Source organism: Lepisosteus oculatus, chromosome 18, assembly GCF_040954835.1.
Source record: "Lepisosteus oculatus isolate fLepOcu1 chromosome 18, fLepOcu1.hap2, whole genome shotgun sequence".
In the NCBI taxonomy this organism is placed as follows: domain Eukaryota; kingdom Metazoa; phylum Chordata; class Actinopteri; order Semionotiformes; family Lepisosteidae; genus Lepisosteus; species Lepisosteus oculatus.
The window spans coordinates 7,338,865-7,410,953 of NC_090713.1; the positions used below are offsets into that span (position 1 = coordinate 7,338,865).

Consider the following 72,089-nt stretch of genomic DNA (forward strand, 5'->3'; position numbering starts at 1 on the left):
ACTGAAGTTCATAATCAATCTCCAACAAAAAGTGAGGACTAAAGCAGTTTTAACAGGAGGAATGAACTTAATTACACCATCCTGTTGTTCACATCTGAGGGAGATGTACTGTATCCAGGATTGTGACACAAACTTTATGGCACTAGGAGCTTTACAGTAATTGCCAGCAGTTACAGAAATTACTGTGAAATTTGCTTCCAACAACTACTTACTTAGGGGACTGAATATTGATGCTTCGGTAAAGTATGTACAGTATGTATCTTCAAAGTATGTATCTTCATTAAAGGTTTTGCGAACATTCAACCACCTACATGCATAACACTGTTCCTCTAAAATGAAAAGAAAAATAAGTTGAAATCACTTGAAAACAAGCATTACACACATAACATTCAACAAAAGCTGATATGATTGACGGAAGGTGTAGTGATATTTGTAGTTAATATTATTAATTCTTATGTGAAAGTAAGAAAATTGAGGTGTATAATACAGTATATACGGAAAACAGTCCATTCTAATCCGGTCTAGTTATTTTCAGATGTTACAAAGTAATCATTTATTTCAGGCTTTAGCAACTGGAAATAACTTAATAACAAGACCAAGCTACATTCACCAGACTGAAAACTCACAAAAATGTTTTATGATTCTTTGTTAGATTTGTGCTGTAAATTTGCAGTGATGGACTATATACTGTATTAAGCACTGAATTGTCTGTACTTGTATTGCTGGTTCATATATTCTATTGACATATCGTATCTAAACAAAGGCATTCTGAATATGTGAAACTGGCTGATTTACAGAAAGACCTCATATCTTAAACATTAAGATATTAGAAACATATGCCAAGATGTCAGATAAAACAGGGTAAATTTGTTTTGTATCTGAGAATAATAACTGCAGATACTGTAGGACTGGAGGATTTCCTATCAACAGACTGTTGTGATTCACTGTGTGTGGAGTGTAGGCTCAGGGTGATCTGAGATATTACAGAGGGTCACTGTGGGCACAGACAGCAGAAACAGTGAGAGACTGCATGAGACTTTAATAACCTAATTGTACTCTTCCAGATTCTTGAACAGATTTATGTTCGTCAAAAACAATATTGGACAGCGAGTGTTGGGGCTTTCTTTCTGTTACAGAGCGTATAAACAATTAGTTTCAGATTATCAGAATTTAACTGAGCGTATGATAAAATATATTGCATATATTATATTTATTCTGCAAAGGTAGATGTTCATACAGTATTATACTTAAAAAGGAAAATTGTGTATCTTATACACTAGGTTTAAGTTATTAAAATATTTTCATTCAAGACATTTTAGGAATCCTTCTTCAGGTGCTTAGAAAGACATGAAACCACTAACACAGAGGAGATAAGTACCAACGATGAGGGAACTGTATTGACAAGGGTGAGAACTGCAGGCTGTTCTGTTGGCTTTATCAATGTGTGATTGTACAGTGCAGATAGCGGTGTTCTGTCTCCCTCTTGTGGCCACAGTGGAGAAATACAGACTTCATTTAATGTGGCTCTATTTGACCATAAACACACAAGAATGAGAACCACCAAGAGTTTCAGGCTCCTGCTTCGTCTGATTGGATCTGTTAGAATGAGAGTGTCCTGTGCACAGTCAGTCCAACACGTTCATAATAAAGTAACTCTACTGCCTGAACAGCAGCTTTTTCTTTCTCTTCTTAGTGATGGAAGTTACTGATGATAAACATTTAATACTGTTGAAATTAAAGATCTATAATTCTATTTGATATCAAGAATGTATAAAAATTAGATCTACATAGCTGTTAAATGTTCAAATAATTCTTTATTTTTCATCTTTGGTTTCATTTAAAAACATACTGTAGATACATTTAGAAGTAATTTGGGTAAAAATACTGAATATAACATTAAGATAAAAGTTTAATACATTATGTTCAAACTTATTTGTGCTCAGTCCACTGTAGCAACTCTGCAGGGCTGAGGGAGGTTTTTGTACAGACGTCTATCACTGTGTGAGAGGGTAGCTCTGATATTGCTGACAGTAATAATCTCCTGCATCTTCAGCCTGGACTCTACTGATTGTCAGTGTAAAGGCTGTTCCAGACCCACTGCCAGTGAATCGATCAGGAACCCCAGTATAACGGTTTGTTGCACCATAAACCAGGAGCTGTGGAGCCTGACCAGGTTTCTGCAGGTACCAGCTGAGATAGCTGCTAATAGACTGACTGGCTGTACAGCTGATAGAGACAGAGCTTCCTGGGAGAACAGACTGAGCTGGAGACTGAGTCAGAACAATCTGCCCACTGGACTCTGGAGGTGAAATGGAAACAAAGAATGAATATCAATACTTGCTTGTCATAAACATTTGCTTATTAATTTGCCTTTGAAGCACTTTTACATTGAACTTCTTAAAATTTCACTTTAATGTTTCCACACAATAATGAAAGTTAAGACTGCTTTATTAAACACATTATGTGAGAAGCATTTTCTTTAATCCTCACCTTGAGCAAAGAGCCCCAGAGTCCCCAGCAGTAGAATCAGTGGCATCATTGTCCTGTGTGTGTCAGTGACTGTGAAAGGCCTGAACAGTGACTGATCCACACTGTGAGTCTTAAAGTGTTTAGAGCAGTGAGGCGGTACAGGTATGCAAAGTTCCTTCCTGTATACAAATCCTGTCACAGACAGTTAGATGAGATCTGAGCTGTGAAAACAGATGGAGCCTGTTAGGGTTTTGTGTCTGTTAATGTTTTGCTCTGTTCTATCCCTGTCAAAAATGTGTAACTAATGTCTAAGATGTTAAAAATCACATCTAATGACAGCTTGATCCTTATTTTGTATATTTAATAATAAAAATACATTGTCACAAATGTATACTTTAAGTTTAATTTCACATTTTATAACAAATTCTAGTATTTTAAAGATGTTTCAGTGGAGAACTAGTTGAGTAACAGTGAAAAGGCTGAATTCTTGTCAATGGCACCTCAGTGTGATGGAGACCTTGGAATATTGTCCACCTGGATCACAGGGAGAAAATTCAAACTCCACCACAGATAGCACCCCAGGTCTGGTGTTGAACCCAATGCCCCAACACTGTTATGCAGCAATGTTAACCACTGCACTAGTGTGCAGTCCACTCTGAACATTTTCCTGCACATGGAAGGGACTGCACTGGCATCAAAGTGTTCTGATGTTAATCAAATTAAATTTACTTACTGAAATTATTGTGTGTAAAATAGAGATAGTAATATGCATCACTCTTACAATGACTCTTACTGAACATGGCTTTATGTATTTTTTATTTCCTGCTCTGTCTTAGTCCCATTCCATCTCATTTGTGACACTAAACTTTATGTTCTTCACAGCGCAACCTGATGTCAGACTGCAGCCTTCAGGAAAGACAATGGAATGTTTAGCACTTGTTTAGCTGCACCTGATTTGAATTGTCTTCTGTAATGGAAAGTTACTGAAGAAAAGTGTTTTATCCTAAAAATGTCATTTACAGGCAGAGCTGTGTTGTAAAAGCAGCTGTATTCTGTGAACAATGTGTGATTGTACCCGGCAAGTCAAGGGCACGGAATGTTCTAAGAATATGTTAATCTCTGCCCCAGCAAAAAAGGCAGATACAAAACTGCATGTAGTTATCTTCTCTGTTCTTCAAGGCTAAGACCTATAAGGACTGGAAAATTATTGTCTCGCCTGTCTTTGTATTACTAACCAACCATAATCAAGTAAACAAGATGAGGTGTTGCATCAGCTAAGTGTATAAAATAAGGGACCTTTTCCTATTTTACTTTGAAAATCAGCTCGCACTTGCTGCACAGACTAGTGGTTGCTGTTTTTCCCTATTGCGCAATATGAATAATTGCCTTACAGAGTGAATGAGAACACCTTTCCTGGCTCTTCTTTTTTTGACAGAGTAAAATGTGTGTGTATTATCTGTCTCATGAGGTTAGATTTATATACAGTGCTGTCTGGACTTGGTGAGGACCAGATGAAGGTCAGATTTGTCTTAATATAGTATATAAAACCCAGACTGCTAACCCTGTAAACAGAAACACTATATGACACCCTTACGGGTCAACAAAAGAGATATGCAACATCCTAAATAAAAACTTACATTTCAGCAGTAAATCTCCCTTCCTATAACCTGGGTAACTGAAATGGAATGGAAATCTGCCTCCCTGTTCTCAAAATACATGAGCAAACTGGGAGAGAACATCTTTAGCCTGAGGATTCCACAAGAAAGTAAATCATAATTCCCTCAAATAAAAAGGGAAAAGTGATGGTATTTCTTGTCTGAGTCTTCCTTCCATTCCTTTCTTGTCTCCTTTTCCTCCCACTTTCTTTTTATCTTGTGTTTCTGCTAAATGTGTATTCTTTATTGTGATAAACCAGAGTAATTAACCAGAAAGTTTCCTTTGATCCTCTGTCTTTACAGGCCTGTAAGCTCAGCTGTAGCAAACAGCTCAGTTTCTATCCATTGTTTCAGACTCTGAAAATTGCAAACGTTTTCCTGAGTTTGCATGATGACTAACAAATTATACTGTTGTGAAACAATAACAATTAACCTGACACCTGAAGAAGGCTCCACGGCCGAAATGTTGTGTTTTCTTTCTTCTTTTTTTCAGCATGGAATAAACCTATTACTTGTTCCAATAACAATTAACAATACATTTACAGTAATAATAATAATTATAATTATATTATAATAATTAGTAATTGTTATTATAATTATTATTTCAGATACTTGCTATCTTCCTCAGTCTGTGACAGGAGGGTGCATACTGGTCTGCCAAATTTGTTGACTTCCCTCCTGACATGATTTTGAGAGCTAATATTAATGTGGAAAATCCCTGCATATTTCTTTCAAAGAAGCACTCCTTGTTCTTACTGTCTCCTTTCTGCTTAAAGTAGACTGACCTTTCTGGGTAGCCAAGTCCGTCTTTTTTGCCCAGTGTCTATGACCAGGCTGTGGTCAGTTAGTCTGTACCTTGTCAGTTTCTGAAGTCTCCTTGCTGTTTCAATCTGTTCACCGCATTTACTTTAGAAATTATTTAATCATCAATACATTTTTGTAAAGTATATACTGATACAGAAACATTTAAGTTTTGTTTGAATTTCCTTTGTTTTATCCTTTTTCCATCTTGCAGTATAATGGCTTCATCCACATATTATCAATTTAGTTTACAAATATATTGATCATAACAGCCCTGATTAATAACCCTTTATAATGTGAAATCTAAAGAAAGTCACGGTTGATTAATATTTTTAAGCTTGTAATAGAAGCCTGGTGCTTTGTCTTTCTCTTCACCCTCAGCACCTGCAAGAGGTCCCAGCTTGCAGCAGTGCAGTCACTGTGCAGTGCTGCTGAGGGAGGTTTTTGTATGGCTGTGTAACACTGTGTGAACAGATCTTTACTGTTGATGTAGTGGAAACTCTGACAGTAATAATCTGCTGCATCTTCAGCCTGGACTCCTGTGATGGTCAGAGTGAAGTCAGTCCCAGATCCATTGCCACTGAAACGCTCTGGGATTCCATTATCATGGTTAGTCGCAAAATAGATCAGGCGTTTAGGAGCTTCTCCAGCTTTATGTTGATACCAGGCTAGTTGATGGTTATTAAATGCTGCGGGACTGGTCTTACATGTGATCGTAACTATGTCTCCTGTCTCAGCTGATATCACTGCTGGAACCTGAGTCACTGTAGCCTGTCCAGTGGACTCTGAAAATGACAAACAACACACAAGGGGGATAAAATTATAATTATTATTTAATTCTATAATTTATTATTATAATGGTTTACACCAAATTGTATTTTTGGTCTATATTTAGTAATGAGATAAGTATAATATTTCAATTCCATTCCTACCCCGAGCCCAGATGACTGTCCAGATGAAGATGGTGATGAAGGTCATTGTGGCTGTGGGTTCTGTTGCAATGAAGGGCAGCTCTCAGTCACGAAGTGTTAAACTCACAGGACTATAAACACTCCCAGAACACTGAAGCATGTTCTGCCAGTGCAAATTGTCTCTTCTATGCAAATTGTCTTCCTGGGTTCAGCAGTACTTGTAGAGTGTAGAGTGTCTAGTTAAAACAGCACTTGGCTCTGTGGATTCTGACGTAGCAGGATTACTGACGGCACTGACAGTACTTTGGGGCTATAAAATACAGGCAAGGTCTTAAGCCAACTTAAATAATAAAAATAATAAAAAATGGCAGATTTGACAAAATATGCTGTTATATGTTTGTGTTCCAAAGAGACATACCTCAAAGTATTCAAGGAAAGGCTTAGGTTTTATTTTTGGGGCTGGAGAGAGAGACACTGAACACCTAATTTAATGTGTATGGGGAGTGTGCTCTCCAGTGGAACGACAGTCTTCTGTTCTTCTTGATAACTGCCAGTTGAAGGTTCAGGGGGAGATGCATGGCTCTGTCCTCTTCCTCAGTTATTCAGTTATCTCTCTATTTAAACCTCACTCAAATGCTCAGGGTGGTGAGTGGGTGATGATTAAAGCTCACATCTCCGACCTCAGGTTCCAGTGCCACCTTGACCCCTTCTGGGGAGGATCATACAAGGAGAGTCAGAGGAGAACCCCATACACACTAGCTCAGAAGCTCCCCTGCTTTCCCACTGGTCTATCTTATCACTAATCCTCCTCTTCTCTCAGTCCCCTGAGGAATCAGCTCCCAGTTGTGAGGCTGTGACTCTTAGAGCAACTTTCTCCCACACAGAGGACGCTTCCTGTCCTGCTTCAGCTCTGTGCAGCACTCTGATCACCCAATTTAGCTAGGAGTTGAAATGAGCATTAATTCATTGGTTTGGGCCGGGGGGGGTACATGTTGAATCAGTAGCAGATCTGGTCTCATAAGCTTTAGGGATTAACATGACCTATTGACCTCTTCAACCTGACCAGTAAGAGGAAGACTATCCTGGGTAAGGTTGACACGCATACACACATGATGCCCTTCAGCATGGTGAACAGCAAATATCTGGGCCTGTACTGTTGGGATTTATCATTCTAAGGTAATAGAATTCAATTCAGAATTTCATTTTCTGATCTTCATTTAGAATAACACTACAGATGAATGTGTCTATCTGCTGATTTTTATTCTGAGATGTTAGTGACTTAATTGAGCTACAGTATCTCCACCTTTTTAAGAGCCTATATCAATGGAAAAGGTTTTCTTCAATTAAGGGTGTGTAAGTGAGCAATATATTCACACAAGATGGAGGCTGTTTTCCAAACTACATTCCCCAGAAGGCTGTGGGGAATGATCTGCCATCCTCAGTCACCTGAATGGTTGGTGCAAGACAACTGGACAATTTAGAAACCTGGATGTGAAGGCTTCCAGTAATGGTCATTATATGCAGTCTGGGATTAAAGATCAGATCCATTGTTTTTCAGGTTGCTTAAAAATGTAAGCTCCCTCTTTCTCTTTCTTTCTCTAACCTTGGTCCAATAAAATCAATAGTACCATAGGTCACCTGTACACTGGGAACACCTGTATGTGTTTAATGAATCGCACAAGTGAAAGAACTTCTGTCTTTGTGAAGTGAAACTATTGTTTCCAAAATAATCTATAACTTAGAGTAACAACTACTAATCACAAATTAATGAGTCAAAGAAATTGATGCATATGTTTACAAAGAAAGTGGAATATGGTAATATTAATGGTTATATAAATATATTCTATTTAGATCCTTAAATTAATATCATTATTAATTTCCTTAGTTACACAATTCCATATTATATTTCCTATTAAGTGGATTCTAAAAAGTAAGATTCTAAAAATTGCAGTTTTTTACTGCAATAACAACAGCAAGTACTCACAGAAAACATTAAAACATTATAGCTTTTTATAAAATATATCAATTCAATATAGTCAGAACGAGCACTTTAAAACTTTTCCAAAATAACCACAATAAGTTAAAGAATATGATGCATAAAATGTTTATGAAGAAAGTGGAATACTGTTGTGTATTTTTTTTAATTTTAGCTACCATAACCAGCCATATGCAGTATGTACAGTATAATATATTTATATCCCTAAAATTAATAAAGCACGGTGAGGAATGGAAGGGATGGAGAACAGGGGGCAGTGCCGACAGTGAATCTAGGTGCAAGGGGGGAACTCTAGCAAACAAGTCGAGAAAACAGTCCGATGTAGAATATCTGGGGCGCAGTCCAAAATCCTTGAAAACAGGAACATGGAACATGGAACAAGGAGATTAAAATGATGAGGCCATGCGCTCTGAGGCCATGCGCTCTGAGCCCCGGACGCCATTAGGAAGCCTATGCCTTCAAGCCGCGGACATAGGGCAACTTGATGCTAGGCGGGCCTCCTAGCATCGGTCTTCCAACGCAGAGACCTGAGCTTCCAGAGCACCTGGTTTAAATAATACAGTGAATCCAGAGACAGGTGTCCTTGATAATGAAACAAAACACAAAAAGGGTCGGAGTGCCCTCTAGATGAGGGATGACAATCGTGACTGTCAATCATCTTTGGCCAGAGAATCACATGCTGTGGTAAAGTGCAGTCCCTGTACCTCGTTACAGCATTTTAAAGCATGAAAGTGGGATAGAAAGTGTGCTAGGGTGGTAGGGAATCCCCAGGACTATTAATGCCTACTTTCCCATCCCTCCACCGGTACCCTTATCTCAATGACAGACTCATTTCCCTCTAATCCTCTCTATTCATTGAGGTTTCGACCTCACACCTCTTTTTACCTCTCTCAACTTCGTACCAGTTGAGTGCCCACTCTACCTCTCTCCTGCTCCCACATCCTCTCCACTCCCAGCTTTTGTTTTCCTACGCTATATCAGCTGGTGACTTTCCTCACTTTCTCATATCTGAAGAAGGCTCCACAGCCAAAAGATGTCCCTTTTCTTCTCTTTTCACCATGAAATAAACCTTTACTTGTTCCTTTGCAGCCTATGGATGCTGGCACAGCTACCTACTGTAACAGAAGCCAGTCCAGGCTCCTGTGAAGCATAGTTCAGGACCCTATGCAGACGTTATAATCTAGAAGTGGAGAATGAGGCCAGGCGCTCCAAGCCCCAGACTCAGATGGTCAGGGTGCCATGGTGAAGCCGATGCTGTTGGGTCGCTCCTGCACCTGCTGGTAGGCGGGCTTCCGGGCGTCCATCTCCCAGTGCTGAGCCAGGAATAGCAAGAGCGTTTGGCTGAAATAATGACTGACAAAACAAGGGGCAGGTGCATGAAATAAAGTAAAATATGAAAGGGTCAGAACGCCCTTAAGAGGAGGGATGACAATTGTCACACCTACTTGAACAATTTTTTTCCCAATTGTCCCTCTTGGAAAGAAGAAGCAAGAACACCCCACAGTCCACTCTCCCCAGTCTCTTTACTGGAAATCCTCCCGCAGGCCCTGCTCCACTCTGTGTTGTCAGTACCGACGCTGCAGCCCCATTCTGCCCCCAGGAAATCGAAGTTCCAGCACAGGGCCTCAGTTCTGGCACTAAGGCTTTTCCTGTGGTCTTGCAAAAAACAGCTTCTTGTGCTCTGCCCATCATGCATAGAGGTACGTGAGAGAAAGAGAGTCCTGTATCCATTCAAGTCAGTCTGTATGATATTTTCTTCCAGCCTCTCCCATTCTGTGGGGGCTTGGATTTTCTCAGTCAGGGCCAGTTCATTTCTCAGTTGTGTCCAGTTCATTACAGGAGGACGTTCAGTGTAATAATCAGTGCTGTTTGAAAACTGATGGATTCTCAGGTGTCCTGTCACTCCTTAGTTTCCTTTTCTGCTTTCCCTGTCCCTCAGGTCTGGGCCCAACTGGATCAGCACCACCTCACCTTTCCCCTTGTCAATTTTAATTATTTTTCAAACTATTTATTATAAAAATATATTAATTTGTTGACTATACGATCATATTATTAGTTATATTATTGTCGCATTACAGCCTATACGTTTTGTAAATATAAAATAAACTAATAGTCTGAAATGAGAAGGTATATATTATATTACAGAGTCCATGGTGCAAGAGTCTGTTACACCGTTGAGCCCCATTCTCCTGCTGTAGGAGACCCAGTCTTCTGGAGGAGCAGAGCTCTTTGCTGTCTGGAAAATGGGGCTGTACAGCTCTGAGCCCTCAAGTGACTGTGATCACATCTAGGCAGGGAGAAAATTGCACTCAAGACAGTTAACAGCTACTTTCCTTTTTGGTTAAAATCACTGGTTACTCACAAAAGAAAATCACACATATTAAACTCCATCTCATTACAGTAAATTTAATGTTGAAATTCACAATTGTTTATTGCAAATAAGTATGATTTAAAACAATAAGAACAAATTACATTTCTAAAAGCTCACAAAATGTACCTTTCATTTAGTAAAACTTTATTATTTTATGATACTAAGATGAAGATGAGATGAACAGGAGATGAAGGTGAGGTTGGAGAGAGATCTGGAACTGAAGAGTAGGTCGGGGTCAAGGTTAGATCTCTTCAAGAGGAGAGAAACAGCAGCTGTTCTGAGCTGAGAGACACAGCTCCTGTCTCAGGGGAGTTATTAATTAGGTCAAATCAATTCAAATCAAAGTTTATTTTTCAAAATTTAATCAAAGTTTATTTATCAAATGCACAACAATACAGCGTGCAGCAGAAATGTCTTTCCTGAGAGCTCACAAAAATCACAAGAATCACAAAACTCACAAAATTAAGGTTACAAAAATAAGGTTACATAATATTGGATAATAATGTAATAGAAATTGAATAGAACTCAATATGAATAGAGCTGTTATGTGTCCACGGTGTATGCTATATATTATGTCCAATAGTGTAGTATGGTGAATACAACGAAAACTGTATGTCCATGTAGCCATTATGAGTGATTTGCTAAAGGAGCTTAAGGTTGGCTGTTTAGCAGTCTTATTGCCTGGTGGTAGAAGCTGTTCTGTAATCTGTTGGATTTTGACTGAATGCTTGGTACCATTTACCAGACAGTAGGAGAGAAAACAGTTTGTGACTGGGATGACTGGGGTCCTTGATAATGGCCATGGCCTTCTTAAGACATCTAGCTGAGTAGATATCCTGGACGTTTGGTAGCTCACAGCCGGTAATGAGCTACACTGACTTCACCACTCTCTGCAGTGCTTTGCGATTGCAGACGGAGCAGTTTCCATACCAGGCAGTGATGCAACAAGTCAGAATGCTCTCAGTAATGCACCTGTAGAAGTTGGTCTGGATATGTGGCGGCATGCCAAACGTCTTTAGCCTACAGAAAAAGAATAGGCACTGCCGTGCTGTTTTGACCATGGTGTTGGTGTGGTGGGTCCAGGTTAAGTCCTCTGAGATGTTAACTCCCAGGAACTTAAAACAGCTGACCCTCTCCACTGCAATCCCATTGATATAGATAGGTGTGTGATCTCCTCCCTGGTGTTTCCTATAGTCCACAATCATCTCCTTAGTCTTACTGATGTTCAGAAAGAGGTTGTTCTCCTGGCACCATGCTACCAGGGTTTCAGCCTCCTGTGATAAACTGAAACAGGACAGGTGAGCAGGGTTTGAACAGAGGCATAAGAACAGGATGCAGGGAGCATGAAAGTGTTTTCATCTTAGAAATAATGGCCAACAGTGCAACAGAAGAGACCCTGCAGCTTGAAAAAGGAATGGTATCTGAAGCAAGAGTTTCAGTGCTGTTGAAGCGTCATGATGATGGACATCATGAGTTGATGTAGATTGTTGTCTGATAATGGAACTTTTATCCTTAAAAAGTGAAGGAAACTATTGCACCTGTAACTTCCAGTGATTCTGTCAGTATCAATGCATTTAGTCCTTATCCTGTGTGATGGTTTCCTCTCCCTGAATCAAAAGTCATCATACTGTACGCAGACAGTGAGGCAGGAAACAATTAACAAGAACTGAAGAACACACTGGTTGCCCAGATATAATGTCATTATCACACATTAAGGATGGGCATGTGGAGGAGTGAGGGGCTGCTGAATGAGTTTGGATCAGACCTTGGGCAGAGTGGGGCAGGAAAAGAAACAATGAAATGCATACTGAGAGTTCTCAAATGACACTAGCTTCCTCCTGATAACCAACTGGAACAACAGCTCCTGACAAGACAGGGGCTCTTTGAGGAGGACTGACTAACCAAAAGGGGTGAAAAGACCTGAAGATGAACAATGAGGTGCTCTATCTTCCTCTCACAAGCCCCTCGACACAACATGGAAAAAACAAAGGAACAGTGGTTTTAAAATACCGGTGAAATTTGATAGGTGATTCTTAATATTAATGAGCTCCAAAGAAATGGACTGCAGGGAAATGCACAACCTCCAGCTTCCTGGGTGACGAGCGCCAGATTGCTTGCAGTACACAACTGTGCTCATCTCAACATTGCACTTCTTAACTCTCAGATATTTGGTTAAAATTTTTTTTTCAAATTTAAAGGATTTAAGATGTGACTTATTAGTGTCATTTATAAAACAACATTTTACATATTTATTTGTTAAAATAATTTACATTAAATGTTGGGAAAGGGTTGTGAAATTGTTCTGAAATGTTCTTACAAACGACACCCATTCTAGGTTGTTCAAATTTAGTTTGTGTAGTCTGGTGAATTGGGTGAATTCTGCTTCACAGGAAGGATCAAGAGATCAAAATACATCCATACCCATTCATACTTGAACTGTAAATACTGAAAATGTAGTAACAGTGTAAAGAATAAAGAGATTTTTAAATGATTTACGGTAAAACTATAAATAGTACAGCATCTTTTTTAACAGTGGAGTTTTGAATGCAGCAGGAATTAAGAAATAAACGCAACCCTGACAGATTGCACCTGTTTTCCCAGATCAGGGATTTTCTAACTGTCTGTGACAGGATTTGTACACAGGAAGGAGCTTTGCATACCTGTGCTGCCTCACTGCTCCAAACACTTTAAGACTCACAGTGTGGATCAGTCACCGTTCAGCCCTTTCAGAGTCACTGACACACACAGGACAATGATGCCACTGTTTCTACTGCTGGGGACATTGGGGCTCTTTTCTCAAGGTAAGGATTAAAGCTGATTCTTGCATTCTGGGATTAGGATTATTCAGATTATTCTTATCAAATAAAATGTATTGATAATGTAGTTAAAATTATAACAAATGTTTTTTTCTGGTATAATAATACATAAATGTTGATAACAATAAATTATTATTTAACTCTAATTTATAACTATTTAATTTCCAGAGTCCAGTGGGCAGCTCCGTCGTGATCAGCTGTACAACCAGCAACAATGTTACCAGTGGTTACAGTGCCCTGCACTGGTACCTGCAGAAACCTGGTCAGGCTCCACAGCTCCTGGTTTACGCTGCAACAAACAACGTCTGGGGTTCCTGATTGATGTAGTGGCAGTGGGTCTGGAACAGCCTTTACACTGACAATCACTGGAGTCCAGGCTGAAGATGCAGGAGACTATTACTGTCAGCAGGACTATAACTTCCCTTTCACACAGTGATACATATCTGTACAAAAAAAAATCCTTCAGCTCTACAGAAGGACTGAGGCTGAGAACAGCTGCAGAGCTGCTACAGTTGAACTGAACTGAAGAATGATTATTTAAATTATTAAATATATCTCATGTAAGTCTCCTAAAGACATTTTTCTTAAATAGCAATGTGGATGGATGCTATTAACTCAACATTGCTATGAAAGATTGAATCGTTAAATTGTTGGATTTTAACTAGAATTAGCATGTAGTTGTCAAATCAAGAAGAATGTCAGTCACTTAGTGTTTGGTACAGTATGTGTATAGAATTAAAAAGTAAAATTTGATTTAATTAATCTGAATAAATTACCATTGAATCATCAATTTTCAGAGCAGTAAAATGTTTAACAATTTAGGTTGTTAAAAGAATGAGACGAACTGCTTCAGAAAATCTGTCTCACTTCTGAGGGTAACATTGACCCTTTTATCTCAGAGGGACATGAAGAGAAGTAGTACAAACAGTATAGAAGCAGTCCCCTTAGTTACAGAGACACATTCTCTATCAAGGGCAAAGCTCTCCCAAGACAATACTGATGCTCTTTCAAAGTGTCGCTCCACCACCTTCAAATGTAACGGATCAAAGTGATGGGGTCAAGCCAATTTTTCTCTCATTACAACTTCAAAAATGTAGAAAAGAAGCAGAAGGATTTCAAATAATGCATTGTATTGCATTTACAGGATGTAGCACTTTCCATTCCAAGGACTATAACGAATCACAGGAAAGAAACAAAATCTCATCTTCAAATGCAGAAAATGTCTATAACAATGAGAGGAGACACACTGTGCCCTCTTTACTCAGAGAGGAAGAGGTTTGTTGAGCCAGTTCCAGAGGTGTATAATAATACTGAATATTTGACAAAAGAATAAACAGAGCACTTTAAATAAAAAGGGGGAAAATAACATGACAATATCAAGGAAAGAAGAAACTGCTCACCTCCCACGGTTGCCAGGGGAGACCGGAGACCTGAGCCTCCTACCAGCCCCGTGTGAATAAGGTCTGGCTGCATTTCTGTCAGACCAGCTGCCTTCCAGATAGGCAGACAATCTACCGACCAGTCTTCCAATTGAGCCGGCTGTTTAAGACTGATTTCTCCCTGGATCGGTGCTCTGACATTGAGCTCGTAGAGCTGTAAGGCACCTGCTTCACTCCCTTCTGAAAGATGACTTTCTTTTTTCCTTCACTTCTAACACACACCAATCCAGTGGAGACTCACCTCTTTGTGGGCACTCTCTCGCCAGCCCGCCGTGGAGTCTTCTCTCTACTGGCCCAGCCATCTGTAACTCCCGGGCGGATTCTCTTCAGTTTCCTGAGTGGACACAAGATCTCTCCTGCAGCTCAGCTTTAGAGAAAGAACAGGGAAATTACTGATGGAGATGATGATCTTTCTTCTTCTCTTCCTCTTATCTTACAAAAGCAAATAATAAAAACTATATCTCTCCAGAAATTAGGTGGTTTTCTGAGCATCATGCAAACTGTATTTTTTTAAATCTCCGGCACATATCTGACAATAGATCTGATGGCACAGGAGCAAACAGATATATATTAAGAAAAAATAAGACAATTATATTATATTATACACACCAATTACTACAACTAAAGGTTTACAAACAGTGAGTTCCCAAGTCCTATAAACCTGCACCCCAAAAAAAGTCTCAAAGACTAGATCTTCCTTCCTAAAACATAAATTCACACAAGAGAATGGGAACTAAATTATATATAATATTATATATAATTAAAAGTAATATTGCATATTATAGAATCTGATTCTAAGACACAATGAGAAACAGGGTGTCCCCCACGGTTCAGCTTTAGAGGAACAGCAGGGATACGGATGATGATGAGAAGGAAGTCTCTTCTTCTCTCCCTCTTGTCTCTTTCTCTTTAAACTGACTGTTCCTTTGCTCTTCCCTGTATTTACGCTCCTGGATCAACCAGCTCCTTAAGAATCATCAATTCTTTAATAATTAACAATAATATTTATTTTATATAATGCCTTTTAGCTTCCTTCTCAGAGTGCTTTACAGGAAAAGAGAAGAAAACAAAGTAAAAGAGATAGGAGACAACAAGATTAGCATGGAAAAACATAAGGGATTAGACATGCAGGAGAGGATGCAAGGAGCAGACACAGACTCCAAATCCATAAAAGCCTCTCTGAAGAAGAAGATTTTGAGTCTGGATTTGAAAGCAGTGACTCTCTGATATGCCTTGGGGCACAACAGGAGAAGGGCGTTATCACCCACAGAGTGTAGACAAGCTTGGGTGACAGACAGGAGCCCAGAGTCAGAGGAAAGAAGGCTGCAAGGTGGGGAGCAGGAGGATAGTAACTCAGACAGGTTCTGAGATGCCAGGTTACGTAGAGCCTTATAGGTGAGCATGAGGACTTTGAAGTTGACAGGAAGCCAGTGCAAAGACTCCAGGACAGGAGTAACGTCATCACTTGTACGCAGCCTCAGGATTCTGGCTGCTGAATTCTGGACATATTAGATACTCCAAAGAGTAGGACATTGCAGTAATCAATTCTGGAAAAGACACATGTGTTAATCATAGTTGATGGAAGGTGTGGAGAAGCATAACTTCATTCTTGTCATGGTTGAAATGAAAAGACCTTTGAGACATCCAGGATTTTATCTCATAAATGTAATTAGAGAGTACAGGGACATCTCTATCAATGTCAGTGAACTTCTTCGACCTGAGTCAATTATGTGGAGCACCTTTTTATCATTTATCATCTCTCATGTTAATATGCCCCTCCTAACCCAAGGAAAACTACACTGATACAGCAAAAAAATCCACTTTGATATCAATCTTCCAAGTAAAGCAGTCATCTCTGACACATCAAGAATTGATGCACTGGACAGTACTATATACCCTTTTTCTTCCTTTGGGTTTAAAAGTGCCTTTATTCTGATTGTCTTTTATCAATTAGTTTTTCCTTTGATTTAATGACTCTGTCAGGTGAAGAACATAGTTTAAGTGATATATACTGTAGATACAATTATAAGCACCAGGAAAAAAAAGACCATTAATATTCTAGCAACAAACTGCCTAAATAGGCTCAAAGCCTACCACTCATCTGCCTTTCTCATGTTCTTGTGTTCTTTTCCGAATGTATGTATCTTCCGCAATTAAAATTCAGATGTACAGTAGGCATACAGTAGCTAAGGAGTCCATTTACCAGCTATGGCACAATCTCAAAATTCAGAGCTGGGCTTTCCTTAAAACAGCACTAAGCCCATTTAAAAAGAACCCTTTCAGCTCTTTAACATGCTCAAATTAAATAACTCCCTATTGAGTTACCATATAGATAAATTAAAAAGAAACATACAAACCTGTTGGAATAGACTCTGGGTCCCCAGCAACCCTGTATTGGATAAAATGGTTTGATGAATAAACAGTTATCAGGTTCTTGTGAAATATCAAGACTAACCACAACATTAAACATACACCAACACTTGATGATCTTAATAACCAGAGATAAACAACCAGAAGCCCTACTTTCATGCAAAAATCCCAGTGATTAAAAAATTAAATATTTATTTTATCACAGTCTTGCCACAGTTTAATGTCTGACCAGTTGAATCAGAGATTCAACACTGGACCTCTGCCACACGGATAAAAGCTAATTTCTTTGTCTCTGTCGCCCCCTACAGGTGTTTCCTGTAGCAACATGTCAAATAGCCAGTCTTCTCTTTGTCAAGAAACCTCAGCGCCTTTACTGTCACTCTTAGGGCTGCAGTGAGATGTTCCTTTCACAGTCCTCACCTGTTTGTGCATAATAATATCCTCTACTGTTACAAATTCAATAACTTAAAAATTTTCCACCAGATTCTCTGAGCTTTTTCTTCACCCTAAATAATTGTCAGGAATATGTACTGTATTTCCACTTCTTTGCAGTTAAAATCACACTTTGCCACCTCAGAGCAGGATGATGCGCTGAGGCAGAACAGACAGATAAAATACAGATTCATTGAATTTCTGATTCAAGACACAGCTTGCTGACATTATTATTCAAAAGAACATCCCACATGCAAACTGATAAGACCTTGTCTTCCTGCTTTGCATAAAAGGGATCAGACAGCCGTTAAATCTGAAGGCTTGTTACAATTCTGACGACATTTGTTCAAACCACTAGAAAGCATCAGCTATGGTGTCGGTTGTTTCAGTTGCCTGGATCATTTTATTCTACTCTGTTGGTGAGTAAGAAAAATACCTTATCAGGTTTTATATTTTCACGTAAAATGTATAACTATAGTATCTAGTGCTGTCTAATACAGATTGTTTGTGTTGTTTCTGCAGGGACTGAGGGTCAGATCACAATGACTCTGACTCCAGCCACAGTCTCAGTGTCTCCTGAGCAGGATGTCAGTCTCCAGTGCAGCGCAAGTCAGGGCATTAGCTGGAGTTTAACCTGGTACCAGCTCAAGCCTGGGCACAGTCCCAGACTGCTGATTAAAGCTGGGGATGAGAGATTCGATGGGGTTTCCACTCGTTTCGGTGGCAGCAGATCGGGAACTGTCTTCACCTTCAAAATCACTGGAGTCCAGGCTGAAGATGCAGGAGATTATTACTGTCAGCAGTATGACAGCACTCAACCCAGCAGCAAAACCCTACCCTCTTGACATGTTTAGCTGCCGTTGACTGCTGGTAAACAACTTTACAAATTAATGCTCAAAACTGGACCACCATTTTAATTTGTTTCTTCCTACCTTACAGCCAGTATATTTACCCAAAAGTCTCTGTACAGTAGAGAGAGCAACAGAAGATGGGGAGAAGGCATATACTCATCTAATGTCAGCTGCTGCATGTGTATCCCAATGGCAGTTCAGAGCTCTGTAACCCCACGGTGCAAATACTGAACCCTGATCACGACTCTAGACCAGACTTTGGGTTCTTTGCTCCTTGTGTCTGGAGGACAATGTGGGAAGAAATCACAACAGACCTGCAAGATCAAACAGGAATATATAACACTGTGAAAAAAAATATGTTTCCTTTTCTACACTCCACGGAGTACGCTATTGTATTCTACATTCTAGATTTTTTTTTCAAGAAAAAAGTCATTCTGGCCCCCGGTTTACACTGAGGAAAAGTGGGATTATTGCTGACTTCTGAACACAGCATTCTTGCATATGAGTGAAGTGCTTTCATTGGTGCCTTAAGGTGTGTTTCGTTAATGAGGTCAAGTGTGATCTTCTTCAGAGAAAAGACTCATGCATTGAGGAAAACTGCCTACACATCTCTCTGCTGTTTGCAGGTAAACATTGTGCCTCTTTCATTTTCATACATCTTAATATGTCACCGAGACAGCAACTAAGGAGATTACTTAAGGAAGAGAGCACATACAATAAATAAACAATAAACAAGAGGAGCAAGAGAGGACCAAGCCTGTATACAGTATGAACACTGCTGATAGTTTTAGAGTTATTTACTGCTTGTCTTCTCTACACTAAGAATATCTAGTATATCTAATGTGAAGCTGGCTTGTGTCAACTCTTGGTCTCTCCTTGGGATATTTTTTTATGGATGATACAATCTGTTTTGGAATTACCATTCCCCACCAGATTTTAAAAAAAATGTTTGTAACTTGGAGTTACAAACAAGCAGCCAGTGATGTTATCAGTGACTGTCTCCCTTCACGACTACATCAGAATCGAATCACCTGGAGACTCTGAGTGCTTGGGGTTAGTTTATAAACCCACCCATTCCAGGTGCTCTTCAGTGAAAACATTCGGGCCTGACAGAGCGTTGGGGCGTTTTTGACACTGAGCCCCTAGAGCTTCGTCTCTGTGTTTATTCCCGAGCCCCGCTTTGTTTTCTTGCTGTTACTCCATGCCCCCGGACTTGTCGTTCCACCTCGCATTCCAGATTATTGCTGACTTCTGAACACAGTATTCTTGTATATGACTGAAGTGCTTTCATTGCTGCTTTAAGGTGTGTTTTGTTAATGAGGTCAAGTGAGATCTTCTGAGAAAAGACTCATGCATTGAGGAAAACCACCTACCCATCTCTCTGCTGTTTGCAGGTAAACATATTGGCTCTCTCATTTTCATACATCCCAATATGTATCACTGAGGCAGCAACTAAGGGGATTAGTTAAGGAAGAGAGCACATGCAATAAACATCTCTTTAATGTTGAAGAGGAGCGAGATGACTGAGCTTGTGTATGAACACTGCATCTAGTTTTTAAATGAGTGATTTACTGTCTGTCTTCTCTACACTAAGAGTGTCTAGTGTATCTAGCGTGAAGCTGGCTTGTGTCAAGCTCTTGGTCTCTCCTGAGGATAAAAAAATATTGTTTTATGGATGATACTGTCTGTTTTGGAATTACCACTCCCCACCAGATTTTTTTTAAAATTTAATTACTTAGGAGATACAAATGAGCAGCCAGTGATGTCATTAGTGACTGTCTCCCTTCACGACTACATCAGAATCGAATCACCTGGAGACTCTGAGCGCCTGGTGTTAGTTTATAAACCCACCCATTCCAGGTGCTCTTAAGTGTAAATATTCAGGCCTGACAGAGCACAGGGTGTTTTTGACACTGAGCCCCTGGAGCTTCGTCTCTGTGTTTATTCCCGAGTTCCGCTTTGCTTTCTTGCTGTTACGCCACGTCCCCGGAGGACTCGTCGTTCCACCTCGCATTCCAGTACTGTTCCTAATTAGTCAATTAACCTCTGACTATTTAAAACTGCTTTACTCACATCTCCCTGCTCAGTATTGGGTTTATCCTGGCTAGAGCTGCTCTTTCTAAATCTCTGTGACTCTCTTTTTTGGATATTGGCTTCCTGGTCCTGGTTCGTCTCCCGACTACGTCTCCTGGTTTCGGTTTTTGGCTTTCTACTGTGTTCTGGTTCTGATTCTCGTCTTCCTCACAGTTTTCGGCTCCGCTTCTATTTTGGTGCTTCTTCCCGGCTCGACTACCTACGGCTTACTGACCTCAGCTTGCTCACTCGACAACCTCATTGGATATCGTTCAGTATTCTGCATAGCGTCCACACTACCTTTCTTTAACACTTGCCATGTCAGCCTGCTGTGTTTTGACCTCCTGCTTTGTCTCCAGACTGTGTTCCCAGATCTCCCCTCAGCTTTGTTGTCTTTGTGTCTTTCAGCTTCTACCCTGGCTTTGTCCTTGGACTGAACCTCGCACTGTCTCCCAGTCAGCCCCTTGCGCTTGGCTACACTGCCTCCCCAGTTGCAACCATCACTTGTGACTCCGGATTGAGTTCACCAGCACCTCTCTCTGGTTCCCTGGGCTCTCCAGTCATCAAGCTGCCTTTTCCCCATTCCCAGAGTGCACGTTCCCTGCTTCTCCAGTGCCAGTGCCCCACAGGCTTCCCTGTGTGTGCTTGCAGGCTCCCAGACTCAGTTGCTTGTCGTCCTGGATTTCCCTCTGAGTCCTACCTCAGCAACATGGCATCTCTAACAGAGAACAGAAGAAGAGTTTTTTCCCCTTTCTCTTTTCTCTTAGAGGGAAAATGTGTTTTTCTTTTCTCTTCTTTTGAATGCTTGGATCCCCATTTTTTCTTCTGTTTGGTCTGTTTTTGGCTTTCAGATAGGAAACAAAAAGAGGAAATGAAAGAGAGAACTCTCAGAAGATGTATCGAAAGACTCTGCAGTGTCTCGAACCCTCTCTTCTAGGTTGCCAGGTATGCGGATGACCAGGGCCCCATGCACTCTCTCTGCTCCCTTTGCTTTGTCTGCACTCAACTCACAGGATCTCAGTTCCCATGATCACCTGCTCCCCTGTGTGCTCCATGACTGATAGTCCACAGCCTGATATCTGGTGTGTTCTGGGCTGTTTATACATAGCTCAGTAATAAAAGAGTTAAAGAACAGGAAAAACAATGTCTTACGCCAGCTATCAGAGTTCTGCACATCATTTGAACATGTTTGTCATACCTGACTTCCCCAGCTTCCACAGCAACACTAACTATGGGAGAAAGCTTTCCTAGAAGATTTGCCTTTCTTGGAGCAGGAGAGGAGTGCTGGTGTCATTCATGCCTTTTTCACCTCCGCCCCTCCAGAGGAGGGTGCCAGCCCTAACCCTAGGTCATTGGCTTTCAAATCACATCACTCTTCAGCCCCTTACTCACTCATAACTGAGCTTCAGGTCCCTCTCTCTGTGTGCACATACTATGATGGCCCATAACAATGACCGGGATTAATCAGTCCATTCCAGGTGTTCTTCAGTATAAATAACCTGACCTGAGAGAGCCTGGAGCTCTGTTATTGCGTTCGACACCGAACCCCTCGAGATCCATCTCCATGCTTATTCTCAAGGTCCACTTTGCTTTCATGCCTTGTCAGCATGCTGTGCTTTGACCTCCTGCTTTGTCTCCAGACTGTGTTCCCAGATCTCCCCTCAGCTCTGTTCTCTGTGTGTCTCTGTGTGTCACACCTGGCTTTTAACTTGACTGAACCTCACTCTGTCTCCTGATCAGCCCTTGTTCTTGACTACAATGCCTCCCCAGTTACGACCCTCGCTTGTTTCCCACAACCCTGGACTGTGGTTACCAACATCCTGCAGGTCTACCAATCAACCATGACCCAGGAAATTCCATTTGAGCTGTGACCTGTGGCTGACCTGAGAGCAGCCCCTGACATCCTTTGATGAAACTGTCAAGTTATTTCCTAGACTGTGTAGGCATCCTCTCACGAGGCACCAGTAAATGTAGGGGTTTTGTGCATTTACTTGGACAATTATTAATTGTAGCAGTAAGTCACAAAATTATTCTTTGATGGCTATTACAAGACCAACCCAGCAGGATACTCAGCAATGCACACACGGGTACTTATACACGAGAATACATTTATTGATACATAAAATATGCATATAAACATAACAGATCTTATAGTGAGGGTTAGCAGAATACAAAAGGTATATATTCAATCACAGTTAAAAACCAAAAGGGACATACATTCAGTATACCATTCATTTAGACTGTTTCGGAAATGAACTTGGATTACAACTTTAGATACACAAAAGCAAGTACATCACTCTTAGGAATTAAATTGATATCAACTCAGGTTGAGGTAACAATTGAATTCTCGAGCTGTAATGCAGAATGTTGAATACTCATCTGATCTGTGTGGATTCAGATCTCCTGCAGGCACAAAGAAGCAGTGGCAGGCTTGTTGCTGTGTCCAATCAAGCAGTGCTGGTTCGGCATGCAACGTGGGAGAAGGAGGGAGAGATTTCTGTGGCGGTGCGTTGCTGATGCTCTCTGAAGACTGGCTAGTTAGTGTTGGCTGAAACTAGCAGAGTTTCTGCACAAGAGAAAAGTGACTGCGGGTCCAAGCAGTTCACACTCTTCAGACAGGAAGAAGACCGGTTCGTTCCTGATATAGCGCTAGTTCTGAATACTGATATTCAGTTGTCCACAGTTCCGACTGTAGTTCACTTGTTGATCAGGTGAGCTTTCACGGTGGGTTCATGAGGCTTGCTGCTGGGCTAACCTCGGGTGGATCCTTTGGTTACACGCTGACAACCTCCGTTCTCGACTCTTAGAACAAAGGAAAGTCCTGGCACTCGGACACATTGGCCGTTACATGATTGTCTGAGCTGAGTCTGAGGATGTCCAGGAGGAGCTGAGTCAAGAATGTCCAGGAGGCGCCCGGAGGAAGCCCTGTGCTGCCTGTTTTACCTGGAGGAACTATGGTCGTTCATTGGTTGAAAGTTCTGTGGGCATCCGAGACTCACGTGGGGTTAACCTGCCCTACCAGTTCCTGATTGGCTGAGGATGAGTAACAATGCACTCTGACCTTAGGGTTGTAAACCTTGGGATGAGACTCTCCCTTGGAGTCTCCAAGACAGTCAGGTGCCAGAGATGACCATTTATTAGGGTTGCTGGAGAATCTCAGCTTTGGGAGTTGTTCCGTATCAGGACACTCTATCAGATAGAAAAACACCTTAAATGTGAACCAAATGGAATGGCCTTTCTGTATCCAGCACTACTGAAATGAGAGACAGAGAGACTGGCAAGGGAGCAGCAAATTCCTGTATTTTAATAAGCCTTGCCACTACAACTGTATGCTGGACATCACCAGTTGGGATCAGCTTCAACACCATGACTGGATAGCTGGTTATAGACCCACGGTCCTATAGGGTTAAAGGGTTTTTTACAACCTGATGGATTATAATGACTGTGTGGCAGCTCCTTTTTAATTTACTTTCACCCGAGAAAAATCTGAAACTGAAAGCATTTGTTTGTGATGCTTGGTCAGGAAGAATCTCCATTTCTCTGTCTCTCATTCGTCACAGATGTTAGGGCTTTTGTGCAGAAGCCAGGTGTTTGGTGTCTCTAACCCTCCTGGCTGCCTCACACACCTGCTGAAAGGGAGCCCCTGTGTAAATGGGGCGGATTGCCCTCTAACACAAGATCAGGCTGCGGGTGTTAAAAGCGAAAGTCTGGGAGGATGAAAGGCGCTGGAATGTAATGCTCTGTTCAGCTCATGCAGTTCCCCCAGTGTAGCACGAGGCAGCCTGAGAGGCAGAGCTGGGGGAGATGAGCAGGGTTTCAGTTCCGGGCTGTGAGGGGAGCCAGGTGAAGGCAGCGATCATCTGGCTGTGTGGTTTCTCTCTCTGCTGCTGCCCTGAAACTGACTGTCAGTCTGCTGCTCTGTGATTGCAATCGCACTGTTCTTCTGTGGTTGTTATTCTGCCTTTGTTCTGTGGTTCTGCCAAAAGCAAAACAGAATGAATTAAACTTACAGTTTCAAATCTAATTTAACTAATCAGCAGCAGTGTTGAGTAATGTATCTGTGAAATACCATGTTGGCACTGAATGTGATTGATTCTTTTTCACTTTTTGTTGAAATGTGAAATGAACTAACATACAGTATGGAGGTGACAATGCAAAATGATCGTATAAAGTGTGTCTATTATGAAGAGGCATGTTCAGCATATCATATTAAATGAATATTGTATAATTTATATCATATCTTTCTGGAAATTTTAAGGAAATTTTCGATGAGAGTTGGCTTTCATTTTTCTTTATTTTAAAAGTATAATATATATCTGACTATATTTCAAATTTGTCCTTACAGCTCTCTGGTCCTGGGAAGCCTTCTGTGTGGAGTCTGGATGTTCTCACTCTGATCAAGGAGGATTTGTCTTTGTCCTCCAGTTCTTCCCGCCTCCTGAGCCCTGATTGCCAGAATAATCGATCTCTGCAAGTTATTGCCCCTGTCTGCTGGTATCAAAGTGCACTGGGATGGACTGGCATCCTAGCTGCTGTCCCTCCTTGCGCGTAGACCTCCAGATTAGACTCTGGACCAGGAATAAGAGACTTTCTGATGATGGATGGATTCAAAAGGATGTGTGATGCAAGAACACAACCACATGCATATTGGTTGCATATTATCAGGTATGTCTGTTGTGGCGCTGGAGACATCAGAGATGTACAGCAAGTCTTAGTAATAATTATTTCAATACTGCACATCAATACAGTTTCTAGTCTAATAGCAGAGAAAGAAAATTAAGTATGAATAAGAAAGAAGAACTGAAAGGAAGACATTGGCAGTGGAGGGCTGGGAAAGAGCAGTTTTGTGCAGGTTTTGTACAGCTGCGTATGAAACTTCACACCACTTTATTTTCACTGACACAACTCTTCACTAAAATAATTTAAATTATTAGATGATAGGTACAGAAGATATACTGTAGTGCTTTATTGAGCAATCTGTGTATGTAAACTCATATATGTATATAGTGACATATATAGTGTACATATATTAGTGGCCCTGATGTGCTACTGCAGGCAGTGACAAGACATGAATTGTGCAGCTTGTGCCCTAGATGGGCTGCTGGAAAAGGAGTATGCTGCTGTATGCACATATGTTGCCTTTGTGTGGTTGTTTCTTCCCTGTAGTTGATCTTCCTAGTTAGATTCCTCACAGGGTCGCCGTCTGTAACCCTGTCAGCAGCAGAACCATGAGTCCCCCCACAGACTGGACTCCAGTGGTTTGGTGGTGAGCAACTGTGTGACAGAGAGTAGGAGGTGGGGTTTATTATGAATTACAGAGCAGGGTCAGTCAGCAGGGCTTTGAAGTGTTGTGATTGCTTCTCTTTGGCTTCCTCTGCAAAAATTAAACCCAAGAGTGAGATTTTTTTATGGGAACTAGAAGAAGCTGAAAATGTGAGAGATTAAGATCCTGAGGAGATATTTTGGAGACGGGTTGGAAACTGTGAATTGGCAGAACAAACTACCAATCCAAAATGGAAACTCATGCAACAGAAAGACTGTAACCTCTCCCTGGCAGGGAAGGTTCTGGTGATTAAAGTCAAGCTCTTGCCTCTCTTGAATTTTCTGGCTCCCACCTTCCCAATCCCACACTGTTATGTGGCAGAGCTGGGGAGATTGATGTTTCATTTTCTATTGGTTTGGAAGCAGGAAAGACTCAGGAGGGAAATAATGTACAGGCCGCTACCCTTGGGGGGAAAGTTTGTCCCAGACGTTGCCATGAAGCTGCTGTGCATCTTCCTGACCTCTGTACTGAGAGGTCTTGCGAGAGCACCTGAACCACAAACCTGGACTTATTTCCCCAGGTGTTGGGGAGGTATCAGACCCAAGATGGATGTCTCATTCTCTGAGACATGCCCTGCAAGTTACAGCACAGAAAAAAGCTTTTAAGATCTCATCCAATTGGTCATGATAAGATCCTCCATCTGAGACTGGAGATGAAATGATCTCTTCCTTACACACATTGAATTGATTTATTTATGCTTTTAGGATCTCAGTATTCTAAATGAGGTCGGACAAGTGTGAGGGATCATTTTAGGTCAAATGTCCCTTGATTGCTGTGTGAAATGTATCTTTATTTCTTTATGTCTGGTTCTCCCACACCTCTCGTCGATGCCCTGCACTGAGAGACGATATGCCTGTTCTCTCCAGCCTCACTCCATGTTGCTTTTCTCCCAGGTGACACTCGGCCCTCGCTGACAGCCCTGCCCCCCTCCAGCAGGGAGCTGTCAGAGAAGAAGTCAGCTGTGCCGCAGGGTCTGGCCAGCAGTGGCTTCCTGTCCGGCTGGAGCCTGTAGTGGACAGTGGATGGCCCCTTCAGGACCAGCGGGGTCACCAAGACCCCCGGCTTCCTGGACGGCACTGGCCTGTACAGCTGGAGCAGCACCCTGACGCTGTAGGAGGCCCAGTGGTCCTCAGTGGGCACTGTGGTCTGTGAGGCCATCCACAGCTCCCAGACTCCCCTCTCAACACTCCTGAAGAAATCCAAGTGTACGGAATAGCCCAGCCCAGATTCCCAGCTTCATTCCCAGCCTAGAACTGCAGATAGTGGTGTTTAACTATAACCTGTCTGTGCTGTGATTCAGAAGCAAAAGGCTCTCACCCCCTCGCCTGTGTGGCCCGTCGTCTTGAGCCAGTGAGCTGCTTGTGTTAGACCCCTCTCATAGCTCTGCTCATGTCTGGGTGTGGAAATGGTCTGTTGCTGCAAGTGACACAACAGTCAGAGTAATAAAGAGTTTTTGGATCATAAGCATCAATGTTCTGACTATTATTGACAAACATTTTGTCTCATATTAGACTCCTGTAGCTAAACTGGTGGAGTTACTAATGATTTATTCTTCAAGATTCATCTACTGCTGGGGATCATTTTTACACAGTGTGCTAATGAATGGAGTTTAGAAAAAAAGTTCAGGAGGGATGACAAGAGCCAAGTTAAATCAGACTCAGCTCTCAGTAATTCAAAATCACCTCTGACGTCACTTCCTCACCTAAAACATTATAAATACTGTATGTGATCCCCTTATCTCCCTCTCATACATCTTTTTACATCCCTCCTCCACACCATCTCTACCTCTGCAGCTGCCCCTTGGTCACTCCTCACTCTGCAGGGGGTCCCTGCCTCCCTGTCCTCTGGCCAAAAGGACCAGGACGGTGAAGTCAAATTTTCACTGAACACTCCAGAAACCTTCTTGGATGTTATTCCCTGTGGATATTCCCTTGTGTGTGTGCCCTGTGGTAAAGTTGGCTATGATACACACTCACACTCGGCTCATCCCAGAGTGAAGACTGACCCTCCGAGCAGCAGATTAAAAACTAATTACTGTCAAATGTGTGCTGCTGTACGGGCTACTACCTGTTAATGCAAATCATTTTAGGTTAGTGGATAACTAACCTCTTGGGATAGTAGATCAGTAGATCTATAGATCAGTAGATAGTAGATCAGGAATCTGTCATTTACATGTACATGCTAAAAGCTCTTCCTTTAGCCAGTTTTAAAGAATGATATGTGTTTTTGAAATTTGATTGTGTCTGATGTTCTTCAGTGTGAATTGACCCCAGACTATACTCCAATTTGCAATGTGACTCAAGGGATCTGAGCCACTGTTTTGTTCCTTTTGTATGAGGTCATTACAAGCACCTGAATGAATAAAACATCGCAATATTCACAGATACCCTGAAAAATACACACACCTGTCTTCACAAAATTGCAGTGAAAGAGGTGTCAGACAATATTTTTAGAGCAGCAAAGAAAACATCAGCTTTGCTATATAAGAAAAAGGTTTACAGAATTTTACAGTGCAATTTCTTCCAACTTGAGAAGGCTAGCCTGTCTGGAATACTACTTATGTATGATTCATAAACTGAACATTAATTAAATCCCAACCTTTCCAGTTTTAGCCTTGAAACTTGAGAGTTCATCATTTTTCCAAACAAGGATTTGAGGATACAGGAAGAAAGCAGGAGACAGCTTCTTTCACAAACAATTGTGAAATCTATCTAGATTTTTCACATTTTTTGTTTTTTTTGTAACACTGAATATTTATCTTGATCACATTTTTTAAGAAAAGAATTAGTTTCCATGTGAGAAAAATTATAGCGTTTCAACACATCATGTTGTAACATCTTGTACATCACTACACAGTATGTACACATACCAGGTGTTATACAATCTACTAAAACTACAAAATAGAAGATCAAGCCTTTTACAATCTCTCTTCCAAAAACAGACAGTATCAATTGAAGTTCACAGACAATGGTTCTGCAGTTTAATATGTGATCTTGCTGTTTTAGATAGTGAGGTTGCCTGAATGGCTTTTTACTGTTTGTAATCTGTGGTGCATTTAATTACTGTTATTTCAACTGTAGCCATAGTCAACAACCCATGTTAACACCTGTGTGTGCAAAGCACCAGTGAACTTACAATTTAAGAAGGGATTCGATGTGCACAGTTTCTGTGCTCTTGAAACACTGGCACTGGGCAGGAAGGCTGCAGGACTGTAAGATATATATTAATTGGTAAACCAGGCAGAAACCAGGGGGATCTGTTGGGAGAATCTTCTAGGATCACTTCAGTACTCCAGCCTTACAAGGGTTGCTTGTGTTCTTCACGGCTCTTACTTACTTCACAAGGGGAATGTTGTTTTGTTGGTGGTGTGTTAGGATAGGAAATGGAAACAAAGAGCATGCCTAGTCAAGGCAAGATCTGAATGAAATGCAGAAAGACACTGACCATGACATGGAGGAGAAATCTTTTGAAAGAGTTTTAATGGATTATGGATCATATTGATAATCCAACCAGCAGTTTCTTTTATTACTGAAGTCATCATTAGGATCAAGGAGATTTATCACTTGGCAAGAGCAATGTTGTCTCTTGTATCCTAGAAGAGGATACTCATGAATTCAATGTCTTTGTTTATCCAGGATGAGGATGAATTAAAGGCCATTTCCTGACTTATTAACTTGTGGAAGTTGGACACATCATTGGATAAATACAAAGAGAGACATCATCACGGAGTCTTGGAGATCCAGCTTGATTTGATCTTTGTGTCAAATGAAATTAGTCTTTGACACATGGCTTCTGTCCAATCCATGCTGGACAGAGTGAGCAGCACACAAGACAGGAGCAGACACTGGGCTAAAATTGTTTCTAAGAGAACAACAAGAATGCTGGACACATTCCATAAATCACGGAGTGACCTTTTGCTTTAGAACTTCTAATGAATCCTGAAGGGTATTACAAAAATGACTGAATGATCCTGAAACTCCTTGGTCCAAAGTCCATTCTTGACTGTATTTCATGGGAATAACTTACATTGGCTGGAAACTGCATTCTTTACTGACCTTTACATGGAACTGAAATCAATGTTTCATATTTGGAATGTGTGGTCTTTGGATGTTTTTTTAAAAACATTCTGGAGAACTATTATTTTTATTGGACTGGGGATTCATCTTGGAATACATTTCATCACAATCCTGAGGAAAGAGATGAAGGTATGTTAAGTGTACATAAGTCACAATCAAGAATAGTGATTGATGAATACATAAGTGAGTCAAGAATAGTCTGTGATCAGAAATGACCTCCAGGTGTGATACAATCTACTAAAACTTCAGCAGTGCATCTGGTAGATATACTGTGCTGCACAGATTTTACATTACAAATGCTTCTGTCAGCAAATACAAATTAAACAACCTTGATTTATACATATACCCAGATACCTTTATTTTACAGTTTACTTTCAGGTATCAGGTTCAGGCAGGATGTCCTTGTTTAGTGACATTTGGCTTAAATGCAACAGCAGGCTGGCTTTCAAAGTGAACAGTTTGCTCCAGTCTTCTGAACTCTAAATAAACCCCAACTTTTCTTCTTTTAAAAGTGGTCATCAATTCAATAACACTTTGTTCTATTTTCATTGTAATTTGCTACATTTAATATGTATGATGTCTTTTTAAAAATGAGGATAACATTTAACTGTGAAACAGAAAGCTATGAAAGTTTCTCTGTAAGTGTCCTGCACTTCATCCATACCTGAATCCATAAGATAGTGATAGCCCTCGTGTTTTGTCCTTGAAAATAAAATGCATTTAAAAATGTGATAAAGACAAATAACATGTTATAATTGCAAAGCTTATAGAAAAGCAGTATTGGCAGTAGGCAGTGTGTTGAAGAGCAGGGTCTGCTCTCTGCAGCAACATGAGGTTTTTGTACGGCGTCTGGATGGCAGTGAAGCACTGTGGCTCACTTTCGGACAAGGCACCAAGGTGGTGGTCAAATGTAAGTGACTTCTCTTCTTTTATTCAGCTCCGCAGCCTTCTTTGTCTGCACAAATGTTTTTATGATGTTTTAACTGTGATCCAGTGTGCTTTGTGCCTCCTGATATTGGTCATTCTTAACTGATGTACAGTACAGAATATTTGTGGAAGAGGAGGAAAATCTTGACAGGACAGAAGCTGCTTCAGTCGAGCTTCTTGTGCAGCATTTTCCTCTCTCATGATCCTCAACGATCTTGGGTAACACAGTCTTCTGGGCTGGTTCGTTAAATTAATGCTGATTCTTTCACAGGGAAAATAAGCTTTCACATACTAACCCTCTTTGTAAAAAGATCTAAATATAGAGTTTGAGAGTTGTTTTGGGCACTTAATTAGAGAAATAAAAGAGGAAAAACTGAAACTCAGTATGTTCATTTATAAAAGAGGTACAGTATTTTAAACTCATCTGAACTGCAGCACAGTAATATCACCATTAACAAAAAGAAAGGTATTAAAGTATAGTGATTACATACTGTAGAGCAGGCAGTGCACTGGAGAGCTGGGTGCTCTCTCTGGAGGTTTTTGTACAGCCTCTCTATGGTAATAAAACACTGTGGTGGACTTTCGGGCAAGGAACCAAGGTGGTGGTGAAATGTAAGTGACTTCTCTTCTTTCTCTCAACTCAGCAGACTTTTCTTGTCTTTTCAAATGTTATTATTATGTTTTAGCTGTGATCCAGTGTGCTTTGTGCCTCCTGATCTTGGTCATTCTTAACTGATGTACAGTACAGAATATTTGTGGAAGAGTTGGGAAATCTTGACAGGACAGGAGCTGCTTCAGTCGAGCTTCTTCTGCGGGATTTTCTTCTCTCATGATCCTCAACGATCTTGGGTGACCCAGTCTCCTGGGCTGGATCATGAAATTAATGCTGATTCTTTCACAGGAAAAAGAAGCTTTCACACAAACCTTCTTTGTTAAGAGATGTGAATGTACAGTTTAATTAATGCTTTTAATTATAGAAACAAAAGAGGAAAGACTCAGACTCAGCATGTTCGGTTACAAAAGAGGTATTTTGAAGCAGCACAGTAATATCACCATTAACTAAACTGAGATATGAAAGTTTTGGAATCCAAGTGAGTAAGGTATTAAAGTATAGTGAGTACATAGAGCAGGCAGTGCACTGGAGAGCTGGGTGCTCTCTCTGGAGGTTTTTGTAAAGCCTCTCTATGGTAATAAAACACTCTGGCACACTTTTGGACAAGGAACCAAGGTAGTGGTGAAATGTAAGTGACTTCTCTGCTTTCTCTCAACTCTCAAATTCCAAGTCCTGGAATTTTTACATTTCAGCAGTTTAGAATCTTTCATTTCTCCTGGAGCCAGACTGTGCTTTTACATTATTCTTTAGATCCTGTTTACTTTCTGAATCAGTGTCCTATGTGACATGTTCAGCTGTAATAATCACTATCAGCCGTGTGCTGTGTTCAGGTTGGCTTTCAAAGTCTTGTTCTTCAGGGAACAGTTTGCTCCAGACTTCTGAACTCTACATAAACCCCACCTTTTCTTCTCTTAATTGTGGTCATCAATTCAAAAATACTTTTTAATGATGTTTAAACAGGTAAGAATATTTCCACTCATAGTGTCAGTGACTGGAATCTGTTTTATTGTTTTCTTATCCTTGTGTTTTGTACCAGGTTGCTAAAAGTAAGTCAAGGTCAGGCACTTCACTTACAAACTTTAATTTTCAATGCAGGCTAAAAACAAACTGACAAAACTCCACTAGTACTGCTGCTTCTAACTCTATTGAATTCCTATTGCCAGACAGATTTGACATAAAGACTGTAGTGAGTCTAATCACTGCAGTTCACGTTCAGACAGGAATGGCAAAGACAATTGTGTTTCTTTTTCTTTTATTGTATTTGCTTAACAGAGAAAAGTAAAACATCTTTAGGCTCTGAAGTGGTTTTTAAATATGTTTAAAAGGAATTACTGGACAGTTTTGAGCTTCTTCAGAAGTAAAGCTATTTTTCAATACTGATCTGTAGGCAATAGAACCTAACCGAACAGGGGGCTGCTGTCACTGTTGAGGGCGAGGTTAACTGGCATTTTAAAATTCACCCCGGTTGAGAAGTATGGTTTTCTAAAGATACTGTTGTTTTCTCCTTAGACAGAGACATGATTTAAAGAAATAAATTATCAAAATTTAATGTCTACTACTTCTAGTAAGACCAGAATACAGTTGGAATTTACAAATCATCATCATTATTTTCAATATTAAATTAAATTACTTTCAGTTGATTAATCATCTTTGCTATAGTAGTAATTAATAATGATGTTGATATTAGTATTAAACAGTATAAATATAAATAGTATAAAACCTGTATATTCATATTTTTGAAAACTTAATCATGGACAAACTGCAGGTAAGTATTTTATAAATTATTTTAATAAATATAGAAATTGATGACTTCTAATATACAGATCAGCACAGGATCAAAAGCTTTGAAGTTATTTCATTAACCTTGGGAAAGTATTTGAACTTAAATCTTCAGGTTTTGTTGCAGCTGTTTCTTCAGACACATTTTCCTCTGCTGTGCTGCTCAGTAAAGCATGAAGTGGAACACAGATGACAGACCCAGCGCAGTTGTTTTTTTTAGTAATGCCTAATGATAGTATTAAACTTCAAGTTATATAGAAACTTCAAAAATAATCTTAAAGTGCATATACATTGCAAGTATGTTATGGTTACACAATTCTTGTTGCAAGCTGTAACAAATAAAAATTATTCAAGCACTAATTGAGTCCAGACCAGCATCACCCTGTGCTTTTTTCAGTCTCAGCTAACAATTACCTCCACAGCTGAAGTTTAATTTACAGTACTGAGAATTGACACTTACAGTGTAATGTTTAATAAGATCCTGTGAAGTGATATGTGTTGCAGATATATTAATACATGTTGTCTTTAAATTGAGAAGATTCTGCATTGGCTTATTTCAAGCCTTTCATGCAGACAATCCTCCTAAAATAATCATTATTTGTTGATTCTGAATTTCAGCAGCAGGTAGAATGGGGTGTTAGTTCACTTGGTGGCTCTGTCTAAGTGTCAGTGAACTCATAGGAAACTGGGCTGGCCAACTCTGCAGACCTGTCCTCTCTGTGTCAGAGGTGAACAGGCTGCTCAGGGTCACAGCTTGGAGTCCGGGCTGGTCCAGGACAGCTGGTGCAGAGAACTCAGGCGCCACGATTCCAGAGACAGGTCATCAGAACCTCAGAAAGGCTCCAAACAAGCACAGACCTGTCCTGCTCACTAGGATACTTGTAGCACATTGATCTGAGGATGTCAAGGGGCTTCTTTGAAAGCACTCCCGTTTATAATATGTGTAACTTAAAAAAATATGTATTGATGTTAATTATTGAGTTTTAAAACTACAGATACAGGAGTAGAAGAAAGCCTGATCTTTGTTTAGAAGTGCATGTGGTGTTTCTAGGAGTCCCAAAGCAGTTTGTGTGTTGGTGCAAAGTTAGTGAGGCTCAGTCTCCTGCTGGACACCAGTCCTGACTCTCTGCCCTGCTCTGTCTTGCTCTCTCCTAGCCGGGGCCACCGTGAAGCCTACAGTGTCGCTGTTCCCCCCGTCCCCCAGTGAGCTGTCCGCCAACTCGGCCACACTGCTCTGCCTGCTCAGCGGCTACTCCCCCGAGGGGGCCAGCGTGGAGTGGACGGTGGACGGCTCCAAAGTGACCAGCGGGGTCCTGACCAGCGCCGAGGAGGGGAGGGACGGGAAGTTCAGCCGCAGCAGCTCCCTGAAGCTGAGCAAGGCCGAGTGGGAGGCCAAAGAGGAGTACGTGTGCACGGTGACCCACGACAACTCGCCGGCCTCCTACAGCGTTCGCAGGAGTCAGTGCACGGGCGCCGCGGCGTGATGCGGCCCCAGTGTGTCTGCAGATCCTGTCGAGCCACGCAGCAGCTCAGTAGCCTTGCATGTTAGTCTCAGCCTCCGGCCGTCACTGGAGCTTGTCTGGTAACTGGTGTGTGTTTGTGTAGTCTAGGACATTTTTCATTGTTTGTTTCGCTCTAGATGTTCAAATAAAATATTGAAGTCAGAATCTGGAGTTGTGTCACTCTTTTTGTATGTGTTTGATTTTCTGAAAAGGAATATAAGATCTCCGGGTTGAGAAAGGCCCCAGTTTGACCCTGTGGCACAGAGAGCATCCATATCAAAGACAGCTGGCAGCTCTTAACTGAAAGACAGGGGGTCAAAGCCAGTGAGGGGAAAACATCTTCTTATTACAATAAAAATAATAATTTAATTGATTTACCTGACATCTTCATCATCAAAGATACCCAAAAATTAAAGAACTTAAAAATAATAATAAACTTTATTTTATATAGCGCCTTTAAAGGTGGCTTCTCAAAGCGCTTTACAGAATGACAACAACAATAAATAAAAAGAATACACAAGATAAAACACAATTACAATATACAGAGGAGACCGTGGATGGTGGTACTAAGTATAGTAGGAGCAGAAGGGTAAAGAATGGAACCAGTTCAGAAAAGGCTCTTTTGAGTCTGGATTTGAAGGAGATTAGAGAAGGTGACTCTCTGATATCCTTGGGGAGAGAGGATATCAAGTATTATCATACAGTAATATATACATTATATAACATGATATGTAGAGTGGATGGATTAAAAAATCTTCTTTCATGGGTTATTATCAAACAATTCAGTGACAAAAAGTAGTGCAGCACAAGGGACAGAGACTTCAGTGAAACCGCTGGCCAGCTCGATGCAGAGTCGAGACAGCAGGGGCCTGAGGAGGCTGGAGACACACAGGTGTGTCTGGGGATCTGGCTCCACCTCAGGGGTGGACAACCAGCAGCACTACATACTACAAAGAGAAGCAACAGCTGGGCTTGAACAGAGAGGAGGGGGAAGAATGAGAGATTATATATATTATATGTGTATTGAGTACTGACACTGTGAAACTTTTCACATTACTGTGAGTTGCAAACTGAGCACTGACACGCTAGGATCTACAGTACCACAGTGTTTTCAAATTAACAATTGTTTTTCCTGCATAGTGACAAAAAGAGTCAGCACACAATTCTGTGCTTGTCCTGTCGTTACTTGTCCTGTTTCTAATCTTTCATAGTTTGTATACATTTTGTAACATGTCTTTGCATTTCACATCTATTTATCTAGTAGTAACGTTTACACACCCTGTAAGTATATATCACCAGAATACATGTATCACATCTGATATAAATCAGAATAAGGAATATGGTCTTATAATGAGACCTCAGGCCAGCTCAATGGAGAGTCAGACAGCAGGGTCCTGAGGAGGCTGGAGATACCCAGGAGTGTCCAACAGGAGGCCAGTTGGCTCAACTTGCTTATTTGTCAGTTTAGTAGCAAATTGAATCTAAACTTTTTCTTAAATGTGCCTAGAGTTTGGGCCTCAACTACCAGGGTGATATATTCTAGATACCCAGAACAGTTTGGTTACAGCATCAATTTTTATTTTCCATCCTGTATTATTTCCGTTTTAGTTACTTACTTTGCATCCTTGTTTGACTTCTGAGTGTGTAAAAGTCCCTATGTTGAATCTGTCTATAACCCATAACAGTTTGTATATCTGGAACAAATCTCTCAATTTCCTCTGTTCTAGTCAGATGAGATTTAGCTCCTTTAACTTGTCTGTACATGACAATCCACTGAAACTAGAATTTATTATTGTTGCTCTTCATTTAACTCTTTCTCAGACTGCATTCTCCTTTTTGATATGTTGCCTAAAACTGAAAACAATTTTCTAAATGAAGCCTTAGAATTGCCTTGTAAACCTTGAGTATAACCTCCCTGGAATTAGATTCAACACTTCCTGCTCTACACTCTAGCATTCGGTTTGCTTTACTGATTCCCCATATTGTCTGGATAAAGACATAGAACAATTTACCAGATCTCTTTTGTGTGTAACATCCTGCAGCCCAGACTCATTCATGCTAAATATACACAATGTACACAACATTTTCCTCCTACCTGCCTGTGTCACTGTGCACTTAACAATGTTAAATTTCATACCAGGTGTCTTCCCAATTTCTGATTTTGTCTTTAAAGTCTTATTTAGTTCCCTGTTTCTGTGTTAACCACTCTCTCTCTCTAGTTTGATAACTATACCTGAAGCTGATGTTTATATGGAACAGGAAGATGATGGGCCAAAAACACATCCTTGAGGTACACCACTAGTTTCATCTGCCCAGATAAGTGTGGCACCCCTTAAGATTATGCACTATGCGCTTAAGCCTATGAACATTATGTTCCCTGTTAGTCAGTTACCAATCCATATATATAAAGAAAGGAGACCTGAACAGTGAATTTTGCGGTGCTGTGAATGTTTTGTGCCTTGACCATCGTGAGTTCTGTTGCATTTCACTCAGATTTCAGAGAAAGGTGTCTTTGTTCCTTCTTTCCTTTTAAGCCATTAGGTGTTTTGGTCTCTGGTCCATTTTAAGCTTCAAGGTGCATTTTCACTAAACTCTACTGGACACTGTTATTGTTTTTACTTCAAGTTCTCCGATTAAATGTCTAGTCACTTCAAAGCACATAAACAACAAACCAAATAAAAGGTGTTCCTAATTAATTCAATGATTAGTGATTAGATTTAAAAAAAATCTGCAGATCTAAAGGAGCTACTTGCAAATGTAAGTGGTAAGAATGGGCAGACGATCATCCTCTAACTTGTACTTGTAGCTTTCTCTTACAGACAGTCCGACAGAAAGGGCTCAACCGGTGAAGGCACCTTTTGGAGTTCAGGCTGGGCTCTAAAGAGCTGGACTGAATCTATGATATCATTTACTCACTACCATAACTTAAACACAGACACACAAAACACAGACACAGACACACTCACACCAGGGCCAATCTCCCATAAGCCAATTAACCTGACAGTATGTATTTGAACTGTGGCAGGAAAACAGAGCACCCAGAGAAACCATTAAGAGAATATACAGACTCCACACAGACAGCACCCCACGTCCAGAATTGAACCCAGGACCCCAATGCTGCCAGGCCACACTATCCCTGCTATCATTATCATAAGTACAATTTAACAGAGTCTTCTAATAAACTGTCTCTCTCCTTCCAGGACCCAGCTACTGTCTCTTTGACACTACCTGTGCTGAATCTACAACAGTCATTTCCAAAACCATCAGTACCTACCATCAATCTTAATTTGCAGTGTGTGAGCACTGGCCTTTTCCTAGGGATCAGCCTTTAACGTTTGTGGGGATTTTTGGGGGGTTTTCATCTTAATTATTTTAATTACCATGCTGTACTGTGAATGGCCAGTGTGAATATTAATATTAATCGTGTTAAAGTCTTTAAAAACCTCTGAGGGAACTGCACAGTATTCTAAGTGCCAAAGAAAGAGAGTCAATTCATCTATCATGAAGGGATACGGGTGATGGTTTGTGAGACTGGAGCTGCCTGCTGCTCTCTGAGAGACTCTCACACCTGCAGCTGGTCTATTACGGGAGCGCGTCGGTCACGCTGGGGCACCTGCGCAGCTCGATATGCAAATCCTCTCGGCGGCGGTTTCGCTTTCTCTTCCCCGTCTTCCAGTTTCACAGCCAGAAATAGCCCGGGGGCGGCGGGGCAGCGGAGCGCAGCCGGGGAGATTTGCCTGCCGTGGCAGAGAGCCAGCCGGGCGCACAGCGCAGTGGTTTCGGAGAGCCCAGCTGTCTGAGCCACAGGCAGGAGCTCAGGAGGAGGAGCTCAGCTGCGCTGTTAAACTACATGAGAGACGGAGAAACGCGAGGTGCTGTAACGGTGCACAGATATTGAATTCAAATTTCTAGATTAAATGTAATTTTCTGAGACTGAAGATTTCTGGAACTGTCAATTACAAAAGAAGTTCAAGTAGGGAGGTGCGACAGCATGTGTAGGCTGCAAAGGAACAGGTACAGTAAAGGTTTATTCCAGGCTTAAAGGAAAAGAAAAAAATACATGTTTCAGGTGAGAGAAGAAGGATCCACAGCTGAAACGTTGTGCCTGTTTCCTTTTCAGCATGGAATAAACCTCTACCTGGTTGTTCACAAAGATATTTGTTAAAATCTGACATATTAATAGAATAATACAGATTGATTAGTCTAAATTCCCACCAGAAATCTTAATTCACAGTGTGTGAGCAATGGCCTTTTTCTAGAGATCATCTTCTAACATTTGTGTAGATCTTTTGTGATTCCCCATTTCATTGATTTTAATTACGATGTTTTTATTTATACTAAACTATTATCCAGGTGTCAGAGTCTGGATTTTATTAATTAATCTGTAGTACACAGATAATATATCATATCTAGCAAATAATTTACTAACAATTTAATTTACAATATCCTACCTGTAATTTTGAGCATTAAAATGACCATTTTATTTATACATCTGATGCTCTTTAATTGCACCCAGGTTTAGTCTGAGTGCTGTATGAATGTTGGTAAACTCCTGTTTTTACTGCATTGATGAATGATGACATCAGCAATAAGAAACAGTTTAAGAAACTTAATCTGCCTGTTCTCCTGTAAAATCAGCTTGTAAGGCATTAGTTTTACTTTTTTAGCTTGTCCTCACACTGAATCTAGGATTCTAGCCTTTTTCTTAAATATTACAGCATCAAGTACTTTGTGAAATGATTCATACTGAACACTGTTTACTCAGTGTTTATTACTCATCTGGTGTTGTTTCTCCTACTAAACTTCACCCAGTTGTGAACATCTGTGTGAACTTTATAATACATCTAGTATATGCCAGTATAAACCTTATAAAACATACAGTACATACCAGATAGTATACTGCTATATAACCTGAGAGCTGGACATTTCTATCTTAATTTTCACTATAAGATTGGAGAGGTCTGTGTGAGGGATGAATTGCTCTTGAATGGAGGCAGGGTGATTACCCAACTCAAAAAAAAAAACTTTCCAGGGGTTAGGTTACTTAGAAATGATGTTTTTACATGTTTTTTATTGGAAAGATGCAGTTTACTTATGTCAGAATTCCAGACATACAGTAACATTGAAGCTGCTGTATTTTGGAAATACCTCCCATGTTTATGTTGTCTCCTCGATTTGAGAAAGTGTTACTTGCTGGTGTTTTGTACACATTATAAAGATGTAAGCATGTTATCTAATCCCTAATCATTGCAGCCGAATCGAGCCAACGATGTATTTTGACTTTTTCAACATTCCCTGGAGTCTACAAATTAATTCAGCCACGATGATTTTAGGGTATATGATATTTGTATATGATTTTATACAAGTTGCAGCTTTTTTATGATATCACCACATGTTTTTCCTTGTTCCTGTCAGCTTGTTATGCTCCAATTGTCTTTATGCTTTCTCTAAGGAATGTCACCACTTAATGTTTGTACAGTATCTTGTGACAGATGGATCTTGTGGTAGTTTGGGAATAATCTCTATGAAAAAGATTACTTTAAGCCTGTCTGTTGAATCTGTCTGTACCGATCACAGCAAAACAAAAGAGATGTGCTGAAGTCAGAGGAACTAATCTAGGATAAACTGTGGCAAAAAATGAAAGATGAACACAAAGCTTAACAAAGCAGAACAATGTTCAAAATATTGTGGATACCTACAGTATGTGATCTTTCAGAAAGTTTTTTTTATTTAATTGAATGTGGAAATTATAATATCTCTGCTTTCTCAGGAAATGGAGGTATTAGTAATGTAAAATGATAACTTAGACATCCTACCAAGTATTTTACCTGCTTTAAATACACGTACAGTACTGTACTGTTGCGATAATATTTTACTGCACTCACTGGGTAGAAAAAAGCTATTATTCTTGAAAAACAATTGCAGTGTTTCAGATTGTGTATGACTGTTCCAGCCTGTATTAAGATTAATGTAGTTTTGAAGCTGAGGTAACCAACTGCTATTCTTTGTGCTGGAAGTGACTCAGCAGAGTTACCAGCAGTGGCAGGAAATGGTAGGAGAATTGAAGGAGAGTCTTCAGTCTGTTCACTTGCATTTTAAATGCAGTATATACAGTACCTTATTATACACAACTAAGACTCACATCACATAAATTACAATCCACAGGGAGTTCTGGGATAAATAAACCTTTATTTTTCTGTCTGCTTCTCCTTCAGCTGTAATTGAACTTTTTACAGTTTACTGTTGCTTTTTTAAGTAAACTGTCAGAAGTTGCATTCTGATTTAAGTTGTACATTAAATGCCCGAATGTTGCACTTGTAATAGTAACAATCACATTTACAGTTTTGCACTTAGATAAAGCAATAAAGATATGCTTTAAAAGTCATATGTGTCATTGGATTTCTTGTTCAATTAGCAGGAAAATATTGTGATTGCACAAAGACAAAGTAAAATACAACAGAAATGCGGACAGTGGAGCACGGAAGCGTACGGAGGCTTATTATGATGAAATATCTCATTTATAGGAGATAGCATTGCGTTTATACAAGAAAAGTATCTCGTATATACGAGACATGTATTGGTTTTACACACAATAGTTCATTTGTGAACAATGGTGCCTACTATATAAATACTGAATACAGCATTGTACTGTATATTGTAACGAGACGGGGTCAGCGAGGATGGAGACAGGAAGTCGGGCTCTTTAAAACCACAGCACTTTATTAGTAGGGCATGCGTCCGGCTCAGCACCAGCAACAGAGAAAGTGAGAAAAGAGAGGTACAACACTCTGGGGTCATTTCGTGTACAGTACGTGGTATAGAGTGGTAAGTGGATACAGATATAAAAGGGGCTGCAAAACTGGGATAACTATTTACAGGGACCCCGGCAAACTATCCAGGGTGTACACCCATTCAGAATGGTCAGCGGCACTGGCCAGTGGCTGTCCTAGTCCCCACCCTGACCACTACTACTACTCTTGTCCTGCCCCTCGCCACGCACCCCAGCCAGGCGCTCTTCATCCTTGATGCCAGGCGAGGACGCCTCAATATGAAATAATATTGTCTAGTGCAAAGTGGCATTGACTTAAATAACAGCAGAACATTTCCACACTCCTCCTTTTGGAAAAAAAAACAATCTAAAGGAACACGTGTTCTGTCTTTTGTATTGTAACGCTTACGGCCGACAGGTACTGTGTAAGAGCCGGCGTACCAGAGCAGGTGACGTCACCGCCCTTCCCTGTGATAGCAGGACTACAGCTACTAGGCTGTGGAGAGATCTCTCTTTAGCTCACAGGGCTAGGTCACTGCAGAGAGACACAGGAGTCCCGGGTTCAAGCCCCCGACGGTGGGGGGGCCGACCTAATGCGGCAAGGGTGCCCGCCTGAGCCCCCGTTGCGTTACAATAGTAAGACTTATGCCAAGTGTTATCGCTGGAAACAGTAAACGGAACGCCAGCTGTGTGCAAGCTGTAATACGAGTTGTGCCGTCCTGGAATTCTTTTTCTTTTTCAAAAAGTTTTTGTTTGGCATCACCCTGTCTCTGTACACATGCACACAGAAATATTGTTTCTTCTCCCATCAAAATGCACTTTTCCTACATTTTGCTGTGTAAATCCAAATTCAAATCATTTGATGTCAGCATACTGTAGTCTAAAAGCTTTTAATAATTATTATAATTGCTTACACTTATACTGTTCTGTATAATTATTAGTTCTTAGTAAAAGGCTGCACAGGGATTACTGTATTATTAGTCAACAGAGGGCAGCACTGAAAACTGAATTGAGTCAGTTTCAGCAGGCAAACGTTGCTGCTCTTCTTCCTGATGTGACTCTTGTCTCAGTGTAATTGCCTTATTACTGACACTAGAGGGCAGCACTGAACACTGAATTGAGTCTCACTTAAAAAAAACACTGTTCTGCTCCTCTTACTGTGACACTTGTCTCAGTGTGTGAGAACAGTGCTGCTCTTTCATTTCACCCTACCTGTCCAACAGATTGTTTTATCTTATCAATACAGTCTCTCCTAAGAATCCAGTCTGCCTGATATTGAGATACCTCACCTGTGAACCTGTCTGAGATGCTTTGCTGCCTCACACTTCTTCTTTGTACTTTGGGATGTTCACCAGTTTCAATCTGTTTTATCAGTTTCTGTATATGATGCACTGAAAGTATTGATGTAAGACCAGCATTTGAATCTGCAGCTCATAACAAAAAAAACTTGCAGTACAATAATTATACTTTAAGATTACAGTTGAGAGGGTATCTTTGAAACCAACCCTCAATAAGAGTGATATGCTGCCAAGGTCTGGCAAGATTATTATCTCTGAGTCAACATATGTGTTTCTTGTAAGTAGAAAAGTGTTGGACAATACGGGGCTGTGCAGCGATACAACCATTCTCTAAGTTCACCAGCCCCGTTTCTGTGAGCTGTAAAACAGACCAGTTCCACTGGGTCCACTCTGCTCCACTCTGATCCCTTCACACTCACAGGGACAGCCTGAATGTGGGAGGAGTCTGCAGAGGATTTCTGGGCTCTCAATGTGCTTCAGCAAAAAAAGGAAAATGGTCACTTTTAAATTGGCTCCTCAGACAGAATAATTTGCTCTAAAGTGCAGTTTACTGTACATCAGTCACATTTTTGTGCACATCTATCACAGAACCTCCTTGAAGACAGAAATTTGTATATAGTAACACAAGTCAAAATAAACATACAAATACAATCAATCCACATTTCTCTTATTGGCCTATTTAGGCATTATGTTTGATACTGCATAATTAGGCAGTTGTTGCAGCTCTAATTTCATTTAAGACAGTGGCATACTGTATCTGTGCTGTTGACCTCAACCTCACAAGCAAGTCTGACTTCATTCTCCAATCCATGACCCCATCCATGAACATCTTGAAATCATGGAACATCTGGTTCCATGATGTCAAGGGCTGCTGGCAGCTAGTAGCTTTTATATTCCTCTGGCTTGATGACCAATATTTCAGCCCAGCAGTTATGTCACATAGAGTACATGGTGGTCTGAAATGAGCCACATGTGTCACTGGACGCTGTGCACGGCTGGCAGATAGCATTTGAGTTTGGTTTTAAGTGTGGGCCAGAGTCCTTTAGGAACCTGACTAGTTTGCATTTAGTAATTAACAATGATGTCAACTGTATCTAAGGCCTTGGGTTTTGCAATTCAGTTTGGTTCATTGTATTAAGAGTGTGTTCATAGGAAGACTGTTGTGTGTAATTAGTCAAATCATTTGTAAAAACTGAAATAAGGCCACCTGGCCTTTTGTTTTGGCTTCATGATAGGGTAATTTCTCTAAAATGAAAATAACATATCTGTGTAATCCAGTTCGTAGGGGTTTGAAAAGGTTATTTGCATATAGGTGGTTATTTAACAAAAGTGTAACAGCACATTCTAGTATTTTTGCAAGAAAGGGTAAATTGGAAATGGGGTGAAAATTATTTAGATTGTCCAGAGCCATGTTAGGCTTTTTAGCTACAGGGGTAATAGCAGCAGTTTTGAGGACCATTGGTGCAACACAGTGCTCAAGGATTCATTTATTATATTGAGGACAATGGGGCAGAGAAAAGTGAAACAGGACTGAAATAAAGTGGTGGGGATTGGATCTAATATACAGGTGGTGGATTTCATATAGTACGTGAAGCTAGTTTTCTGATGGATGCAGAGTCAAGAAGAGAGAAGGGAACCAATAAAGTTGGGCAAGCAGGGAGGAGGTGTGGAAGTGACATGCGCTCTGGTGAGAATGTGATGCCGGAAATTGTCGATCTTGGAGCTAAAGAAATCTAAGAATGTGTTGCAAAGTAGCGATGAGGCAGGTGATGTGGTGGGGCAGTTAGGCTTAAGCAGTCTGTTGATGGTGGAGAAAAGGTGTCTGGGGTTGTTATGGTTATTTTCAATGATGTGAGAGAAATAGATGGATCTAGCAGTCTCTATTGTATCCTTATTTTCAGACAAGTAATCTTTCCAAGAATAATAATGTATGTTTAGGCCAAAAAGACACCACCTATGCTCAAGTTTCAGGGAGACTGACTTCATTGATTGCAGATGGTCGGTGTACCAGGGGGCAGAGTGAGAAAAAGAGATGGTTTGAGTTTTTAGAGGAGCAAAGGTGTTGAGTGTAGATAAAAGAGCTCTATTAAGCAAATTTATTTTGTCTTTTAGAGGGACAGAGGAAGAGAAACAAGATAAGGAGGACAGAACAGAATTTGTGAACCTAGGTTGATCAACTGATCGCCAGTTGTGGAAATTTACAGAGCATGTGAGGGAAGTGTTAGAAACAGGAAATTTTAGATTGAAAAGAATAGCAAAGTGGTCAGAGAGGTCTAGTTCAAGGGAAGTTAAGTGAGAAACTGAAGAGCCAATTGCAATGATGAAATCTAGGGTGTGTCCTTTGTTATGTTTCGGGCTGAGAACAAAGTGGGTTAAATCAAAGCATCTCAATAGAGCTAGAAAATCCTTTGCCAAACTGGAAGACCTGGAGTCAATATGTATACTAATGTCCCCAAGAATAAGGATCCTCTTAAATCTGAGGCATAAAAATTCAAACTCACCTAAAAAGGGAGATCACTAGTTGATAATTCAAGCAGGTAGACGAGAGCAGGAGTGCCTCTTTAGGAAAAGGACCAGTGGAAACAGAGACAGAGTAAAGAAGTCAGTTATATTTAAACAGCTGTTATTGTTTGGATGTTCTGAAGTTTGTAACTAGTCCTGCTTCATTTCTCATTAGATAAAAAAAAATTGCTTAAAATGTAGTTGCTGTGGGACTCCAGTAAGGAGTATGGCTTTTGTTTTAACTGTTTTTATATCAAAAGGGAATTCACCTGCCTGTCAAAAGTAGGAAGACTGGCTATTGGTGTAATTTTAAAAACAGACACTTTATTAATTGAACATTAGTACTGTATAATGAGGTGAATGAGTGCTCAGTTGATGTGTGACCTGTTTATTCTATTTATATATTCCATAGTGACATCTAGAGGGGATACTGAGAATTGACAGTGAGCTGGTCACTGGAGTTGATCCAGTAAATCTTTGGACAGTTAGATAATTATGTATATAATCATGTTCCTAAACCCACTCACATCTTACTTTCACATGACATTTATGATTATATATGCATCTGTTATGGGTATTTGTTCATGGTATGTGTGTTTTGCACAATATTACATGTACACCTGTCAGAGTGTTTTTAATCTGCATCAGTGTGGCCTGGCTCTGGCTCTGAAGGAGGAATGAGTTACCACTGAACTGAAATGGGCTGTGTTAATTGGAACTCTTTAGTTTAGGAACATGTACAGTATAAAGGACCACAAGGTGATTACCATAAGACTGGTAAGGTAATTCCTTCTTAGCCACAGAGCCACCATGCCATCCCAAGGGTCAGAGGTTAACCCCAACTGCTCCAGGGGTGCCATATAAATGGCTGACCCTGTGCTTTGACCCCAAGCTGTCTGCCTGTCTACGTGTGTCTGTGTGTCTCATGGAGTGTAAGTTGGGGTAGGTGAAAAGATTAATTGCAATTAATTACAAGAAAAAATTATTTGGCCAATAAAGTGTATCTTATGTTAAATTATTTTTCTTCTTCAGGCTGTGTGTGAAACATTTGTTTTTATACATTATACATGCAGATATCTGGGTCTTTGCAGTAAGACTACTGTAGCAGTCCCTGTGTGCCCAGGAAGCAGTGATTCCATGAGGAAGCCATAAGGATAGTGAAGATTAGAAATGTGGAGATTAGAAGAGGTTTTGTGGGGAACAGACCTCACACTTCAATGTGATACTATGTGCATAATGTCCTTTCATTTAGTGTGGACTGGATTTCATGAAATGTAAACTGACAGCAAGTTATTGAACTTTCAATTTTTAAACAGTAATTGTCATGTATAAGCATGTCTGAAACACTTCTCCAAATATAAACATAAAAACAAGATTTATTATAATGAGTCTCAGAAGATAGTTTCACTGATGAAATCATTTTTTCTGTTACAAAGAAGACAGCAATGACCTGTTCTGTCCCCCTCTTGTGGTCATTATTAATATTGCAGTCATTGTTGATTCTTGTGGTTCTGTTTGATTAACTTATCTGAATGAAAAACATCCAGATCTCCAGTGTCACAGTGGAGATCAGTGTTACTGATGACGTACAGAATTCTGTCCAAGATATTCTTTCTGCAACCGAGGAAATCTTCTGTTGGTGAACCCACTCTTATCTTTGCCTTATATTTCAAAATAAGACAATTTGACACTTTCTTTTTATTGACATGTTGAATGGACAAATCGAGTTCACCCACCTGTCTACCTTGTGGCCAAACCTAGGAAATCAAACTGTGCAAGATTGTTTTTAAAGACCAAAGTTCAGTAAGACATGGTTATCCACAGGTGACACCAGCTTCCTGTCTGACTGCATTTCCGCGGCAACCAGCCTGACTGGTAGAACTAGCCAACTCCACTGCAGCCCCACAAGAACGGAAGAGACAACTGGTACATTGTACTAACAGCCAGATCCAGACATCACTGTGTTCCTGAGCTGATAAAACTTCAAGTGAATTTCTTTAGCTTCTTCTAAAGTATAAGAAATAAAAACTGTATGAAGAACAGTAATGAATCAATAGTGCAAGCAGATATAACCCTGCAATATATCTTTGAAATTTTCAAAATCTAAATTATAAACAAAACGGGATTTTGCTAACATTTTTTGAAGCGTTGCAGTATGGTATTGAATGAAGGGCACAAACTTCAGCATCAGCAGAGTGTAAAATGACAAAGTGGGCAGGAGACTTCAGTGTTAGAGAGCTGTGATACACAGTTCAATGAATATCATGAAGCTGACAAGAGCTCCACACTCACATGTCATTCTGAGAGCGGTCTGAGTAAAACTACAGTTTATAGGAATGATTTTTTGAGTTATGGCATTGCTGCCTGGCAGTGCTGGAGCCCTGGATTCAATTCCCGGGGTGCTGACTGGGTGGAGTTTGCAAGTTCTCTCCGTGTTCATGTGGGTTTCCTTCATGTGTTCCTGCCGCAGTCAGAAGTCATACTGGTAGAATAACAGGCTGCAGGCTGGAAACCTTACCCCAGTGTGAGTGTGTGAGTGTGTGTCTGTTTGTATCTGTCTGCACTGTAGTGGACTGGCTTCCCATCCAGAGTGTATCCTGCCGTGTGCCCTTTGCAAGTTATACAAGTAATGTAGCATCACATTGTATTCTGTATACATGGAACAAGTAATAGGTTCATTCCAGGCTGAAAAGAGAAGAAAGAAAACACAACGTTTCAGCCGTGAAGCCTTCTTCAGGTATGCACTTGAAGAAGGCTCCACACCTGAAAAGGGCTCCCTGACCTACCTGAACTTCTGTATACTGTATATGTATTCCTTAGGATTTTTCTTTCTGTTCTTGTATCTATATCTGTTATATCAAGCACACCATAAAAACATTCTTAGCAACCCAAATGTTTATTTTTGCAAGAGTGTTTATCTTGACCTTGCTCCCCTGTGTATAAAGTGGTTAGAAAATGGATGAATGGAATTTTTGGTGCCACCAGTGAACACACTTCTCATAAGCAGAAAAGTAAAACCCATTGAATATCAGAGATCTCAGATGTAATCAGTATCTCTCCAGCCTGACACTCAAAATTATTGAAACAAGAGATCATTTAATCACACTTGTTTGAATACTGTGACTGTACTCTTATAGTTTTAAAATAAACTTGTAAGTGCACCTGCAGTAGGTCCCAGCTGCAGCAGTGCAGTCGCTGTGCAGTCCTGCTGAGGAAGGTTTTTGTACAGCTGTGAAACACTGTGTGAACACCCATTTACTGCTGGGGTAATGCCAACTCTGACAGTAGTAATCTGCTGCATCTTCAGCCTGGACTCCTGTGATGGTCAGAGTGAAGTCAGTCCCAGATCCACTGCCACTGAAACGCTCTGGGATCCCAGTTTGACGGGTAGTTGCATAATAGATCAGGAGTTTAGGAGCTTCTCCAGCTTTCTGTTGGTACCAGGCTAGGTAGTTGTTATTATACACTGCAGGACTGGTCTTACAGCTCACAGTGACTGTCTGTCCAGAGAGAACAGATTTCACTGTTGGAGTCTGAGTCACAGTAACCTGTCCCCTGGATTCTGAAAACAAGACAAAACACAATTATTACAGGAATTTAATAACTATAAAGTTTGATTTCCATTTTGTTATTTTACACTTTTCTGTAAAGCTTATTTTAATAATATTCTACAATAACGTTCTATAATCTTCAAAGATTGAAAAAAACTGAGTTTAAGTCAGTTAAATAATATGCTAGAAGCTGTATACTCCATCACAAATAAAACAACTTTTTTAAATCAACACCTGGCCAAATATAAAATTATACCCTGAGCAGAGATGAGGAGTGTCCAGAGGAAGATGGTGATGAAGGTCATTGTTACGGTGGGTTCTGTTGCCATGAAGGGCAGCTCTCAGTCATGAAGTGTTAAACTCACAGGGCTATAAACACTCCCAGAGCACTGAAGCACGTGCTGCCAATGCAAAGTGTCTCTTCTATGCAAATTGTCTTCCTGGGTTCAGCAGCACTTGTAGCCAGTCAGAGCTGAAAACACATGCTTGGTGCTGTGTGTTGTGACAGAGCAACATGAGCAGTTTAGCATGAACACTCCCAGGACAGCAGGACTAGACAGAGAGCAGCTTTATAAGGAGCAGAGAATGAGACACAACCAGCTGAGCCCTTATTCCACTCAACACACCTGGAATGGAGTGGAGTGTGGAGAGTCTGGTTAAAGTAGCTCTTGGCTCTGTGTGTGGGGCTGGAGAGTGAGACATTGAAGAGGACCTCTCTGATTTCAGGGACACACTCTGAGAGAGTGTGCCCTCTGGTGGCATGAAAGTGATTTGGTTTTCAATGAAAATACATTTATTGGAACCTCTTCATTATAAATACATACAGTACTTACTCTATACATACTTGTCTAGCTTGAAAAATCATTCCTATCCATTGTGTTTCAAAAGGAGCATTGGATGTACATTCCTAAGCCAATACATTTTTCCGTCTCCAGAAATCACAAACCATGAAAACAATCTGAGACCCAAGCAGCCCTTCTTAGCACCAGTTGTGTTCCTGTTTTATTTAATTTTTTTCCATGCTGCTCCCCTTGAAGCAGCTCCAGGAGATAAACATGCTCCATGGTTGTCCTGACATTAAAATCAATTATCACCCTGGTCTCAAGCAAGATATAATCATATTAAAATAGAAAAAAGAGACATACTGGGGGATTTACTGTACTGAGCAACGGCTTCGGCAGCCGCTTTGTCGTTCACATGCTGTTCACCTGCACGTAATAGGACACAATAACACACAGGGAGAGAGAACTAGAGTGGTGCCAAAGGAAAGAAAATAACAAACAAAATGGAGCTGGCTAAGAAAGTGAGGGAAAGCTGACCTAACTACAAAAGTACTACACACAGTCTTCGGCTTCTTCAAACACCCTAGCTAACCTTCACTGACTACCCAAAACCATACAAGACAAACGACACTCACCCGTACTAAAGTAGTGTGACTAATACAAAAATCAACTACGTGTGCAAAATGTACCCAACAACCTAAACTAACTCAATACACAAAAGTTCGCACAAATACACAAGTGAACTACGAATACCAATAAGGGAAAATGAGAGTAGACACAAGTAACAGGGTACAAAAGAACACAGAGTTTGATACCATACGTTTGGACAAGGTAATGGCTAAATACAAGATAAACACACAAACAAACGAAAGTACAAAGAGACGAATACAAACCAACAAAAGCCGGAGCTATAGGAAAACACACATGCGCGCATACACACATGCGCTGTGGATGGCAGCCAGGTCACTCAGCACCAGCCCCTGGCAGGCCTTGTCGCTCCTCTTCAGGAAGAACAGGGGCTCGTCTGACCAGGTGTGAGACACCAGACCAGCCCGACCCCGCTCTTGAGCGCTTCGCTCACATAGGAAATAAAGATCGATGGGCGATCCGTGATGGACTTGCCCCCGTGGATCCCTTCCTTCTCCCAGAACCTCTCCTTGAAGACCAGGAATAATTCAGTCCAGCTCTTGTAGTGGACACTCTGCAGGGCCTCTCTCTTGTACAGGGGGAGAGGGGGGTTAAATCTGACTTATATGAGGGTCCCATAACTATGACATGGAATCCAGGCACAGAGAAACAAGACCTATGGGTGTAATGAGGCTGTTTAAGGTGGAACTGTAATAAAGGTCTGTAGGTCATAAGATGAATCCTAGAGCTGGAACAGGTCAGCTAGTGAGCAGCAAGCAGGAGCAGCAAACAGGCAAATCACAGTCAAGAACTGAAGTCAGGAAAAAATCACAGCTCTGAGCTGGAGTGACACATCAAAGGAACAGGGAAACATCTGATGTTTTAGGACTAGAGAAGCAATCCAGGTACTCAGTTAAGTGAAATATAAGGAAAATTCAAAGCCAAAGTTAAGACAAATCAGGTCGATAGTCCAAGGAGAAACACAGACACAGCCAGGAACAAGGCAGTGGCTCAGAGCCAGACCTTATACAGCCTGCTTCACCAGGAGACGGGGAGGACGTGGTGATCCACAGGTGAAGCAGGCTTCCTGTCTGACTGCGTTTCCACAGCAACCAGAACTAGCCAACTCCACAGTGCCCCCACGGGGACGGGAGAGACAACTGGTTCACAGTGTTCCTGAGCTGATAAAACTGAAGGATAATTTCTTTAGGTTTTTCTAAAGTTTAAGAAATAAAAACTATCCAAATCCAACTAACTCTTAAATGGACCAGTGGTGTTTCATTATTACCAGGAGATATAATCTTACACTTACATCTTTGTATCATTACATTGTATCTTTGAAGTGTTCAACTGTAAACAGAGGAGGATAAAGACTTTAAAGAAATATAAAAATAGGGTTTTTCAAAATGTTTATTTCTAAAAAAAGCACTACAGTCTGGTATTGAGCTCACCTGTCATTCTGTGAGCAGTGTGATTAAAAATACAGTTTGTAGGAATGATTTCTTGAGTTATGGCATTGCTGCCTGGCAACTCTGGGGCACTGGATTCAATTTCCTGGGTGCTAACTGTGTGGAGTTTGCATGTTCTCCCTGTGTTTGGTGGGTTTGTGTCCAGGTGCACTGGTCTCCTCCCACAGTTCGAAGACATGCTGGTAGAATTACTGGCTGCTGAGGAAATTGACCCCACTGTGAGTGGATGTGTTTGTGTCTGTCTGCCCTGCAATGGACTGGCTTCACATCCAGAGTGTATCCTGCCTTTTGCACTCTTTGAGATTAATTCAAGTAATGAAGCATCAAATTGTATTCTGGATATATGTGTTACTTATGTTTTTCTTTCTCTTCCTATATCTATGTTTTTTTTTGTATCTTTATTATTTCAAACACGACACTTTTCAGTTGCAGGAAAATAAAACCCCTTGGATATCAGAGATGGCATATGTAATCAATATCTCTCTCCCCTGCCTCACAGTCAAAATGATTCAAATGATAAATAATTTAATCACAGTTCTTTGAATACTGTAACTTTGTGAAAAGGTCTCTTATAGTACTAAAATAAACATGTAATTGCACCAGTACTGTAGGTCTCAGCTGCAGCTGTGCAGTCCTGCTGAGGGAGGTTTTTGTACGGCTGTGTAACACTGTGTGAACACATAGGTACTGCTTGGATAGTGGAAACTCTGCCACTGAAACGCTCTGGGATCCCAGTCTGACGGGAAGATGCATCATAGATCAGGAGTTTAGGAGCTTCTCCAGCTTTCTGTTGGTACCAGGCTAGGCGGATATTACCATACACTGCAGGACTGGTCTTACAGCTCACAGTGACTGTCTGTCCAGGGAGAACAGTTTTCACTGCTGGAGTCTGAGTCACAGTAATCTGTCCACTGGATTCTGAAAACAAGATAAAACACAGGAAATGCAATAATTCAAGAACTAGAATGCTTGAATTTATTTTAGCTATTTTTACATTTCTGTAAAGCTTGTACATAATATGTTAATAGCCATATCTTCCATCACAAATTAAAAATATGTTTAAGACAACAACTAGCCAAGTATTAAATTATACCTTGAACAAAGATGAGCTCTCAGTCATGAAGTGTTAAACTCACAGGACTATAAACACTCCTAGAGCACTGAAGCATGTGGTGCCAATGCAAAGTGTCTCTTCTATGCAAATTGTCTTTCTGTGTCTGTAGAAAATGGAGAAGAGCAGCTGCTGTAGTTGTTAATTAAAACAGTGTGGCTCTGATATGCAAAGCGCTTTATTCTCCTGTATATAAATCCTGTGCCAGAGCTGCCATTGTGATCTGAGCAGTGAGCAGAGGTAGGACTTGAAAATAGACAGATAGTTTTCCTCTGTTCTGTATCATTCAATAGTCACATTTTTTTTGAAAGATGAGATAGAGGGGCTTTCTGTCTGATCCCTGACTGAATTTAAGAAAGACATTGAGCAACAGGAGACTCCAGTAGGTGAGGGCCAGGGAGAGATCACATCATCTCACTCTGTACAATATCTCCCTCTGCTGGGGACTGTGGGGAGAGCATTATCATTACAACCCTGCTCTCCTCACGATCTCAACCTGGGAGGATGAATTTCTCACACAGCCTGCTCTCAGCCTCCAGGGGACAGCAGCTCCCTGTAGAAGAGAGCAGGGACTTGTAGCCTCCAGTTGACAGCAGAGGGAGCTACACTGAGGGGGCTGTTCTTTCCACTTGCTGGAGGGTAGAGTTCACACTTTCACACACCGGTCTGCTGAAGTGGTTTCATTATATACAGAAAATTCAAGGTGGAGGTTGGTGTTGGGTTTTGAAGAGCCTCCAGAGGAAAGATTTGCTTTAATAAAAACTCCTTGCACTGTAATTATTCTGCAACTGCAAGTTTTAATGTGCCGAGGCCACATGATCCGCATGTCACAAACCGTATTCCCGCGTGCACCTCTCGCCGTCAACACCTGTACACTAGTTAAGCTATTATCACTTCTCACACCTTTTCCTATTTATACCCTCTCACTCCTCTCAGTCCCCGCTCACTGTTCAGCTTGACTTTTGACTTTCTCTCGTGCACATACCTTTCTGACTTGACTTCTGGATACCCGACCCTGTTCAATTTCTGGCTTCGACTTCGTCTCTGTCTAATATCTTTTGGATTTGGATACTCTCGACCTGACACTCTGGAAACCCGACCCAGTCTTCCTACCCCGACCTCGTATTCTTCCTTTCGCTTCTGGGATTTGGATGCCAAACTCATTCAAACTACTCTCTCAGCACACAGCATAGGGTCTGAGCAGTTATTCTCACACGTCGTAGTGACATTGACACTGCAGGTATTTACAGTAGGTTGAAAACTATCATGAGCAGATATTTCTTATAGCCAATCACAGTACTGCTGGGCTTTTGCACAGTGCTGCTGTCTGAATGCTTGTGGACATTGCAGCTGTTTTACTTCTAATTTATACTACCGCTATTGTGTTCTGTATTAATTACATCCATATTCCTGCAAACCACAGTTTTATTTTGTTTTATTTTATACTATTATGCTGTTGTCACACATTCCATTATGTTCCTGTCTCCAACAATGTCATGTGTTATGTGAGGAAACAGTCAAGTAAGCATTTCATTGTACTCAGGTACACATGACAATAAACCTGAACTTGAGGTATGAGCAAAAGTGACCCTTGTGTCTTATGGGAATCAATCATTAATCAAAAATAGGAATTTTATTTTATTCAGTGCTAGTAGTATTAGAGTACTGTATTTTTAGAATAGTTTAAAGGAGGCTTCAATATCTTAAATATAAAGATTTCTGTCATACTGTATGATGTTGTTCGTTCCTGTTTTATCTGGGGAATGAATATTGCTGGAGCCACTGTGTCTAATAATTGAACTCCATATTACTGCAGATATGTCATTCATGAAATTCAGTGTGTTTGTGTGCAGTTGAGTTCTGTTTCATTGTCTTCTCTCTCAGCACCTGCAGGAGGTCCCAGCTGCAGCAGTGCAGTCACTGTGCAGTCCTGCTGAGGGAGGTTTTTGTACAGGTGTGTAACACTGTGTGCTTGGCCAGTTACTGTTGATGTTGCGTAAACTCTTGACAGTAATAATCTCCTGCATCTTCAGGCTGGACACCAGTGATGGTCAGAGTGAAGTCAATCCCAGATCCACTGCCACTGAAACGACTTGGGGTCCGAGAGTTTAGATTATTTACAAGATAAATCAAAAGTTTAGGACCTCCTTCAGATTTTTGATGGTACCAGTCCATGCGTTCACCATAGCTGTCACTGTAAACTGCAGGACTGGACTTACAGCTCACAGTGACTGTCTGTCCAGAGAGAACAGATTTCACTGATGGAGTCTGAGTCACAGTAACCTGTCCAGTGGATTCTGAAAGGAACAAAACAGAACAAGAAACACTGAAAGTTATACCAGAATATTGTTCAAATATGTAGTACAATATTTGTTTACATACAGTATTTCTGTTACAAATTCTTTCTACTGTATACCATTCTTACCTTGAAAACAGAGAAAAATAATGAAATAATATCTTACCCTGAGTGCAGACGATGAGTGCCCAAATGAAGATGGTGATGAAGGTCATTGTTGCTGTGGGTTCTGTCGCCATGAAGGGCAGCTCTCAGTCATGAAGTGTTAAACTCACAGGGCTATAAACACTCCCAGAGCACTGAAGCACGTGCTGCCAATGCAAAGTGTCTCTTCTATGCAAATTGTCAGCAACAGTTCTAGAAAATATTTTGTCTTTGAATGGACTAAGATTAGCATTAAAACATCCATGAAGAAAACAATTGATCCTGACAAGATTTATAACAAGAACATGATAAGGCAAAATTGGTCGAGATCATATTGTATTTGTTGAGGTTACGAGGTTTCTGATAAATGATTTTGAGAAGTTATGGTTTGTGACTTGATTACATTTTTATCTGAAACCTGTTCTTATACTGTACATTCTGTATGTATGGTGTTCCTATCCTTTCAATTGTGAAGATTAAAGTATGAAGGAGGTGAATATGAAAATTATGAGAATTTATCATTTCATTGCAATACAACAGATTCCTATTCTTATAATTATGTACAGTATGATATCACTGTCTGTTGAGTTGTGATTAAAAGGGCAGTAAGAATAAATAAATACAGACTGACTTACACCTCAAAGCAACTTAACCAGAGCCTGTAGATACACTGTTGGCCACACCTGAGAGGGAAAGTCAATTCTATTGTTGATTCTACTGGAGATGAAGAGATTTGACAACCAGACACCAGCAGTGAAATCACAATGAGGCAGCAGATGTTTCTCACTGTAAGGTGCTCAGACACTGGTGGCTGATGTTACTTTTATATTTCTGCCAGGTTGCTTGTGAGCCAAATCTATGCCATGGTCACTGCCTGTGTGTAATCAAAATGGAGCAGCTTGACTTCATTATAAATACATCTTTCTCGTTAATAGATATTTGATGTGAAGTCTTAAATGACAAAGCAGTGTGACAAATAATCAACAAAGAAGAATTAGGTTTTGGATCAAATTAGGGATAAAGTAAAAGGCACGGATCAGAAGATTACTTTTCTCTTTAAGTACAGTGACATTCATCATTATGTCCTGGAATGTGCATCACATCACCCAGACCCCTAGATAAGACTCCTGCTTCTCCTGCTGCTCAGTGTGGAAGAGAGAAGTGATTAGAAATGCCACTGTGAAGCTGTTCTGTGTCTGAGCCTGGAGTCATTGTTCACACATTGACAATATTCCAATCTCTATAGATACAGTAACTCATTTGTATGGGTAGAAATGGACTAAGTAAAGTCTGTGTAATTCTAGAGGAAATATTTGACTTAGCCAATAAATTAAAAATGAGTAGAAAATTAACTTTTCATTAGCACAATAACCCATAGCTCAAGTCCAGAGCCACACTGAAGAGGTCTGACAGGAAGAGACTGGATGTCCTTGAGTGTTCCAGTCCCAGTCAAAGCCCAGATCTGAATTCCATAGAAAAGTGATGAGAGGCTTGACAGCTGAAGTTCATAATCAATCCCCAACAGACCAAATGAGGACTGAAGCTGTTTTACCAGGAAGAACAAACTACACCATCCTGCTGTTCACATCTGAGGGAGACATACTGTATCCAGGAATGCTGACAACAGTAATATTTGCCAAATTTGCTTCTCAGCAACGCCTGCCTTAGGGGACTGAATACTGATGCATCAGTACGTTTCTCCATCTATATCATCCTTGAAGGTTTCACTGGCATTTAGCCTCCTACACCTATAATAGAGTTAATTTAAAACTCAATGAAAATAAATGCTTGAAAAAAAAGAATAAGACATTACTTGGAATTCAACAAAGTGTCTATATCATGAAGTATAAGATAAGATCACTTTATTGTCCATATACAATTTCTTGTTTAAATAATTATATAATAAATTTATTTTTGCATACCCCAGCCTGCTCTCCAGGGAGAGAGAAGCCTGGGGTCAGAGCGCAAGGTCAGCCATTTGTGGTGCCTCCGGGGGAAAGGTTTGTGATAGAGACAACAGTACTTACACCACGCTCTCTTCTTTAATTTTCGTGGAGTTTTTCTCCGTTTCCAAGCCAGCCCGCAATCCGTTCTCTCAATCCTTATTCAATCCGAGTTCCAAAGTCCATAAAGTTCCACCAATCCATGCCGTATTTAAATCACAAACCGTAAACCTTTATTTCTTCCGTGAATCCGTTATCCTTAAATCTGTCCCAATACCAACTGACTTCCACTATCTTCTCCAAACACATTCACCTACTATCTTCCGCGCCGGTTCACTGTTTCCAGGGCATATACAGTATATTTTGTTTCCTGCTGAGACACACCTGTGTCTCGTTGTTTTTCGGACTAAGCCCTTTCCATCTGCGGGTCAGCTGACTTCTCTTAGCGGCCATCTTGGTCAGGTCTAATTCAAGTATAGTGAGCAGATCGTTCCTGAAATACCTGTCCTGGATGACCCTTCCTCTGGTCGTCTTACACATTGTATACAATGCCCCTGGAGCAGATGGGGTTAAGGGCTTTGCCCAGGGGCCAAAAACCAGGGGTTTAAAAACCGAAAATTACGTGAATCACAAGTCCAAACTACAATCACAGACCTGAAACTCACAAAAAAAGATGAATTGTGTTTTATGATTACTTTTTCACTTTTTGTACTGTAAATCAATGAAAGACTATATATCAAACTCTGTGAATTGTCTGTACCTGTATAGTTTTTTACTTCTTGTATTGACATGTTGTATCTAAACAAATGCATTTAGAATATGGGAAACTGCCTAATTTGCAGAAAAACCTAATTTCATAAACATTACAATATTTTAAACAAATACCACGATATCAGAAAAAAATTAAATAAATGTATCTTTTATGTGAAATTAATAACTATGGATAAGACTGGGGATTCTTATAATGACAGTAAATAAGTAACAGAATACAGTACGGATATGAACAAATATTTTAATTTCTCCCTTCATTACTTTTGTTTTCATGTTTGAACATGTGCATGAAACTTTTATTTTCCCTGTTGTTTGAAAATAGTATAAATATGAAATTCTTGCATAACTCTAATATTTTTCTTCAATGTCAATCAAACCCCATCTACACACTGAGTTTGGACTTGGGGCTCAGGATGATCTGGGATATTACACAGGGTCACTGTGAGCTCAGACAGGAAAGACAGTGAGAGACTGTAGATGTGAGATGAGGACTTTAATAACTGTACATCACTGTTCTTTTTCACACAGACTTTCAGATTTATAAGCTGGGCTTTATGATCTTGTGTTTGAGCTTTCCTTCTGTTTTGGAGTGCATGACCGATTATTTTCAAATGAACACAATTGAATTAAGTGTATAAGTTACAGAATTTGCTAACACAAATGTTTATATTACACCTACATCTTTTTTGTGTATTTTATATTGTGTATAATTATTAAAAAAAATAATTTAGGGCATTTCAGGAATCCTTCTTCAGATGCTTAGAAAGGAAGGCAACCATTGGCACAGAGGAGACAAATGCCAACAATCTGCAATGAACCCGAGGCTGTTCTGTTGTCTTTATCGATGGGCTGTTGTACAGTGCAGGTAGCAGTAATCTGTCTCCCTCTTGTGGTCAGTTTTGAAAACTGCAGTCTGTAATGATTGTGATTCTATTTGACAATAAACACACAAGAAGGAGAATCATCACGGGCTTCAGTTTCTTCAGGCTCCTGATTCATCTGATTGTCATTCTAACAGACCCAGGGTCCTGTGAACAGGCAGTCCCACATGTTAATAAGAAATTAACTCTACTGCCTGAACAGTAGCTTTTGCTTTCTCTTCTCAGTGATGGAAGCTATCAGTGGAGCAAACATAAAGAATATACAATATTGTTTAAAATGCTGAACAGATATACTTTTAAATTTTATCAATAATATATAACATATTATCTACTTAACTGTTAAAAGCAAAAAATATTCATATTTTTCATTTTCAGTTTCATTTAATAATGTGGATACATGTAGAAGTAATTTGGGTAAAAAAATAACTATAACATTAAGATAAAAGTTCATACATTATGTACAAACTAAGTGGTGCTCAGTTCACTTGCAGCAAATCTGCAGCTGTTCTCAGTCTCAGTCCTCTGTGGTTCCTGTTGATGAGTCAGAGCAGCTCCTGTAGAGCTGAGGTAGGTTTTTGTACAGACATGTATCACTGTGTGAGAGGCATGCTGTTACTCTGCTGACAGTAATAATCTCCTGCATCTTCAGCCTGGACTCCAGTGATTGTCAGTGTAAAGGCTGTTCCAGACCCACTGCCAGTGAATCGATCAGGAACCCCAGACTGACGGTTTGTTGCACGATAAACCAGGAGTTGTGGAGCCTGACCAGGTTTCTGCAGGTACCAGTTCAGGTAGCTGCTAACAGACTGACTGGCTGTACAGCTGATAGAGACAGAGCTTCCTGGGAGAACAGACTGAGCTGGAGACTGAGTCAGAACAATCTGCCCACTGGACTCTGGAGGTGAAATGGAAACAAAGAAAGAGTATTAATACTTGCTTGTCATAAACATTTGCTGTTTTTACACACTGAACTTCTAAAACTTTGGTTAAATATTTTGACACAATAATGAAAATCAAGACTACTTCATCACAAATTATGAAAGATGTTTAATTTTTAATCCTCACCTTGAGCAAAAAGCCCCAGTGTCCCCAGCAGTAGAATCAGTGGCATCATTGTCCTGTGTGTCAGAGACTCTGAAAGGGCTGAACAGTGACTGATCCACACTGTGAGTCTTAAAGGGTTTGGAGCAGTGAGGCGGCGCAGGTATGCAAAGCTCCTTCCTGTATACAAATCCTGTCACGGACAGTTAGATGAGATCTGAGCTGTGAAAACAGATGGGGCTTGTTAGGGTTTCATGTCTGTTAATATTTTGCTCTGTTTATCCCAGTCAAAGATGGGTTACTAATCTGTGAAGGAGTTGATTGATGGCAATGAGATCTCCGGAGGGGTGACGAGAATGACATAACACCCTCTCCAACTCAATAGGTATGATCACTGATAAAGTGCTGTACATGAAAAAGCAAAGCTCATGCATAAACTGACTTATCTGTTTATCCAGTGTGCATCCCCACCTAGATGAAGTACCAGCAGCCAGAGTGTGCCAGTAGGCTCCTCACACACCAGCTCTCAAAGTGATGGAGCCAGTTCAGAGATGGGGATTATTAGGAGGCCATGACCGGTAAAGGCCAGGGAGGCATTTGACCAGGACACCGCGGTTAACTCCCCAAATGTAAAACCCCAAATTTATAAAAAGAAAAGCTGGTTTAAATGTTGAAAACACAAGTTTTTTTGTCACAGAAGGTGTTATGAATTATAGCATTTATTAGCTTGAGCCACAACTAATAAATAAAATCACAAATCCCAGCAAAGCCCTCTTTTTCTAGGGATGGAGTGGGAGGAGGGGTGGAGCAGAGGGGGTCAGAGTGGCAGTACTGCTGGTTCAGTCCCTAGGGCAAATCTCTACAGTACTATAGTAACTAGCAATGTACCAAGCATGATTTGAGAAGTAGATGATACCTTTATTGTTTGAATTGGATGTGTACTTTTCATTGATATATCATTCAGTAGGACTACTTTATACAGTGACTGGGTGATTCAGTACATAACATATAATGTTTCTGGGTAAATGTCTGCACTGAAACAATTGTGTCCTGTGAATTAACATCTCTGTGTTAAAATGCATAGAAAATTACAAAACATTCTCAATGAATCTTACAAAACTATCAGTGCACTTGGAACTTATTATACATGGTTCACCTCCATTATAATTTAGGAGAAGCTCAGGGTGGCAGGACAGTAGTCAGTTACCTCCTGGGCAACAGCAGCTTCAGGGAATAAAGTCCTGAGAAAGAAGAGCTGTGAGCTTCCCTGCTGAGCCTGTGTCTCTCTGAGCAGATGGATAAAGAGAGAACTAGAGGGAGAGGAAAGAGAGATGAGGAGGAAAGCAGAAGCCAATAAGACTAGAGGACAGGAACACGAAGCACAAGACCTGAATCCAAGTGCACAATGAGAAAACAAAACTGAAATGATTAAAAAGACACTATTTCAGGGCGCACATCAACAAACCAACTCTGATCATTCCATGCCTGGCATGATACACATGGGGTCACATTCTTGTCCATAAATGTAGACAAATTTAGAGTTATTTTTGGGAATTATGGGAAACGTAAACCGTGTTCCACTGAAGCCACAACACATTGTTGGAGTGTGTTTATAAAAGTGCTGTATAAAGTACTGGAAATAGTGGTTAGAAAATGGATGGATGGACGTTTTCGTTGTCACCAGAGAACACACTTCTCATGAGCAGGAAAATTAAACACCTTGAGTATCAGAGATGACATATTAGAATTTCTCTCCAGCCTCACAGTCAGAATGATGAAATAATATAATCCCAGTTCTTTCAATACTGTAACTGTGTTAAATGATCAATTGTAGTAGTAAAAAATATAGATTTTTTTTATTTTAAAATAAAGTTTTTTAAGTGCACCTGCAGTAGGTCCCAGCTGCAGCACTGCAGTCGCTGTGCAGTCCTGCTGAGGGAGGTTATTGTATGGCTGTGTAACACTGTGTGAACACACCACCACTGTGGTAACTCTGACAGAAATAATCTGCTGAATCTTCAGCCTGGACTCCTGTGATGGTCAGAGTGAAGTCAGTCCCAGATCCACTGCAACTGAAACACTCTGGGATCCCAGTATGCCGATTAGTTTTACACATTTTTTTTGTGTATCTGAACTTCCCAAAGATCTTATGATGGAAAGGCTATCTATTTTGTAGGACTTTGGAAAGACGTAATATTGTGGTTGGGAATCATCCAGGATGTTCCACTTATTATTTAAGATGTAGACCAGAAGCTTGGGGACCACATCTCAGGTGGGTTTTAATAGAACATTAGGGATATGACTGCCAATTGTGTGGTGATTCATAGGACTATTAATATATGATGATTGGCAAGTGTTGTGGAGTGCTGTGTCTTTTTTCCTTTAGTTCCTTCTCTTTAGTGTTCTGTCTGTCCCTCTATTCCAGGTGTGGGCCAGAATGCACACATCCATTCTGACTGTATGGTAATCGATGAGCATCCAGGCATCTAGACAGACTGTATGAATCTTCTTCTATATGTAAAGAAGCTTCTGTTGTGCTAATTGCACTAATAGAGATAGCTTTTAAAATTATTTTCAACTATCAAACTATCAAACGTGTGTCAATAAAATGTTTGGCATACTTACATTTTTTTGTGTATCTGAACTTCCCAAAGATCTTATGATGGGAAGGCTATCTATTTTGTAGGACTTTGGAAAGATGTAATACTGTGGTTGGGAATCTTCCAGGATGTTCCACTTGTTATTTAAGATGCAGACCAGAAGCTTGGGGACCACATTTCAGGTGGGTTTTAATTGGGGTTTAGGGATATGACTGCCAATTGTGTGGTGATTCATCACAGGACTATTACTATATGATGACTGGCAAGTGTTGTGGAGTGCTGTGTCTTTTTTCCTTTAGTTCCTTCTCTTTAGTGTTCTGTCTGTCCCTCTATTCCAGGTGTGGGCCAGACTGCACACATCCATTCTGACTGTGTGGTAATTGAAGAGCATCCAGGCATCTAGACACACTGTATGATTCTATATGTGAAGAGGCTTCTGCTGTGCTAATTGCACTAATAGAGATAGTTTTTAAAATGATTTTCAATCAGAGCAATCCAATTGTTAATTATGATATCATTGATACATTTTCAATTTTTTTATCATACTATGTTGATCATCACATTCCATTGGAATATCCCTTACTGCCAAACTTTTATTAACTTTTTATTTCTGTATTTTGCTTGTGCAAAATATTCTCCCCGTGTTCATATGGGTTTCCCACCAGGTGCTCTGGTCTCCTCTCACAGTCCAAATACATTGTTAGAATAACTGGCTGCTGGGAAAATTGACCCCAGTGTGAGTGTTTGTGTGTCTTTTTGTGTCTGTCTGCCTAGCAACTGACTGGCTTCTCTTCCAGAGTGTATCCTGCCTTGCAACCTTTGCAAGTAATTCAAGTCATGTAGTTTTACAGAGGGTTCTCAATTTACGTGGAGGTTGCATTCGGGAAACCCACGTGTACTGTAAATTTCATGTATTTTTAAACACATTTTTCCTATTTAAAATATTGGTAATTTCTATAGTTGCATTCCGCACGAGTAAGTTTGACTCTGCTTACAAACTATAGATGTGAATGATGGGACTTGGCATTCGCTAAATACCTTCAATACATCAACTTTTACTATGTATAAAATAAAAACACATGTATAAAATAAAAATTCCCAATGCACCAATGAGACACTCGCATCAAGCGGCCAACTGCATAACTATGTGGTGCTCGTTATTTTGACTCGCACTACATAATTCAAACAAAAATATACTTAAGGCTATATGATTTTAAAAACGCATATTTCAAACTCCCGTAAGACTGTACTGTAAGACTTGGGCCCCTGTACTGGGTTCTGTGGTAAGAAAATGGACGGATGGACGTTTTGGTTGAATGTGGTGGCATATGTGATTGGTATCTCTCTGTCCTGTCTTGCAGTCAGTATGATTGTAATGAGAAATAATATAATCACAGTTCTTTGAATACTGTGACTGTGTTAAATGATCTCTTACAGTAGTATAATAAACTTGTAAATGCACCTGCAATAAGTTCCAGCTGCAGCAGTGCAGTTGCTGTGCAGCCCTGCTGAGGGAGGTTTTTGTACGGCTGTGTAACACTGTGTAAACACCCAGTTACTGCTGAGGGAGTGTTCACTCTGACAGTAATAATCTGCTGCATCTTCAGCCTGGACTCCTGTGATGGTCAGAGTGAAGTCAGTCCCAGATCCACTGCCGCTGAAACGCTCTGGGATCCCAGTCTGACGAGTAGTTGCTCTATAGATCAGGAGTTTAGGAGCGTCTCCAGCTTTCTGTTGGTACCAGTGGAGGTAGTTGTTATTATACACTGCAGGACTGGTCTTACAGCTCACAGTGACTGTCTGTCCAGAGAGAACAGATTTCACTGCTGGAGTCTGAGTCACAGTAATCTGTCCACTGGATTCTGAAAACAATACAAAACAAAGTAATTTACATTTCTTTTAGCTATTTTACGCCTTTCTGTAAAGCTTATTTACATAATATCCTAACAGGTATACCGTATACTGCAGATATTAAAAAGTATATTTAAGTCAACACCTATCCAGTAATAATACATACTTTTTTAAACGTGTAACTAAATTTGCCTCAGAAAACACATCTGCTACTCTTCTGTTGAAGCTCTTTACATTTTAGATTAATTCTAAATGTATTTAGTTCTTTAAACTTTAACTTTTAACAGTTAATATTGTGAAATTAATGAAAACAAAATAAAAATAATAGAATTAGAGAAGTATTGGTTTTAATCCTCACCTTGAGCAAAAAGCCCCATTGTCCCCAGCAGTAGAATTAGGTGCATCATTGTCCTGTGTGTGTCAGTGACTCTGAAAGGGCTGAACAGTGACTGATCCACACTGTGAGTCTTAAAGTGTTTGGAGCAGTGAGGCGGCACAGGTATGCAAAGCTCCTTCCTGTATACAAATCCTGTCACAGACAGTTAGAAAAGGCCTGGGTTGGGAGATCAGGTGCAATCAGCAAGGGTTGGGTCTGTTATGTGTATATAATAGTGTAACGCATATGGCCACCATTGATTGTGAGAGCCGGCTTACCAGACCGGTGACGTCGCTGCCCTTCCCTGTAATAGCAGGATCACAGCCGCTGGGATGAGGGAAGATCTCTCTTTAGCTCAACAGGGTGGGTCCCTGTTGAGTGATGCTGGAGGCCTGGGTTTGAGTCCCCGATGGTGGGGGGCTGACCTGATGCGGCAGCAGGTGAAGGTGCCCACGTGAACCCCTTAGCGTTACAATATGTAGTGCATGTACCACTAGATCAGTACTCTGACGTTAGACCTCTACCACATTTAGACTCTGCATATACAGTGCACCTCTTAAAAACAATAGTCCTTTCTTTAAACATTCAGAAAGCTCTGATCCAGCAGAGACTCACCTTCCCCTGGAGGCCCTCTTTGCCAGCACTTGGGGATCCCAGTCCTCCGCTAGCCTGCTACAAAACCTGCTATTCCTCTGTCTGATTATTCCCGGCGAACTCTCCCCAGTGACTCTGCTGTCTACTTTCCACACAGCTCCTCTCACGCTGGTCTCCCCACCTTCTCCACAGACAGGTCCCAGTCTGCAGACTGCAGCCTTCACTCTCTCTCAGCCCAGTCAGCCCACACATCTCTCGCTCTCTGCTTCCTGCTCACTGCCCCACCTCCATCTGATCTCTCTGATCTCCCAAAGATCCCTGCAGCCCTGCGCTCTGGGCTCAACCTGTTATTTCACTGCAGGGCTTAATAGCAGCTACAGCGTACCATACATGGTATACAACTTATTGATACAACACCAGAACATGTATAATAAACTATTTGTCTTAATAGAATATATTTGTGAAATGATCTGCTGTGATAGGAAAGATTGATCATTCACTCAGGGATTAGCAAGATAAGGCTTAATAACATCAGAGTTAATATATTTCACATATGTTAACTCTAATGATCTCATATCTCATAACATATATTGAATATAAAGGCTGTTGTCAACCTTGTAGGTTATATAATTATCAAACAGTTAAATCACATTTATTCTCTCATACAAGTAAATATTCTTTCACTATCATGAACTATCAAACGTGTGTCAATAATATTTTTGGCATACTTACATTTTTTTTGTGTATCTGAACTTCCCAAAGATCTTATGATGGGAAGGCTATCTATTTTGTAGGACTTTGGAAAGATGTAATACTGTGGTTGGGAATCTTCCAGGATGTTCCACTTGTTATTTAAGATGCAGACCAGAAGCTTAGGGACCACATTTCAGGTGGGTTTTAATAGAACATTAGGGATATGACTGCCAATTGTGTGGTGATTCATAGGACTATTACTGTATGATGACTGGCAAGTGTTGTGGAGTGCTGTGTCTTTTTTCCTTTAGTTCCTTCTCTTTAGTGTTCTGTCTGTCCCTCTATTCCAGGTGTGGGCCAGATTGCACACATCCATTCTGACTGTGTGGTAATTGAACAGCATCCAGGTATCTAGACACACTGTATGATTCTATATGTGAAGAGGCTTCTGCTGTGCTAACTGCACTAATAGAGATAGCTTTTAAAATCATTTTCAATCAGAGCAATCCAATTGTTAATTATGATATAATTGATACATTTTCAAATTTTTATCATACTATGTTAATCATCACATTCCATTGGAATATCCCTTACTGCCAAACTTTTATTAACTTTTTACTTCTGTATTTTGCTTGTGCAAAATATTCTCCCCGTGTTCATATGGGTTTCCCACCAGGTGCTCTGGTCTCCTCTCACAGTCCAAATACATTGTTAGAATAACTGGCTGCTGGGAAAATTGACCCCAGTGTGAGTGTTTGTGTGTCTTTTTGTGTCTGTCTGCCTAGCAACTGACTGGCTTCTCTTCCAGAGTGTATCCTGCCTTGCAATCTTTGCAAGTAATGCAAGTCATATAGTTTTACAGAGGGTTCTCAATTTATGTGAAGATTGTGTTCCGGAAACCCCTGCGCATTGTACATTTAGCGTATTTTTAACAAATTTTTCCTATTTAAAATAATGGTAAATGCTATTGTTGCGTCTGCACGCATAAGTTTGACTCTACTTACACCCTATAGATGCGAATGATGGGACGTGACATACGCTAAATACCTTCAATACATCAACATGTAGCATGTACAGTATACAATAAAAACAGTTTACACAGACATATTCATGAGCATACATAAAATACATAAAATATTAGTCAGCATCAGTTATGTTTGCCGTAAAGGGAATTCGAGAGAGAGTGAGAGAAAATGTGAGAGAGAAAAAAATTCTCAACAATAGCATCACTGTGTACCAGCATTCCCAATGCACCAATGAGACACTTGCATCGGATGGCCAACGGAGTAACTATGTAGTGCTCGTTATTTTGACTTACACTACACAATTCAAACAAAATTATACTGAAGGGTATAAGGTTTAAAAACACATATTTCAAACTTGCGTAAGACACGAACCCACTGTACTGTATTGTATTTTTTATGTATGTGTAACTTATGATTTTTTTTCTTTTTTTGTATCTCGGTTATTTCAAGCACACCAGAAAAATGAGAAATAATATAATCACAATTCTTTTAATAGTGTGACTTTATTAAATGATCTCTTATAATAGCAAAATAAACTTGTAAGTGCACCTGCAGTACGTCCCAGCTGCAGCAGTACAGTCACTGTGCAGTCCTGCTGAGGGAGGTTTTTGTACGGCTGTGTAACACTGTGTGGACAGATCTTTACTGTTGATGTAGTGGTAACTCTGACAGTAATAATCTGCTGCATCTTCAGCCTGGACTCCTGTGATGGTCAGAGTGAAGTCAGTCCCAGATCCACTGCCACTGAAACGCTCTGGGATCCCAGTATAACGGGAAGATGCATCATAGATCAGGAGTTTAGGAGCTTCTCCAGCTTTCTGTTGGTACCAGTGGAGGTTTATGTTTTTATACACTGCAGGACTGGTCTTACAGCTCACAGAGACTGTCTGTCCAGGAAGAACAGATTTCACTGCTGGAGTCTGAGTCACAGTAACCTGTCCACTGGATTCTGAAAACAAGACAAAACACAATAAGTGCAGGAATTTAATAACTGGAATGCTTTAATTTCTTTTACCTATTTTACACTTATCTGTAACGCTTGTTTACATAATATGCTAACAGCTATATACTCCATCACAAATTTAAAACAATGTTTACATCAACACCTAGCCAAGTATTAAATTATACCCTGAGCAGAGATGAAGAGAGTCCAGAGGAAGATGGTGATGAAAGTCATTCTTGCTGTGGGTTCTGTTACCATGAACACCAAGAACAGCTCTCAGTCATGAAGTGTTAAACTCACAGGGCTATAAACACTCCCAGAGCACTGAAGCAGGTGCTGCCAATGCAAAGTGTCTCTCCTATGCAAATTGTCTTCCTGGGCTCAGCAGCACTTGTAGCCAGTCAGTGCTGGAAACACAGGCTTAATGCTGTGTGTTGTGACAGAGCAAGAGGAGCAGTTCAGCATGAACACTCACAGGACAGCAGGACTAGACAAAGAGCAGCTTTATAAGGAGCAGAGGATGAGACAATCAGCTGAGCCCTTATTCCACTCAACACAGCTGGAATGGAGTGGAGTGTGGAGAGTCTGCTTCAAGCAGCACTTGGCTCTGTGTGTTCAGACATAAGTTAATTTCTTCTTAATGTTCAGCAACACAAGTCCCTCCTTAATTTCAGCACTTTGTGTGTAAGGCTGGAGAGAGATCTCTGACTTCAGGGAGAGACTCTGGAGGAATGTGCCTTCTGGTGGCACCAATGTCTTTTCAGTGGAAATACATTTATTGGAACCTCTTCTATACAAATACATACTCTATACATACTTGTCTTGTCACCTGAAAATGCAGCCTGAAGAATCATTCCTATCCACTGTGTTTCAGAATGGAACTTATGCCTCTCTTGAGTTCTTATATTAAATTATCAAACCAGGTACAAGCTATTCAGAGACAGAAGAAAGTTTACAAATGAGGAGGCTAGTGGGGCATCTTGCTCTCTTGGTTTCCATCAGCTTATTAGAAGGCTGTGGGTTGAAATCCCATATAGACCACTACACTTCGTCCAATTTGCTCCAGTAAAACACTAGGTTGGATCAATGGGCTGATTTCATTTTAACAGCTGAGTTAATTGGTGATTATTGATGATCAAAGGTGCTCAACCTGTCTCTTCTTGAACGGAATAACCTTTCAACACCACAGGTGTGACAGCTTGTTCCAAGCATCTACATTTCTGTGTGTAAAGTGGTACCTCATGTTCTTGATCATATACTGTATAAACTCTTTCCACTCCTATTGCTTTCCCCAAATCCAGCCTTGATCCAGGTGTTGAAATAGGTCTTGATCAGTCTTGATTCCTCTCCTGTGTTCTGTTTTCACTGTGAATAATGTCTGCAGTGCATGTGACTTCATTCAGCATGTTTTGTAAAATATTTCACGAGAAGCTACTTTACTGTCACAAACTGGACAAGGGGATGGTGTTCTTAAAGAACAACAGGGTTGTCTAACTGGAGCAGAACCCTTGCAGAAAGAGCTTGAGAAAGCAAGACCTGCCTTGAAGCATTTTTGTTTTGTGAATGTACAGTACTTTATGTCACGGTTGTGGTTCAGCAATCTGTCCCAGATTTGTTGTAAGACCCTATGTGAGGCAGTAGAATCCAGAAGAGACAGGAGGTGTACTTCAGGGAAGACACGAGGGTTTATTGGTGATACTAGTGAACAGTGACAGTTCATGAACAGGTGCACAAGGGAACAATCAAAGGCAACCAAGTCCAAGCAGGTCCACACATAGGTCAGGGCACAGTCCAAATGCGAGATGCAAGACTAAAATCCCAGGGAAGGGGGAACACAATCACAGGAACATCACAGGATCCCACGGGCCCCGGGATGAGGGATGAGGGATGAGAGATGAGGCCCTCAGGCAAGCCATAGCCTGGTAGTAGTCAAGCCTCTAAATATCCACAGCCCAGTGCCCTGGAGGCGCTGGGGTTATATAGGGAAAGACAAACAAGGCACACCAGGAGAACATACAAACAATCACATGGAACTAATGACAAGAGAGTAGTGGAGTGCTCTCTAGAGGAGGGATGTCAACCATGACACTCTATGTACATTTTTCTAAGCTCAATACATTTTTTTATCTACAGAAATCCAAAACCTTGCAAAAAAGAGAGCCAAAAAGCCCCTCTCAGCTCCAGTTGTGTTTCCTGCTTTTAATGATTTCTTTTCCATGCTCTTCCCCTTGAAGCAGCTCCTTGGTTGTCCACATTAAAATCAAGTATCACCCTGGTTTCAAGCAAGATATAATCATATTAAAAAAAGATGTACTGTAGCTCCTGCAATCTCTATAACTGGCTACTACAATATTTGAGAATTAAATAATTAAATATAATTAGAAATAGCATGTCTTTGGCTCCTCTCTATAATATTTGCAGATTTCCATGAACATATCTACAGTACTATAATAATAGAGGATCTTCTACAGTGAATGCTATGAAACAACCACATGATAATATAGAAGAAATTCTGTATCATTTTTATAGAAAGAGATTCAACATTTTCTGCTAAAATGAGGTTTGGATATTCACAACTGGTCAGCAATGCCTAACAGCTTTCTAGATTTAGAGAGTTTCTCCCCAGTAAGGAATTTTCTGTAGTCACTCCTTCTCAAATACAATGAGATTTGTAAATTTGCTTTCCGTTCCAAAAAGGTCAAATGTCATTATAGAGATTTGTAATAGATTACAGATCTGTATGTGTTTTGGAGTTTCACTGTGGCACCTGAAATGTAACCTATTGAATCTGCAGTAGGAGAATCCTCTTGTGGGCATGTCTGATACCTTGTCCATCTCCAAAGTTGGTGTGTTCAAAAATGTCATCCCAATTGTGGGCATTTTTCTAATAGTGTCCCTCCCTAAAGTAGGCGTGTCAGATATAGGGTCACTCCCTCTATAGGTGTTTTTGATACCACATCACTCCCACCTGTCTGTTCATCTTTAAATGATCAACTAGTAAGAGCTGTTCAATCAGAATTAACAGTTGGCAAATTGAGGGCAGGCCGCCTTAAGACCTACGTGCTGACGCTGCACAACTGAAGTCTGATAAAAGTCTGAACAAGCAATAATATCTGTGGTTATGAACACGCACTGGAGGTGCAGAGCTCAGCTGGAATGAAAATCAGCAGGCTGTGTTCCTGCAGCCCCAGAGCTGGGAGCCACTGCTCTGATTTATTTTCATGCCCAGGGAAATGTGAGAATGACAGACTTGCCCCCGTGGATCCCTTCCTTCTCCCAGAATTGCTCCTTGAAGAGCAGGAAGAGTTCAGTCCAGCTGTGGTAGTGGACACTCCGCAGGGTCTCTTCCTTGTGCAGGGAGAGAGGGGGGTTAAATCTGATTTATATGAGGGTCCCATAACTATGACATGGAGTCCAGGCACAGAGAAACAAGACCTATAAGTGCAATGAGGCTGTTAAAGATGGAACTGTAACAGTGGTCTGTAGGTCATAAGATGAACCCTAGAGCTGGAACAGGTCAGCTGGTGAGCAGCAGGCAGGAGCAGCAAACAGGCAAAGCACAGACCAGAACTGAAGTCAGGAAACAATTGCAGCTCTGAGCTGGAGAGACACATCAAAGGAACAAGGAAACATCTGATGGTTTAGGACTAGAGAAGTAACCCAGGTACACAGTTAAGTGAAACAAGGAAAATGCAAAGCCAGAGTTGAGACAAATCGGGTCGATAGTCCAAGGAGAAACACAGACACAGTCAGGAACAAGGCAGTGGCTCAGAAATGAAGCTCTATACTGGAGCCCTGAGCAGAGCTCAGTCAGACTTTGAACAGCCTGCTTCACCAGGAGATGGGGAGGACGTGGTGATCCACAGGTGAAGCCGGCTTCCTGTCAGACTTCATTTCCACAGCAACCAGAACTAGCCAACTCCACAGCGCCCCCGTGAAGACAGGAGAGACAACTGGTACATTGTACTAGCAGCCAGACCCAGACATCACAGTGTTCCTGAGCTGATAAAACTGAAGGAGAATTTCTTTAGTTTCTTCTAAAGTTTAAGAAATAAAAACTATCCAAATCCAACTATCTTTAAAACAGGCCAGTGGTGTTTCATTAGTACCAGGAGATATAATCTTACACTTACAATGTATCTTTGAAGTATTCAACTGTAAACAAAGGAGAATAAAGACTTTAAAGAAATATAAAAAATAGGGTTTTTCAAAACGTTTTTTTCCAAAAAAAGCACTACAATCTGGTATTAAGCTCACGTGTCATTCTGTGAGCAGTGTGATTCAAAATACAGTTTGTATGAATGATTTCTTGAGTTCTGGCATTTCTGCCTGGCAGCGCTGGGGCCCTGGATTCAATTCCCTGGGTGCTAACTGTGTGGAGTTTGCATGTTCTCCCTGTGTTTGGTGGGCTTCGTCCA

At 40.6% G+C, this 72,089-nt stretch overlaps 1 protein-coding gene, 2 long non-coding RNA genes and 1 gene segment (V, D, J or C); 3 read left to right on the forward strand and 1 right to left on the reverse strand.

Annotated features, from left to right (window-relative positions):
* Positions 1–5,903, reverse strand: part of LOC138223947 (uncharacterized) — a 16,160-nt gene extending 10,257 nt beyond the window's left edge. The window contains exon 1 of the mRNA XM_069180125.1: positions 5,858–5,903. Coding sequence (XP_069036226.1) covers positions 5,858–5,903 — 46 coding nt within the window. The remainder of the gene's footprint in view (positions 1–5,857) is intronic.
* A 7,023-nt stretch (positions 5,904–12,926) lies between these two features.
* Positions 12,927–13,809, forward strand: LOC138224068 (uncharacterized). Its single transcript, XR_011182423.1, has 2 exons — positions 12,927–13,004; positions 13,188–13,809. It is a non-coding gene; the product is annotated as an uncharacterized lncRNA (long non-coding RNA).
* Positions 13,810–18,109: 4,300 nt separating this feature from the next.
* Positions 18,110–26,488, forward strand: LOC107076296 (uncharacterized). Of its 4 annotated transcripts, XR_011182412.1 has the most exons (5): positions 18,110–18,737; positions 19,415–19,505; positions 21,036–21,129; positions 24,530–24,849; positions 26,401–26,488. It is a non-coding gene; the product is annotated as an uncharacterized lncRNA (long non-coding RNA). The 4 variants fall into 4 exon arrangements; XR_011182414.1 differs by lacking the exon at positions 21,036–21,129; XR_011182413.1 differs by lacking the exon at positions 19,415–19,505.
* Positions 26,489–29,691: 3,203 nt separating this feature from the next.
* On the forward strand, positions 29,692–34,391 carry LOC138224057 (Ig lambda-3 chain C region-like). The segment is given in 3 exon segments: positions 29,692–29,712; positions 30,409–30,493; positions 34,058–34,391. Coding segments are annotated over 3 exon segments (420 nt in total).
* Positions 34,392–72,089: the final 37,698 nt, after the last annotated feature.